The sequence below is a fragment of the Balaenoptera ricei genome, chromosome X, assembly GCF_028023285.1.
Source record: "Balaenoptera ricei isolate mBalRic1 chromosome X, mBalRic1.hap2, whole genome shotgun sequence".
Lineage (NCBI taxonomy): Eukaryota > Metazoa > Chordata > Mammalia > Artiodactyla > Balaenopteridae > Balaenoptera > Balaenoptera ricei.
The window spans coordinates 107,891,565-107,963,653 of record NC_082660.1 but is presented as its reverse complement, the minus strand read 5'-3'; the positions used below and the strand labels follow the sequence as shown (position 1 = coordinate 107,963,653).

General features: G+C 38.9%; 2 protein-coding genes across 4 annotated transcripts; one reads left to right on the top strand and one right to left on the bottom strand.

The window, feature by feature from the left end:
- Positions 1-45,247: 45,247 nt before the first annotated feature.
- C1GALT1C1 (C1GALT1 specific chaperone 1) lies at positions 45,248-50,254 on the top strand. Its single transcript, XM_059910214.1, has 2 exons — positions 45,248-45,518; positions 47,587-50,254. The coding sequence occupies exon 2, from the start codon at positions 47,592-47,594 to the stop codon at positions 48,546-48,548; it is 957 nt and encodes a 318-aa protein (XP_059766197.1). The 5' UTR covers positions 45,248-45,518; positions 47,587-47,591; the 3' UTR covers positions 48,549-50,254.
- Positions 50,255-61,940: 11,686 nt separating this feature from the next.
- Positions 61,941-69,423, bottom strand: MCTS1 (MCTS1 re-initiation and release factor). Of its 3 annotated transcripts, none has more exons than XM_059910979.1 (6): positions 69,101-69,423; positions 67,753-67,905; positions 67,114-67,211; positions 64,720-64,853; positions 62,923-62,990; positions 61,941-62,161 (listed from the first exon to the last, which is right to left on the bottom strand). In XM_059910979.1, the coding sequence occupies exons 1-6, from the start codon at positions 69,109-69,111 to the stop codon at positions 62,080-62,082; spliced, it is 546 nt and encodes a 181-aa protein (XP_059766962.1). In that variant the 5' UTR covers positions 69,112-69,423; the 3' UTR covers positions 61,941-62,079. The 3 variants fall into 3 exon arrangements, with proteins under 3 accessions (XP_059766962.1, XP_059766961.1, XP_059766963.1); XM_059910978.1 differs by lacking the exon at positions 69,101-69,423 and adding an exon at positions 68,477-69,093; XM_059910980.1 differs by lacking the exons at positions 67,114-67,211; positions 69,101-69,423 and adding exons at positions 65,340-65,368; positions 68,477-69,093.
- Between the last annotated feature and the right edge of the window lie 2,666 nt (positions 69,424-72,089).

The following is a 72,089-nucleotide window of genomic DNA, read 5'->3' as shown; positions in this document are numbered from 1 at the left end:
AATTAATTTTTAAAATAAATTTCAGATACAGCCTGTTTTTGTATTCTTTGCTTCATTCTCCTAAAAGCTAAGCATAGCAAGGTAAGAAAAACAAAAGTTAAAATTCAGTTAATTAAATTCTGCTTCCAGCCAAGATGGATTAACAGGAACTGGATACCCTTCCACCTTAAAAACTATGAAATTGTATAAATACATGAAAGAATGTTTTTCGGACATTGGGCAACAAGCAGTGAAGGACTGCAAGTCCCAAGCGTGTAGAAACAAAGTGAGCCCTACAACTGCACCAGGTGACTGCACTGAGGCAGTTTCCAGGATGCAGTGCAAGGAGAAGGAACCCAAACAGAGCCCAGCAGTCTCACTGAGTTGAGTAGACAGAGAGACTGGTGTTCAGGGGGGCCAAGGCAACTATAATTTGTAGGGTAGACTATCAGAAAAGAAGGAGCTACACAGAGAAAGAGCTCTAGAGATATGCAAAAGGGTCCCCTTAAGTCTTTGGCTGAGTATTGACCTGCACAGATGTGAGAGAAAAATACCCAGGGCCAGGGAAAGAAACCCACAGAAAAGAGTAATTAGAATAACTCCTGGAGCTCACATAAGGCTGGTAACACTCCATGTCCTAACCAGCCAGAATAGAAAGATCTCCTAATACACAGATCATCCAGTGGAATCCTCAGAAGGATGGTACCTTAGTAGGGGGACAAAATTAACCCTAGTCTAAAGGATGTTCTGAACCTGTCCTGACAAAGTTTAAAAGCAAGACTTGAAAGGATCAAACTAATTCTGAGTAGCTTAACTGTGTATCAGAAAAATAAATCCAACATTATTTAAAGGAATGCAACAAAATCCAGCAACCAACAGCTAAAGTCTAACAATGTCTGGTGTTCAATATAAAGTTACTAGGCATACAAAGAAGCAAGAAAATATGACCCCTAATGAGGAAAAAAGTCAACAGAAAGAGATCAAGATATGACCAAGATGATGGAAACAGCAGGCAAGGACATTAAAACAGCTGTTATAAATATGCTGCATATGTTTAAGAAGGTAGAGAAAAACACGAGCACAATGAGAAGAGGAATAGAAGATATAAAAAAGACTCAAAAGGAGCTTCTAGAGATGAAAAATAACAGCATCTGAAATGAAAAGTACACTTGACAGATTAAAAGCAAATAAGACATTGCAGAAGAGGAGTAAATATGAAGAAATAGCAATAGATTTTTTTCAAAACTGTATACTGAGAGAAACAGATGGAAAATTTAACTAGGGTTACTAAATAATAAAACAATGAAAATGAAAGTAAAACATCAAAATTCTGCTAAAGCAATCCTTAGAGGGAAATTTATAGCATTGAATGCTTATATTAGAAAAGAGAAAAAGTCTCATATCAATAATATGAGCTCCCAAGAAACTAGAAAAAAGAAAATGAAACTAGAAAAAGAAACTAGAAAAAAAAGAATGAAATAAATCCAAAGCAAACAGAAGGAAGAAGAAACTAGAAAAAGCAGAATGAAATAAATCCAAAGCAAACAGAAGGAAGGAAATAATAAAGATAAGAGGAAAAACTAATGAAATTAAAAACAAAATAATAGAGAAGATAAATGAAAATCAAGCTAATTAATTTAAAATATTAATAGAAGTAATAACCTGACAAAGACTGATAAAGGAAGGAAGATAAGACAAATTATCAATACCAGAAATCAGAGAATGACTATCAGTAGAAATGCCTCACACATTAAAAGGAAAATAAGGGAGTACTACAAACAGCTCTATGCACATAAATCTGACAACTTAGATATAACAGGCAAATTCCACAAAAAACACAAACTATGGAAATTCATCCAAGATGAAATAACCTGAATATTTCTATAACTATTAAAGACATTGAAGTCATATTTTTAAAACCTTCCAAAAAAGAAATCTCTAGGCCCAGATGGTTTCACTGCTAAACATTTAAAGAATAAATAACATCAATTCTACACAATCTCTATCAGAAAAATAGTAGAGGAACAAACAATTGCCAGTGCATTTTATGAGTCCAGCATTACCTTGGTACCAAAACCAGACTAAAACAGTACAAAAAAAGAAAATTACAGACCAATATTTCTCATGAACCTAGAGGCAAAAATCTCCATCATGGTAATAGAAAAACATGGACTTTAGAGGTACACAGGCCTGGGTTAGAGTCCAGAGTCTGCCATTTACTAGCTATGCCATCTTCACCAACTTAACCTCTCTGATCTTGTTTCTCATCCATAAAATGGAGATGACTGTAACTAATTCCATAGCTTTATTGTAAAGATTAAATGAGATAATATAAAATTTTAACATAATTCCTGAAACATAGTAGCATGCAATAAATGTGGGATAGTAGTCCTACTCCTATTATTATTGATGTTCCCACACATGTAAAAATGTGAGTTCCATTTAAAGCAACTGAAACAGAGTGGACAGTAGTACATGCCTCTGATCTTGTGGAAGTTGGACAAGATGATACATCCAGGGTTATAAAGCAGAGGTAGTGTGCATACCAGGAGCAAAGACCTGGGCCAAGTGGTTAATAGAAGTGGAATGAGAGAGTGGAATTCCTCCGTCCAAGGATTGATAGGAACAAAGGAGGAAGCATGACTTCCCCTCAGACACAAGTACTTCGGTGAGGAGAGAGTGTGAAGTCCTGCCAAACTGAGGGCTTCTGGAGTCAAACAACCCACGTGACCTCAGACTCATGATAAGTAGATTCTGAATCAGTGGATCTGGGATGGAGCACAGGATTTTCAACATTCTCAACAAGCACTACAGATGTTTCTAGTGCACATGGCTCATTGTTAGGGGCTGAATAATGGCCCCCCCCAAAACCATATGCTGAAATCCTAACCCCCAGTACCTCAGAATGTAACTGTTATTTAGAGGTAGGGCCTTTAAAGAAGTGATTAAGATAAAATGAGGCTGCTAGAGTGGGCCCTAATCCAATCTGACTAGTGTCCATATAAGAAGAGGAAATCTGGACACACAAAAAAGACACCAGGAATATGCACACACAGAGGAAAGGCCATATGAGGATGGCCATTTGCGAGCCAAGGAGCCAGGCCTCAGCAGAAACCAAACATGCTGATACCTTGATCTTGGACTTCTAGCCTCTAGAACTATGAGAAAACAAATTTCTATTGTTTAAGCCATTCAATCTGTGGTATTTTGTTATAGCAGCCCTAGCAAACTAATACACTCCTGAACCATACTTCTTAATTTAAAAAAATACTAAAAATCACAGGTTTCAAAATTCAAAACCTATAAAGGATTATATAAAGAGAAGTCTCCTTCCCACCATGCACCCAGCAACTCATTCTCTTCCCTGAAGGCAATCAATGTTATCAGTTCCTTACATTTCCTTCCAGAGATGTTTTATGCAAATGAAAGCAAACACATATATTTGAGCAGAGTCATGAGCCACACTTTAGAAACCCTGCTGTAGACAGTGGGAGAGCTGTTAGGGTTTTCTGAGCTGCAGGGTGACATGGTGATGGGATTGGCAGGCCTGCCAGCAGGGGAAAAATGACTGATGGGTCCCAGCTCAAGCATGTAATGGTTGGAAGATGGGTAGGGAGCATAGTGAGGGGACCATGATTCACATGTAGGTAATAAGGGCCTGAACAAGGCCAGTAGCTGTGAGACTAGAATGTCAGAGACATGTAGGAAAAACACATCCACGGGCAAATGAGCAGGACTTAATTAATAAAATGATTTTGTTTGTACTCCTCTAAATTTTAAAATTAATTGACGTGACTGAAAAATACACCTCTCCTCACTCCCATTGGTTTCAATATGGCCAGTGAGCCAGAGAAGAGTGGAGGTTTTTCCTAGACTTATTTTAGATCTCCTGAAAGACATATTGTCCACAGTTGTCAGAGATTTGTGCTGCAATTATTATTTCTGAAGAAAAAAATTTTTAAATCCTCTGTGGGAAAAACCTTTAGCTGCTTTAACCATAGAAAACAGTGAGAATGATAAGCTTTCTGTGGACAAGGACTCACTGCTGGGTGGCTGAAGCAAGTGTTAAAACAAAATTTGTATCATGGCGCATTTTGCTTAAAACCTGTTGGTGACTCTTGCTGCTCTGAAGACAAGATCCAGACTCCTTCCCACAGCGTCCAAGGCTGTGCAGTGGCCTCGTGGATGCTTCCAGCTTCATTGCCAGCCACTCTCCTCTCTGAAACAACAAGACCTTCTGTCAGGTCTTCAGTGGTGCCGAACTCCTGCCTGTTTTGTGGTATTTGCACATGCTGTTCCCTCTGTCTATAAAGCTCGATCCCTTCCTATTTGCCTAACTCCTATTTACTTCAGGCCCCAATTTAAGTGTCACTTACACAGGGAAACTTTCTCCTAGATTAGGAAAATTTTCCTTTTTTTTAATTGAAATATATTTGACATACAGCATTGTGTAAATTTAAGGTGTACAACATGTTAATTTAATACATTTATATATTGTAGTATGATTGCCATTGTAGCAAAAATTAGTACCTCTATCATGTCACATAATTATCCTTTCTTTTTAGTGGTTGGAATAATTAAGTTCGAGTCTCTTAGCAAGTGTAATGATTATAATACAGTCTGTTGTCTATATTCACTGTACTATGCATTAGATCTCCAGGACTTATTTACTACTAGTTGCAAGTTTGTATCCTTAAACATCTTTCCAGTCCTACCACCCCGACCCCAGCCCCTGGTAACCACCATTTTACTCTCTGTTTTTAAGAGTTTGGCTTTTTAAAAAACACAAACACTAATTCGAAAAGATACATGCACCCCAGTGTTCATAGCAGCATTATTTACAATTGCCAAGGTATGGAAACAACCTAAGTTTCCATTAACAGAGGAACAGATAAAGAAGATGTGGTATATACATACAATGGAATACTACTCAGACATTAAAAAGAATGTAATTTTGCCATTTACAACAACATGGATGCACCTAGAGATTATCATACTAAGTGAAGTAACTCAGACAGAGAAAGACAAATACCATATGTTATCACTTATATGTGGAATCTAAAAAATATGACAAACTAGTAAATATAACAAAAAAGAAGCAGACTCACAAATATAGAGAACAAACTACTGGTTACCAGTGGGGAGAGGGAAGAGGAGAGGGGCAATATAGGGGTGGGGGAGCAAGAGGTGCAAACAATTAGGTATAAAATAAGCTACAAGAATATATTGTACAACACTATACTTCAATTAAAAAAGAACAGCCACACCCTTGTGGTCGGCCATACAATTGATTAATTGAATCAAAAAAAAAAAAGAGAGGGACTTCCCTGGTGGTCTAGTGGTTAAGACTCTGAGCTCCCAATGCAGGGGGCCCGGGTTTGATCCCTGGTCAGGGAACTAAGATCCCACATGCCTCACAGTCTGGCCAAAAAAAAAAAAGTTTGACTTTTTTAGATTCCACACATAAGTGAGATCATACAGTATTTGTCTATCTCTGTCTGAATTCTCTCACTTAGCATAATGTCCTCAAGGATAAAGAAAATGTGCTATATATACACACAAACACACATGCACACATGTGTGTGTGTGTATATATATATATATATATATACATATACACATATACATACATACATACAATGGAGTGTATATATATATATATATATATATATATATACACTCACACACACACACACATATATATATACATACATACAACAGTGTGTGCATACACACACACACACACACGATGGAGTATTATTCATCCATGAAAAAGAAGGACATTTGTAACAACATGGATGGACCTTGAGGAAAAGTTTCTTTAGTGTTTGTTTTCTTAGCACCCTCTTATTTTCCCTCATAATATTTATTAACATCTGGCTCCCCAAGTCAACGGTGAGCTCCAGGAGAGCAGGGGCTACGTGTCCTTTATTCATGACCATATCCCCAGTGCCTGGTAGCATGCAGGCACTCAATGAAAATTTCAGTTGAAGGCAGAGAAACAGTACAATATGCCCTAGGAGTGGTTTCCCCATGAGAAGCCTGGTAAGAGAAGTGACCCAACTACCTTCTCTACTTTCTCCCTCCGCCATCTCAGCAGTTTTGTCCAAGTTCTCCATTCCTAGCCTAACCTAGTCTTCAGCCCACTTCTGTCCTTTATTTCTTGAATCAACAGTCCTCTCCCCTCTCAGTCTAGCTATTGTTTTCCCAATTTTTATAGAAACTGGATATAGAAAAAGATTTCACTTTCTTAATGTCGCTAGAAGAACAACAATGCCAGTTCTGTTCTATAAAAAACAGTAACAGACTTTCAGATTCAATGTCAAGTTGATAACAAGGGCAGCCACTGCTCAGTTCCAGTCAGTTGTTGTCATGAGGAAATGGGGGCTCTATGTGCCAGATTCCGTTTTTGCAGAATGAAGGAATCCATGTTTTTGTATGAACCCTCCTATTTTTGAAATATTGGCAACTATCTTTTTAAATGTGAACACATGTTAGCTTAATACAGCACATCTATGGGCCAAAGGTGTCCCATATGCCACAACTCTGTGACCTCAGAATAGTAAATAATTTAACTATAATGCAAATCAGAATGAAAACAGTGATATTATGGGAGTAAAAGCAGCATGTCATAGGAAGAAAACAGTGATATTATGGGAGTAAAAGCAGCATGTCATAGGAACACCATAAAGTGGAACAATCACAAAATGGACATTGTCATATTAATGGATCCAGTTTTTAAAAAATAGGCCAGGTGACCCATTTGTGTAAGAACATAGCCAAGGCAGGGTTTCTGTGCTCCAACCTTTGTTTGGAGTCACACAGCTTGTCCTATGATCCATGACATGCTCTCTTGCCTATCTTTGCCTCCTGGATCTTGGCAATGACGGCAGGAAGTAAGGGAGGAAAGATGATCAAAACAAAGAAAAAATAAGCTTAGAAAAGAGCATGGTGTTCTTTCAGAAAAGCACTACAGGAAATAAGTTCAAGAAAAACGATTCTTAGGCATTTGTATTCATTAATAGTTCATTCCTAGGTACACCTGTTCAGTTTAGCCATTTTGGTTGTAATTTCCAATATTGCACTTTAAGATCCTCACTTTAGTCCCTTGCCTCATCTCTTCAGTCTCCTAATTAACCAGAACATTCAACCATGTGTTTGCCACTTAATATTACCTAACCTCAATATTCTAATTTTCCTTCAGTAAGAGTACTCCTAAATGCTACTTAAATCTAACCACTTCCTCAAAGCTTATCTGGACTATTCTCACTAACTCAACTTATTTCTCCAGCCATCCTTCTTCCTTTTCATCTCCTTAATCTGTGATGCTTTGTGAATACCTTTGTGTAGCTCCATAATTCATGGACTCTTTTATGATTTACCTTAGGTAATTAGTTTCCTGGAATATAGCCATAGTCCACAAAACTAATGTTCATAGCTCTCTTGGGACTACCTGAAATCCTAGATGAGCATTTCTGAAGACAAGTTACATAAAAAGGTTTGAGAACATATGGGACATATAGAGTCAAATGCAAGAATGTTCAGTGAAGCACTGTTTGTAATAGAAAAAGACTAGATAAATCCATCACTTGGAAAATGGTTAAATGTATCAGGGCACAACCATCCTGTGGATTACTATGAATCTTTCCTGTATGAATGGACACAGTTTGTCTTAAGTCGGGTTTGCTAGAAGCAGGGCCTGAGGCAAGGATTCTTGTGCACGTGATTCATTGGAGAGATGCTCTCAGGAGAAGGGAGTAAGGCAGGCAAGAGAGAACCAGGGGGGAAAACTTGGCAAGAATTTGGTCTTAGCTGGAGACTAGCTTCAACCTGACCCCACAGAGATCCTCTGGAGTATACATTGCACTACAGAGTACCCCTCCCCCAACTCGAGGAAAAGGCCTTTTTTACCCCCATGCCCATCAGTCCAACGGTTCTCAAAATGTTTGAGTTCCCTTTCTCCAGTGTACCCAATAAATGGCCATGGGTCCCTTTGGGAAAGGATGGAAGGAATCATTACTACATATACTTGCAGTTTATGTATGTATATACCTTGCACTGGTATTGCAGGGTCCTTTCTACCTGGAGACTTGGACCCCCATTTAGTCCATGGGTTCCAGGTCTGAAAACTCTCATGTCCAGAAGCTCAGCAAGAGGGCATGACTTTGTATTGGAGCAACTGCTCTCAGCATCCTGATTATTCAAGCTTGATTGCTTTTGATTTTGCAGATTGAGCAGTGTCCTTGTTGCCTGCCCATCTATTTTGCCCCTAGGGATATCATATGATATGCACCACCTCCTCAACTCCCACTGGGTCAGGCCCCCTTGGCTGCCACTCTGACCTAGTTCCTTATTATGATTGTTGCATCCACCTAGCTTCTGGCAGTTGAGCATAACCACCTGGCCTCTATTACTTCAGTTTCCCCATCACCCCCTTTGCTAGTTATGAGCCTAACTCTGTGATTGCCTCTCCTACTATCCACCCTGGCCTGCATGTGGCCTGCACATGAACTTCTTAGTGATGCTGGTGCCCTCTCACCAGCACATTCCTCATGGCCTTGGTGAACAGTGTGTTTGTTCCCTGAGCCCTCATGTGCAACATAATCCTCCAGTGGATCTTCTGGCCTCACATAACATATCCACTCCCAGGGTCCACTCTGAGCCTTCTAAGCCACTGTCTGTCATGGCAGTTCAGGCATTTCTACCCAAAGTTAATATCAACCAACATGTTTTCCATGCTTCTAGGATCCAACCTTCTAGGTGTGTTTGTATCGTTATACAGGGTCCTTGCCAGGGTGTTAAATCCTGTATCCCAGGAGAATATTCCTATATTTATAAACTATCTTTTATCCAAACTTGTGTTCTACCCCTTCATGGTTTAGCAAAATCTTTGCCCATACCTACTGTCCCAGCTCCCACTGATACATTTTGACAGATGCTGCAGTTTTATCAGGGTATTGTCCCTTTCCTATCTTAGCAGCATAGCACATCCCCAGTTGGATTACATGGTGATTTAACCCTTGTTATTGGAGAAGCAAGGTGGGGAGGTGGGGAGGCAAACCCTGAGGGGGGCAGGCACATATTGTCTTGTAAGGGAGAGGCCTCTGTATTGTGTTCAAGCAAATGAGGCATGCTAGCTCTTAATAAGGAGGAATGGGCCACTTCTACAGGCTCAGAGGGTCAAGGGAATCCAGAAATTCAAGGTTTTCAAGGCTCAGAAGTCCCTTTTTCATATGTCAGTCTCATTCTTTCCCCACCAGAGCCCTGACCTTGGCATTGCAGACCTGCCTTAGTTGGGATTTTAACTACCTTTGAAGATTGACTACCCTTATGACTAAGTCTTGGGCCTGGTCCTTCCCTTTCTCTCTCATCCTGCTGCAGGAGTGACAGCCTCTTTATATGCTACCAAAGAGGTTCTATGGCTTTCACACTTAACTTTAAATTGCCAACTAATCGCTTTCAGCTTTTTGTAATCTTTTCCCAGAGTGTCAATCAAACTTAGAATAACCACCAAATTCTATTCTTTTACAGATTACTAGTCTTCCCATATTTCTCAAATATATATAAGCCAATAGCTAATATATTCCCTTGCACCAACGAAAGTTTTAACTGCACTGTGACCTTGTATCAGGGAATATCCATGCTCCATCTACCACCAGTATGGCATCTTCAATGCCAGCCAGGCAGTGGGTAATCCAGGTCCAAAATCCCATAACATGTGCTTCCACAGACCACTCCGGGCACCAACTATCACAGAGTCTGGGTTCCCCAGGCAACAGACTCTGAGATAGGGACTAGTGCGTGAGATGTTAATTTGGGAGTGCCCTTGGGATCAACACCTGTGGAAAGGCAGTGGAGGAGACAGCATTGGTCAGTGAAGCTATAATGCAGTCCTAACAAAGACCTCAGCCAACCCCATGGTAAGCTCTGGAAATAGAATAACTGGTTGTCCCAAACTGGGTTAAGAGGCCTGGGCCTCTATACCCCTGCATTGATTAGTCATCGGATGTAGGCTTCCCTTGGGTGAGGCACTTTTCTTTAGCTGAGGTAATCCCTAAGGAAAGCTGACACCTGAGGGCCATCTTCTAGATGCGCTCCCAGCAGCTGAGGGAATAACATCTTCATTGCTGAAAGGAGATCTAGGCAGCACATTAGAGCATTCAGCACATGTGCTGATAGCCACACCGTGTGAATGCAAACTTTCTGATCTGCTTTCTAATGGGTATAGAAAATAACACATTCACTAGATCAATAGCCACATATGTTAATCTGCTCTAGTGATGATACCACATTTGACACAGCAGTTGGTACTACTACTTAGTAAAATTTTTGGTACTTCATTTTGTCACCTGCCGTGATTCATCTGTTTTTTTTTCAGGGGCCACACTAGTGAATTAAATAGGAACCTGATGGGGACTGCACGGTATAAGTTGTTGAGAGCACTAAATTCTGCAATTCTCCCTGGGATGCAGAATGGTTTTTAAATTTTATTCACTTACTTAACTTACTATCTTGATATGCGGGAGTGAGGAATTTCTGAGGCTTCTATTTGGCCTTTCCTACCACAATAGTTCTTACTCTACTGGTCAGGGAACCAATGTGAGAGCTCTGCCAACTGCTGAATTTCTCCAGTCTAGTTATACAGTCTGGAACTAGGGAAATGACAATCAGGTAGGTCCATACACCCGGCAGACCCATGATGAACCACTCCTGGGCCAGGACTCCATTAGTTATCTGACCCCCAAATGTTCCCTCTCGAACGAACTAAGGGCGCTGGGTTTCTCCACTGTAAAGTTACTATTTTTCCCCTTGCAATCAGTAAGTATCTTGGGGCAGGTACTTTGAGACTACACAAATATCCCATTTCTTCTCAAACTTTTGCCCACTGATGTTAGCATCTATCTTATCCACAACAATTATTATTATGATATTTGTCTAATGGTGATTTTGTATTTTTCTCATTTTTTCTACATTTCTTACTTGGAATTCATCAGTAAGTAAGGCTTGTCCCTTCTCCCCAATATTTAGGTGATTTCTAAGCTCACTTAGGGGTCATTGTATGCATCACAATTTGTAATTTCGTTTTTCTGTGTAATTGGTATGGGTCTGTCCCTACTATCAAGTAGTCAAGCAGTCCCTAAGCAGCAATGCATTGGCAGCTGCTAGGTTGACTTACCACACTTTCATGGATTCAGCCAATTGGAAGACGACGAGCCCCAATGGATACAGACAGTTTATTACTTACACAGGCAGCAAAAGCAAGATCATCATGGTGTCGGCACCCCATGTCCCTAGTCCCACAGGATGACACTGAATTGGAGGGGCCAGATGACAGATGACATGAGCAGTGGGTCACTGTTGCAGAGGAGCCAAATCTAAACTACAGCCAAGCCGCTTATACTGCAGCTATACTGAAAGGGATTGTGTCCGTGATGGTGGAAAGCTCTATGCCTTACCAGAAGCAGAGAGGCAGATGAGACAGTTTCACGGTAGCCTCCCACAGGATAGGGAGGTGGATCAGAAATGGTCTTGTAACAGCTCCTCACAATATTGCTTATCTTGCCATGTTCCAGAGAGGATTACAGGGCATTCCTCTAAGGCTTGAGTCAGACCATTGTTGAGCCTTGGCTATGTGGCCTGTGTGGAGACATTCAAGGTCACCAAGGCACCGTGGAGGAACTATTCCCCTGCACCCACAACTAGGGTGAAAGTTCCATGATTCTAAATTCTATATCTGGCTTGTTCACTGCTATACCCCCAGTACCCAGAAGAGTGCCTGACATATAGGAGGTGCCCAGTAAACACTTGATTTATGAATTAATTAATTAATAGGGACATAATGTCTGCTCTTTTGAAGTGAGGAGATGTCTGCCATCTCTCTCTCTACCTCAAAGTGGGATCCATGTCCTTCTCTTTCCTGGTTCTTCTTTAGCTCTAATGATTTACCTCTGTCACTGCTATTCAGTTTGCTTGCACTACTAAAATCAGACTCAACAAATGACATTTCTAAGATGTTTTTTCACTCCCCTTCCCTCTTCCCCATTGAATGCTCTGAGACCAGTCTCTGAGAAAGTTGGACTGACTCTTAGAATGTTGAGTCACTGACTTTCTGCTAGAGCAGTGTGGTTCTCAACCCAGGCTGCACCTTCGAATTAGCTTTAAAAGACAAGAAAAAGGAAACTTTTTCCCAGGCTTCACCCTTAGACTCTGATGTATAATAATTACTCTGCTGTGGGGCCAGGACATGGGTAATTGCTTTAACTCTCCAGATAGTGTTAATGTACAACCGGGGCGGAGCACCACTGCCTGAAGTAGAGGACAGTAACCCACACCAAGTGCTTTTGGGGGCACCTGCTTTTGAGACCTTAAATATTTTTAACAGGAAACAAAATGTTTCATTCCACAAGAGAGAGAACAATGAAATGCAAATGGCCCCAGAGATTAATTAGACTGGACCGAAAGACAGTAGTGCTTGAGCACTGGGTTCTGAAGTCAGATGACCTGGGTTGGAGCACAGACTCAGCCATTTACCAGCCAGGTGATCTTGGGCAACTCACTTAACTTCTCTAACCGAAGTTGGAAAGCACCGATCACCATGCCTGGCATGTAACAGGTCCTCAATATGTGTTTATTTACTCCAAACATGAATCTCTGAACTTCATCTTAAATTGAGGGCAATAATGCCCACCTGCCTGCCTCCCTCCTAGACTGAAAATAAATAATGGCTGTAAAGGCACTTTACAGATGTTTAGGTGTTATACAAGTGTAAAGTATAAACATTATTTTTCTTTCATGGAAATGTTAAACATATATATCACTTTTTTGAAACTTTTCTAAGAATTTTCCTGCCTGTAGTCTCACAGAGCCTCACAACAGCCCTAGGATTAAACTGGGCAGTAAATTAACTAATAAGAAAACTGAGACAAGAGAAGATGTTGCTCAGCAAAACTAAGAACTGGATCCTAGAACGGTTAACTCCAAGGCAGAGATTCTCTTCACCAGATGACTGTTATGAAAGGTCTATTCATAGATCCCCTAAATAAGTAGGTTGGTCATCTGATCAGTGCTCTGGACTGTTGAACATGTTGGGACAGTTTCTATTACTTGTCCCTTTCAAAGCAGGGAGGAAATCCAATCACTATTCCCTGGGTCTGTGTTCAGTCCTTAGGTACACAGTTAATTTAGTTTTTGGTTTCCCTCCATCTCTGTTTTCTCATATAAAACATTTCAGTGACCATGCTGCTGATACATTGAGAAAAAAAGAAAAAAAAGACACCTTCCCCACTTTGCCACCATCACCTTAGTTTCCTGCCATGTGCCACTTTTCTAATTTCAACACTGAAAAACGCTGTGACAATGGCAACACTGAAGACCAATAGCCACAAGATGGCAGAGTTTACCATTTCATTTTTTTCTTGCTTACATCATTCATTCATTCATTCATTCAAGAATTATTCTTCAAATGTCCACTATGTGTCTAGTGCTTTCTAGGAATCAAAAGGATTACAAAAGAGGCACACTATGTGATATGGTTCCTGTCCTTGATGAGCTTGGGGGAGGGCAGTCTGTGGGGAAGAAAAAACACACCTGAGAACATTTAAATGAAAGTACACATTAATGTGTGATTACAGGCCAAATGAATGATACAGGCTGCTGTATGACTTTACAATGAGCCAGAATGGGCAGGAAAGTCTGCATGGAGGGGGTGAAAACTGAGCTGGGGCTTGAAGGATTAATAAAATAGATAGGTTGGAAAGAATAAATCCCAGGCAAAGGGACCAGTGTGGGTCATGCTACGGAGGTAGAAATGAGCAAAACATGTGCCCAGGTCAGTGATGAGACTAACCTGGTTATAACAAACGGATATTGGGTAAACAAGATTGAAATAAATTAGATCTCCATTGATTTTGCTAGAATGATGCTCACCATAAAAGCTAAAGTTGTCTATTAAGTCTGCCAATAACTGTAGCCTTTGGGCAGGCAATTTGGTCTAGCTTCAGTTCTGTCGTTTGTGAAATGTGCAGGTTGGACAAGATGACCTCTAACAGCCCTTCCAAATATCCTACCACCTTTTTTTGGAGCCCCTATGTATTTAGATCTATTATTATTATGTAACTATAGTTACCACAGGCAGAGTTATGAGACTCTGAAGTCAGACTAGAACTAAGTCCTCATTCTGCTACTATCTTTGTGACTTTGAACAAGTTGGCCTTTTCTGGGACAGTGTTTGTTCTCAGACTCATGAGACTTTAATGAGATCACACATGGAAAGTGCTTAGTACAGTGTCTGGAATATAACATGCACTCAACAATATTACTGTTACATCTTACAGATGATTGATTAGTCTGAGCAAGTACCTGTTAAAATGTACAGCAAAACCAGAATATCAAAGGGCCTGTGACAGTATGCTGTCTCAACCTGTTGGGGAAAAAACTCCCTCATGATATACAAACATGATTGAATCTTCCTGTAACCTTGAGAAATAAAGGGAACTTTGAAGGAGGCAAGAAAAGCTACAGAAGGTTGAATTGGGGCCTCCGAGAATTAAAATGTATTGTTTACTTTATATGCTAATAACATCATCTGGAATGCAGAAACAATGGGGTAGGCCCCAAAGGATTGGCTTTCTAAATGGTAGCAAACCTCTGAGGGTACCAATATAAAATTTATACTGGATCTAATCTATCCTACTTTGGATCTTTGTGTCCCTGATTCTCCAAAGCTCCCTGATTACCTTGAGAAAACTGAATTAATTTCCCATGTCCTTTGTTTGGGGGAATTAGCTAACAGCCCATTTTCCTCCACTCCAGTGTTATCTGATGTGCTTAAGCCACTGCTGCTCCTTTGAATAGATATCATTTTAAAAGGGATCTTTGGGTAGGAAAAGCCTTCATGAGGCAAGGGATTGAATCTCCAAAGGTGGAATCTAAGAAAATAAAACATGCAATGGAGGAAACAGATTCAGGAAGAGCACATCACTCTGTGTGCTTCAAATCAGGCAGTGGCTAGGAGCAGGTGTTTAGAATCAGACCTGATCTACAACATACTAGCTGGGTGATCCAGGTAAATAAATTAAGTCCATTTCTGGAACTGTAAAATGAGGATAATAAGGATCTATCTTACCAGGTTAGAAAAGATTAAATAAGATGACATAAAGTTATCCAAGAAGAATCTGGTATAATTTTTTGAGTGCTTACATATTGTTATTATTTAATCACATCTGGTGATTAAATAGAACTGACCGTGTCCCAGTCTTTTCTGAAACCACGGTGGGCTCCTCCCAGAGAGCCCTGGGGCCTGTGAGGTGGTCCACCCTCTTTGTATTTCAGGCAGAGGGTGGAAGGAGCAGCAATGATGGGAAGCCCAGACCTCTCTCTGGCCACCGGTCCCACTCCATGGGTAATAGCCACATGCAAGACACAAAGAGGGAAACTTAGAAAGACAGATGAAATCCGTACCTTCCTCACTACAAGTGAAAAATAAAAGCACAATTCAGAATAAATTATGCCCAGACGTCTGCTGGGAGAAGTTTGCCCTCTGTTTTACATAAAGGCCACCAGGTCTATTAACACCCTGAGTGCTTAAAGGAGTGGAGTTGTGGGAAGCAGGTAACAGGCAAGAGCTTTCCTCTCTTCTACCCTCCCAACAACTACCCTTCCCAGCAAACCTCAAACCTCAGTTTTTCAGACCCCTTCAGTCTGCTCCCAGAAACCTCAGATGGTTTCTGCTTCCCACTTTAGAGCCTCCAGGCTTTTCCCAAGTCCTTCCCCTCTATCAAAATGTACCTATTTGTTCCCTCAAGTCCTTACTCTTTACTAGATGTCAGTGATATAATTCGGGGTTAAAGCACACTAATATTTTGACGATTTTGTTTCCACAAACTGCAGATAAGAGTTTCAAAGAATGCATTATGAAGGATGTTAAATCAACAAATATTTTTGAGGGCTTAGTGTGCACCCAGCATTGTGCTAGATCCTATAACACTGTACCAAGGAACAGAAGATTTGCCACAGTGGGTCTACCCAGCCTACTACCCAGCTGCTAACATTAGCAACAAAGAATATGCTCAGGAAAAAACAGAGATGGAACATTCATAAAACCTTTCTGGCTGGCAATTTAGCCAAACAAAGCAAAAGCTTTAAATTTTTATATAATCCTTGACCCAGTAATTTTGCTCCTAAGAATTTTTACTAAGGAAATAACCAGAGATATATACAAAGATGCAAGCACAATGATGTGTATTGCAGGATTATTATTTATAATACCAAAAACTTGAAAACAATCTATCCAGAATAGAGGACTGGGTAAATAATTCATTCTGCATCCACACGATAGAATACTGTATATACATTAAGGTCATATTAATACAAGACTCTTTAAAGAGAGAAAAAAATGTATTTATTGCTGAGTGTGAAATTTTTAATTTTATGCATAGAAAAAAGATTGAAAAGATATATACCCTAAACGTTGAAAAAAATGATTATCTCAAAATGATAGGATTACTAAAGACCTTTTTTTTGAACTACATGTTTTAAATTTTCCTGAAGAAACATTTTTTAATTGGAAAAAACAAAACTTATCTATTTTTTAAATTTAATATTCCCTGAGGACTGTTTGTCTTCCTTATAACATCAAAGAGTAGCTAAAATCCCAGCTTCTCCTAATGTAGCCATTTATGGTTTTGCATTTATAAGTGTGTCTAACACTTTTAATCCTTTTGATTTCTGGTTAGTAACTTCTTATATTATTATTTTTTTAATCACTATACATTCAAAGAAAGTTGCAAGAAATGTATAGGGAAGTCCCATGCAATGTTTCCTTGGTATCCCCAGTATTAGCATTTTATACAACTATAATGCAACATCAAAACCAAAAATTGACATTGGTACAATTCACAGTGCTTATTCAGATTTCACTAGTTATACATGTATTCATTTGTGTCTGAGTATGTGTATGGGTGGGTGTTTAGCTCTATATAATTTTATCACATGTATAGCCTTGCGTAACCACCACAACAATGAAGATATAGAATATTTTCATTACCACAAGGATCTTTCATGTTGCCACACTTACCTCCCTCCCTCTCCAATTCCCTAACCCCTAGCAACCACTAAACATTCTTCCATCTCTATAATTTTGTCGCTTCAAAAATGTTGTATAAATGGAATCACACAAGATGCAACCTTTTAGGAGCAGCCTTTCTCACTAAGCATAATTTGGTGATTCATCCAGGTTGTCATATGTATTCATAGCTCGTTACTTTTTCTTGCTAAGTAGTATTCCAAGGTATGGATGTGCCAGTTTGTGCAACCATTCATCCACTGAAGGACAGTGGGCTGTTTCCAGTTTTTGGCTATTACAAATAAAATTTCTATGGGCATTCATGTACATTTTAGTATTTTTTTTAATTCGCAATTTATGTCACCCAAGAACCCAAGAAAGCCTCCTTCTCCTGTATACTAGGACTTGTTGAAAAAATCCATGTTTACCTTACCCATACTGGCACAGTTTTATGAGAAACAAGTTAGACTAAGAGAAGAACATGGAGTTAACACTGTATTTTCTCACTGAATTATATTTTTTAATTTATCTGTCTCTGTCTCTGTCCCTTGACTATGAACTACATGGTGGCAGGGATCATGACTGAATTGCCTCTACTCCTAAGGCAGGGCACAGGACCTAGCATAGAGTAGGTGTTTAGAAAATGTTAGGATCTCTAGGGGTGGGTGGGGCCCAGGGATAGATGTTCTATGAGAAACTCCATGGATTATAATAGGCAGTCAAGGTTGAGAACTACTATTCAGCTGAATAAATGAATATGTAAAGGAGAAGAAGGAAAGCTCATGATAGGAGAGGGCAGACTCAGGACAGGGGTGTGGATAATGATGTTCTATTATCCTTCTCCACCTTAAGGAGAGAGTTCTGTGTCCAGATTAACCTCTAGACTGCATGGTAGAGATCAGTAATTTCCAGTGCTGTGTTTGAGAAGTGCTATTGTTGAATTCCTACCTCTGACTAGGGCAAAGAAAAGCCAGCTTTTGTCTTCCCTGTGGGGTTTTCCCTATTTGAAAGGCTGCCCCACACATCTCTGGAGGCCCAGACACATTGAGGAGTTTGATGGAAAAAGCAATTGGTGATATGAATTACCTGGAGGCGCTTATTTGTTTAGATGGCATAATTACATTTGGCAGAGCTTTGGAGGAGAGGAACAATGGCTCCTTATATTACTGGATTGCCTGGAAAACACAGCCTAAAATTGTCCCTTGACAAATGCCAGTCCTGCCAGACCTCAATAAAATACGTTGGACATATAAAATCACAACAGGGCCTGGGCACAGACTGGGGAAAGATGACTGAATGTCCAGGGCCCAGTATTTAAAAACACTGGGGGGATTCTGTAGACACTACAGGACCTGATTGAAGGACTGTTCACAGATTGCAAAACACCTCAGTGAGTTGGCTCCTGAGATCAGAAGCAGAGCACAGAGCTGAAGAAGGAGGGGAAGGCCTGTACAAAATACCAGGGCCTGTTCAGTCAAGAAGACTTGTGCTTGAGGCTCAACTATGTTGCATATCAAAATAAAGCTGCTGGGGGAGGCCTTCAAGATGGCGGAGGAGTAAGACGTGGAGATCACCTTCCTCCCCACAAACACATCAAAAATACATCTACATGTGGAACAACTCCTACAGAACACCTACTGAACGCTGGCAGAAGACCTCAGACTTCCCAAAAGGCAAATAAATCTACACGTACCTGGGTAGGGCAAAAGAAAAAACAGAGACAAAAGAATAGGGACGGGACCTGCACCTCTGGGAGGGAGCTGTGAAGGAGGAAAAGTTTCCACACACTAGGAAGCCCCTTCACTGGCAGAGACAGGGGGTGGGCATGAGGGAAGCTTCGGAGCCACGGAGGAGAGCAGCAACAGGGGTGCTAGAGGGCAAAGCGGAGAGATTCCCGCACAGAGGATCAGGGCAACCACCACTCACCAGCCCGAGAGGCGAGTCTGATCACCCGCGGGGGCGGGGCGGGGTGGGAGCTGAGGCTCGGGCATCGGAGGTCAGATCCCAGGGAGAGGACTGGGGTTGGCGGCGTGAACACAGCCTGAAGGGGGCTAGTGCGCCACAGCTAGCCAGGAGGGAGTCCGGGAAAAAGCCCGGACCTGCCTAAGAGGCAAGAGACCATTGTTTCGGGGTGCACAAGGAGAGGGGATTCCTTCCCTGTCTGCCCACAGAAGGCAGAGCACCACTTAAACGAGCTACAGAGATGGGCACAAGCCGTGGCTATCAGCTTGGACCCCAGAGACGGGCATGAAACGCTAACGCTCCTGCTGCAGGCACCAAGAATCCTGTGTGCAAGCACAGGTCACTGTCCACACACACCACCCCCTCCGGAAGCCTGTGCAGCCCACCACTGCACTGTACCATTTTTCTAGGTTCCCATAAATGCGTTAATACATGATATTTGTTTTTCTCTTTCTGACTTACTTCACTCTATATGACAGTCTCTAGATCCATCCACATCTCTATAAATGACCCAATTTCGTTCCTTTTTATGGTTGAGTAATATTCCATTGTGTATATACACCACATCTTCTTTATCCCTCTGTCAATGGGCATTTAGGTTGCTTCCATGACCTGGCTATTGTAAATAGCGCTGCAATGAACATTGGGGTGCATGTGTCTGGTTTTCTCTGGGTATATGCCCAGTAGTGGGATTGCTGGGTCATATGGTAATTGTATTTCTAGTTTTTTAAGGAACCTCCATACTGTTCTCCATACTGGCTGTAGCAATTTACATTCCCACCAACAGTGCAAGAGGGTTCCCTTTTCTCCACACCCTCTCCAGCATTTGTTGTTTGTAGATTTTCTGATGATACCCATTCTAACTGGTGTGAGGTGATACCTCATTGTAGTTTTGATTTGCATTTCTCTAATAATTAGTGATGTTGAGCAGCTTTGCATGTGCTGCTTGGCCATCTGTATGTCTTCTTTGGAGAAATGTCTATTTAGGTCTTCTGCCCATTTTTGGATTGGGTTGTTTGTTTATTTAATATTGAGCTGCATGAGCTGTTTATATATTTTGGAGATTAATCCTTTGTTGATACGTTTGCAAATATTTTCTCCCATTCTGAGGGTTGTCTTTTCGTCTTGTTTGTAGTTTCCTTTGCTTTGCAAAAGCTTTTAAGTTTCATTAGGTCCCATTTGTTTACTTTTGTTTTTATTTCCATTACTCTAAGAGGTGGATCAAAAAAGATCTTGCTGTGATTTATGTCAAAGAGTGTTCTTCCTATGTTTTTCTCTAAGAGTTTTATAGTGTCTGGTCTTACATTTAGGTCTCTAATCCATTTTGAGTTTATTTTTGTGTATGGTGTTAGAGAGTGTTCTGATTTCATTCTTTTACATGTAGCTGTCCAGTTTTCCCAGCATCACTTATTGAAGAGACTGTCTTTTCTCCATTGTATATCCTTGCCTCCTTTGTCATACATTAGTTGACCATAGGTGCGTGGGTTTATCTCTGGGCTTTCTATCCTGTTCCATTGATCTATATTTCTGTTTTTGTGCCAGTACCATATTGTCTTGATTGTTATAGCTTTGTAGTATAGTCTGAAGTCAGGGGGTCTGCTTCCTCTAGCTCCGTTTTTTTCCCTCAAGACTGCTTTGGCTATTCGGGGTCTTTTGTGTCTCCATACAAATTTTAAGATTTTTTGTTCTAGTTCCGTAAAAAATGCCATTGGTAATTTGATAGGGATTGCATTGAATCTGTAGATTGCTTTGGGTAGTATAGTCATTTTCACAATATTGATTCTTCCAATCCAAGAACATGGTATATCCCTCCATCTGTTGGTATCATCTTTAATTTCTTTCATCAGTGTCTTACAGTTTTCTGCACAGAGCTCTTTTGTCTCCCTAGGTAGGTTTATTCCTAGGTATTTTATTCTTTTTGTTGCAATGGTAAATGGGAGTTTTTCCTTAATTTCTCTTTCAAATTTTTCATCATTAGTGTATAGGAATGCAAGAGATTTCTTCTGTGCATTAATTTTGTATCCTGCAACTTTACCAAAATCATTGATTAGTTCTAGTAGTTTTCTGGTGGCATCTTTAGGATTCTCTATGTATAGTATCATGTCATCTGCAAACAGTGACAGTTTTACATCTTCTTTTCCAATTTGTATTCCTTTTATTTCTTTTTCTTCTCTGATTACTGTGGCTAGGACTTCCAAAACTATGTTGAATAATAGTGGTGAGAGTGGACATCCTTGTCTTGTTCCTGATCTTAGAGGAAATGTTTTCAGTTTTTCACCACTGAGAATGATGTTTGCCATGGGTTTGTCGTATGTGGCCTTTATTATGTTGAGGTAAGTTCTCTCGATGCCCACTTTCCAGAGAGTTTTTATCATAAATGGGTGTTGAATTTTGTCAAAAGCTTTTTCTGCATCTATTGAGATGATCATATTTTTATTCTTCAATTTGTTAATATGGTGTATCAGATGGATTGATTTGCATATATTGAAGAATCCTTGCATCCCTGGGATAAATCCCACTTGGTCATGGTGTCTGATCCTTTTAATGTGTTGTTGGATTCTGTTTGCTAGTATTTTGTTGAGGAATTTTGCATCTATCTATATTCATCAGTGATATTGGTCTGTAATTTTCTTTTGTTGTAGTATCTTTGTCTGGTTTTGGTATCAGGGTGATGGTGGCCTCATAGAATGAGTTTGGGAGTGTTCCTTCCTCTGCAATTTTTTGGAAGAGTTTGAGAAGGATGGGTGTTAGCTCTTCTCTAAATTTTGATAGAATTCACCTGTGAAGCCATCTGGTCCTGGACTTTTGTTTGTTGGAAGATTTTTAATCACAGTTTCAATTTCATTACTTGTGACTGGTCTGTTCATATTTTCTATTGCTTCCTGGTTCAGTCTTGGAAGGTTATACCTTTCTAAGAATTTGTCCATTGCTTCCAGGTTGTCCATTTTATTGGCATAGAGTTGCTTGTAGTAGTCTCTTAGAATGCTTTGTATTTCTGTGGTGTCTGTTGTAACTTCTCCTTTTCTGTCTCTAATTTTATCGATTTAAGTCCTCTCCCTCTTTTTCTTGATGAGTCTGGCTAATGGTTTATCAATTTTGTTTATCTTCTCAAAGAACCAGCTTTTAGTTTTATTGATCTTTGCTATTGTTTTCTTTGCTTCTATTTCATTTATTTCTGCTCTGGTCTTTATGATTTCTTTCCTTCTGCTAACTTTGAGTTTTGTTTGTTCTTCTTTCTCTAGTTCCTTTAGGTGTAAGGTTAGATTGTTTATTTGAGATTTTTCTTGTTTCTTGAGGTAGGCTTGTATAGCTATAAACTTCCCTCTTAGAACTGCTTTTGCTGCATCCCATAGGTTTTGGATCGTCGTGTTTTCATTGTCATTTGTCTCTAGGTATTTTTTGATTTCCTCTTTGATTTCTTCAGTGATCTCTTGGTTATTTAGTAACGTATTGTTTAGCCTCCATGTATTTGTGTTTTTTACGTTTTTTTTCCTGTAATTGATTTCTCATCTCATAGCGTTGTGGTCAGAAAAGATGCTTGATATGATTTCAATTTTCTTAAATTTACTGAGGCTTGATTTGTGACCCAAGATGTGATCTATCCTGGAGAATGTTCCGTGCGCACTTGAGAAGAAAGTGTAATCTGCTGTTTTTGGATGGAATGTCCTATAAATATCAATTAAATCTATCTGGTCTATTGTGTCATTTAAAGCTTGCGTTTCCATATTAATTTTCTGTTTGGATGATCCGTCCATTGGTGTAAATGAGGTATTAATGTCCCCCACTATTATTGTGTTGCTGTTGATTTCCTCTTTTATAGCTGTTAGCAGTTGCCTTATGTATTGAGGTGCTCCTATGTTGGGTGCATATATATTTATAATTGTTATATCTTCTTCTTGGATTGATCCCTTGAACATTATGTAGTGTCCTTCCTTGTCTCTTGTAACATTCTTTATTTTAAAGTCTATTTTATCTGATATGAGTATTGCTACTCCAGCTATGATTTCCATTTGCATGGAATATCTTTTTCCATCCCCTCACTTTCAGTCTGTATGTGTCCCTAGGTCTGAAGTGGGTCTCTTGTAGACAGCATATATATGGGTCTTGCTTTTGTATCCATTCAGCAAGCCTGTGTGTTTTGGTTGGAGCATTTAATCCATTCATGTTTAAGGTAATTATTGATAGGTATTTTCCTATTACCATTTTCTTAATTGTTTTGGGTTTGTTTTTGTAGGTCCTTTTCTTCTCTTGTGTTTCCCACTTAGAGAAGTTCCTTTAGCATTTGTTGTAGAGCTGGTTTGGTGGTGCTGAATTCTCTTATCTTTTGCTTGTCTGTAAAGCTTTTGATTTCTCCATCGAATCTGAATGAGATCCTTGCCAGGTAGAGTAATCTTGGTTGTAGGTTCTTCCCTTTCATCACTTTAAATATATACTTTTTTCCTATATTTTTTGGTTGCATGACTTTTGATCACCTCTTCATCCAATACACCTTTTGTAGTACAATTTCTATAGAGAGAATAGAAAAACAACTCGGTTTTCTTCTGAGAGTTTGAAAAGTCTTTTTCAGCTTCACAACTCACCACCACTGGTTAATGAATGTCATGTAAATTTTCTGGATTGTTATAAAATTTGGGAAAACCTCTCTCATTTCTTTTATACGTAAGCTGTAAGATTTTACGATGTGTCGAGTTTTTTAAGTAATAACTAATCTTAAATAAGCTTTAGATTTACCACTTCAGAAATGTTTCCACAAGTCATTCCTACACTCGTACAGCCAGCAATAACTTAACTATATGCAGAAGTGATAGCAAACCACATAAGTATATCCCACTAACTCCAAATAAATGTATATGCAATTCAGTTTCTCTTTGGTTTGATCCCCAAAAGAATAGCTCTGATAAAGACAGAACTCTCCCTAGAAAACAAAGCAAGGTAGGGAATTCCCTGGTGGTCCAGTGGTTAGGACTCCACGCTTTCACGGCCGAGGGCCCAGGTTCAATCCCTGGTCAGGGAACTAAGATCCCACAAGCCGCGCAGTGCAGCCAAAAAAAAGAGAAGCAAGCAAAGCAAGGCAGAAAATATGGAAAGGCAGAAGTGTTTTCTGGGTGGGAAGAAGGTAGAAAACACTCATTCTTAATATACCTTGTATCATTCAAAGTTAATAAAAGTATTCCCATGTACGTTTGAAACTATTCTAATGTTGTGAATTCCATGGTAGAATTTCGAACACCACACCCCAGAAGAATGAAGCCTCAGAGGAAAGCTGGTGGACCTAACCTAAGGTAGGAGAGGTTTCACCCCCATTGAACTTCAAACCTATGCTGTGGCAAAAGACTTTCTAAAGGAAGACAGCAAGGGAATTCCCTGGAGGTCCAATGGTTTGGACTCTGCGCTTCCACTGCAGGGGGCACAGGTTCAATCCCTGGTCGGGGAATTAAGATCCCACGAGCTTCACAGCGTGGCCCAAAAAAATAAAGAAGAAGAAGAAGAAGAAGACAGCAAAGACCAAAATCCTAAAGGAAAAGATGAACAGATTTAACTGTATTAAACTTTAAAACATCTGTGTGGTTAAAGCAAACAACATCAAACAAAAAAACTAGAAGAAAAAGTACCTGTTATTCATATTACAAAGGCTTAATAGCCCCAGTACAGAAACCCATTAAAAATGTTAACGCATGAGGAATCTAACAGGAGAACCATCAAAAGAACATGAACAGGCCATTCACAGAGGAAGAAATACAAAAGGCAAAAGTTGAAAGAACTGGCAAGGATTTAGGGAAACTAAGCCCTCTCACCCTGCTATCAGGAATGGAAATTAGTTCACCTTTATATGGGGCAATTTGACAATATAAAAATAACACTAACATTTATAAAGAGCTTACTATTTGCCAAGTACTCTGTGAAGTGCTTTATACTGATTGAGCTATTCAATCCCCACTCAACTTGTATGGATATTCAATGTGCATCATGTGTAATAATGAAAAACTCGAGATTCCTCAGACACCCAACAATAGGGTTTGGTTAAATAGAACATGGAATCTCTATACAATAGGATTGAAATGATTTATATTTACCAACATGGAAAACCCTGTAAAATGTAGTAAGTTTTTTAAAAGGTGACAAAAGAGAATGTACAATATACCTGTTAAGTAACAAAATTCAACTAAGTTGTTTTTTAAAGATTTATTTATTATTTATTTATTTATGGCTGTGTCAGGTCTTAGTTGCGGCACGCAGGATCTTTGTTGAGGCATGCAGGATCCTTTGTTGCAGCGCACAGGGTCTTCGTTGTGGTGCGTGGGCTTCTCTCTAGTTGTGGCATGCGGGTGTTCTCTTCTCTAGTTGTGGTGCACAGGCTCCAGGGCACGTGGGCTCTGTAGTTTGCAGCACGTGGGCTCTAGTTGAGGCACGTGAGCTCAGTAGTTGTGGCGTGCGGGCTTAGTTGCCCCTCGGCATGTGGGATCTTAGTTCCCTGACCAGGGATCGAACCCATGTCCTCTGCATTGCAAGGTGGATTCTTTACCACTGGACCACCAGGGAAGTTCCTCAACTGAGTAAGCTTTAAAGATCTTATTGGCTTTATTCAACAATTCATGAATTGGGCAGCATCCCATCTAGCAAATAGAAAGGAGCTCTGAAGAGCAGTACAAAATAGAAGACTTTTACAAGCACAAGGCGGAGGGACAAGGAAATTACTAAAAACGAGTGGATTGTTTCAAGCAAGGTCACCTTCCTTTGGGGGACAGCAGGGGTCTATCAGGTGGATTACCTCACTACGGCTGACCAGACAATTCCAGACTGACTGGAATTACATTCCTGGGAGAGGCTGAAACTGCAATTAGGTTAGGTATTAAGTCTCAGTTTGGTGATGTGGGCTTAGCACAAGTGACTCCATTTGGGGCCTATTGTCTCTTTTTTAACAATTCCCCCCTTCTGATCAGACTCTCAGCTTAACTGGGAGATGTGATCAAAATTTAAGGCATTAGTGGCACTTCCAGCTACCACTCTGAAGTTCCCACAGTTTTTGCTGATCCTCTGTGTAGTATTCACAGGTCATGACTTTTTTTGCTGAACCTCTGTGGCATTCAAAGGTCATGACTTCAGGTTCACAATTTTTTAGCTGGTCGTTCTCTTTGTTCTTTCCTGACATTCCAGTCTTAGAACATTTGCTTGGTGGTGAGCAGCTGCAACCATGCATTTAAAGCTTTTGAGAGAACACAGCACACCAGGGAGACTACTATGGCTGTGGTAAGCAGGATAATTCCCAAAGTCTGGAGTGCACTTTGGAGTCATGGTCCCCAAGACCCAAACCAATCAAAATCAACTACATCAAAGAAACAACCCGTTGAAGGAGTTACTTTCTTAAGCCAGTGGCATATTCAGTGATCTTATACAGCTGAGTTTCAACTGCAGAAGTGCTAATCCAGGTGCAGCAAATGGTGCTGGCCACAGCAGAAACAACTCCTTGCTCAGCTAAAAGATAATCAAGGGTTATCTTTTTATCAAGAGCAATCTTGATCAGAGACTGTAAGGATTTTTGTTGGGCAGCTATGGCTTTTGCAGTAGATTCTGTAGTATTTTCGAGAGTTAAGGAGAGGTTCCTGATCATAGCCTTACTTGTATTCACTCCTAACCAGGGAAGTAGGGACCTGCCAAAGGAAGTGAATCCTGAATCATGAACACCTCCTGGGAGGTCTTTTCTAACTGGACGATGTAAATTCAGGGGAGTTGACCAATGAGGTGTCTCAGTTTGATTGTGGACAGCTAGGGGCACAGTTAGATAACCTAAGGGGCATTGATTGCTCAGTTATGCACCAGCCATCTAGGCATTCATAGGCTCAAGGAGAATGACAAACACCACAGACAAAGATAAATCCTGTCAGGGCACAAACCATTCCCACCAAGGTGGTATTGTTAATGGATTGTTGCATTTGTCCATTCAAGCCAGGGGTCAGTTAGGTTTTCAGCACAATTGGAAAGTAAACCTCCGAGCCTGAAATGAAAAGTTGTTCTAAATTCCTTGCAAAGATGAGTGCTGCTGGTGAGAGCTTTTCATGATTGGGGGAAGATCTGATTTAGATAATCATAAGAGCGTGGGGGTGCATATGTACTATGATTTACACAGGTATTTGTGTCTAATTGGGCAAGTACAGTTATAATTGAAGAAAAGTCAAAGAAGGCACAGGATGTTCTGGCCATGAAAGTCAGACTCTAAGTGACTCCTGGTGGCGGTGGGGGGGGGATGTCAATTGGGAATAGAAGAGAAATTGGTCAGAGGGAGGACCAGGGGGTCTCTGGCATCAAAGACAGGCATTTTTGATGACAAATCCAGCCGTCTGAAAGGTTAACTCTATTAGCAATGGCCTGGAAGAGTAAAGGAAAGAAAGAGAAGGAGAGAGAGTTTCATGTTTAGCTAAAGTATGAAGTCTTGATCTGGCATCTTGGCAGTCTCCATCAATGTTAGCTACTTCTCTTCCTCTGATTGGGAGTCTCCAGTGTCTACACAGGACCAGTTGTCAGGTGCAGCCTTCTTTAGCTGTGAGATGTGTACCCAAGGTTCAAGTCCCTGAAGTTTGGCTGCCATCTGGATAAATGAGGAAGACCTGGTATAGTCCCTTCCAAGAAAATTTAACAGCAGCCTTTATTCTTAGTGATTCCAAAACAGAAGGGTGGCAGAAAATTGGAAACATTAGTTTGGAGAGTTATAGCCAGATATTTGAGGAAACTAAAAGAATTGAGGATCCAGTCCAGTTTACAGGTATATAACAAAACTTCAAAGACAGTTAACAGGACTAAAATCTAGTATCTACAAAGGTGCAAACATAATTTTTCTCTCTACAATCACCCCCATTATTTTTACCAAGATAATCACAGTAAAACTAATTTGTTTGCATTAAAACTGGCTTTGTTATTTACATAAGTGCAGCAAGAATAGTGATTGACCATATAAGTTCTTTTTAAGACAGCTTTGCTGGAACTTTTCATAAGAAATCTCAGCTTCAACTCTTAAAAGCCTCTGAGGACAGGAAGCCTAGCCAAGATTTTGCCTATAGTTGTGTAAATTCCTCTCTTCTTCAGATCCCCAAAATATCCTGAGCTTTCTGAGCCTGCCAGGAAGTGACCTTCCTTACTTACCTGGTAAGGCTGCCGGGAATCCAGTAAGCAAAGTACCAGGTCAATGTTTCTGAGAGGCTTTATTGGCTCCATGAAGTCAACCTTAGTACCTTAAAGCTGTCTGGTCATATCTGAGTCTATGCATGTCTCTCTCAAATATGACTTTCCTGTCAAAGCCTTGGTATTGTAATATAGCCAATGTTTCTAATTGTGTTCTGTTACAAGGAGAACAAACAGATCCTTATTGAACTTATTCAAATAACTAACTATATTGCCATGAAAAGAATACTCAAGAGTTTCTAAATTATGGAGGGATTGGGTAGGGAGAAAAAGTACATGTTTCATCTTTGCTTACAAAGGTATACTTTACCAAATTGCTGCATGTCATAGCTAGCTTAAGAGGAAAGGTTTCCTTAAATATGGAAAAACAAAACATTAAGGAACCAGCAATGTTTCAACCAAAAAGTCATTAAAAATTATAATCATCCTCCTCAGTTCATTCAGACCCATGTAATTAATACTTGTTCTGCTTGAATCCAATTTTTCCATTAGCTCTGGAAATTCTCACTGAGTTCAGCTTTATGATCTTAAAGTTATCAGAAACCTGTACTTGTCAAAGTTCTTTCCGTGAATCTCCTTGAAGATGGAAGTACTTTGCAGGAACATTTTTACAAAAGTATCAGAGTAAAACAGTAACTGTCTGTAAAAAGACTTAAAAAATGCTCATTGTTAAAGATCTGATTAGAATTAATTACAATGGAATTGATGAGGAAATTTGGTTATTTCTGTGACATACAACATTTTAAGATAATAACTGGAATTATTACTGATAACATACCAGGACACTTCAAATTCCCAGGAATTTCATACAATTTCTGGAACACATATATCTATACAAATACAACATAAAGAAGGCTTAGTACTACTTATTTGACAATGCTTCCCATGTAATTTAGCATATCAAATATGCCTAATAAGTTTAACATCTCTCTTTTTCTAAGGAGAGTAATTCTTTTGTGATTTTCCAGGGGCTTCTGGAAAAATCTCAAAGTTACTTCCAGGTCAAAAAGACTTCATTTAGAATTTGATTTTTTTTTTGGTGGTGGGGGGGCAGTTTTCAAAAATATCAAAAGGCTTTAAAAACATTTGGTCAAATAGGATCATAGGTCACTGAAACAATACTTAATTATCTATTTAGCCATAGTGACAATTAGACTTCACAGGCAAATACAGAAAGTTAATACTTGTAAACAAACAAACAAACAAAATATCTTAGCTCTTTTAATAGAGAAGACTCAATTTTCTTAAGTAATCAGAGACTTGATAAAGACAATGTGAGGGGCTTCCCTGGTGGCGCAGTGGTTGAGAGTCTGCCTGCCAGTGCAGGGGACACGGGTTCGAGCCCTGGTCTGGGAAGATCCCACATGCCGCGGAGCAACTGGGCCCGTGAGCCACAATTACTGAGCCTGCGCGTCTGGAGCCTGTGCTCCGCAGCAAGAGAGGCCGCGATAGTGAGAGGCCCGCGCACCGCGATGAAGAGTGGCCCCCGCTTGCCACAACTAGAGAAAGCCCTCGCACAGAAACGAAAACCCAACACAGCCATAAATAAACAAATAAATAAATTTAAAAAAAAAAAGACAATGTGAAATAGGAAATTATTTTGATAAGACACAAAATCTTTGTCTTCTAGGCAAGTTACTTAAAAGATAAAGAAAAACCATTTGCAATCTCTTACAAGAGCAGATCAATAGTGCACAAAATCTTTGTCCTTTTAACAGAGAGAAAACCAAATTCTAATATTGCACCAGCTACTTTTGATATTAAAACTCATTTTTCACTCAAATAAATTCATTTTAATCTTAACCAGCTTGACCATGCATAAAATTATTTCCCAAGATTCTTTTCCCATAAACTTTTTACAACTTTCTTTTTTTACTTTCAGATTTTGTCCTATGTTTTCCCTCTTTTCCATTCTGAAATAACCAGCCTTAGGACAAAACTACTTTCCTTTCCCTCAACAAAAATGCATTTCCATTCCTCATACCTTCTTTTACTGAAAACATACATCCTACTTTCCTTGCATACGGAAACTTTCCCTTATTATTTCTAGTAGTTTTAATTACATATAACTTTCAACCCTTAAAAACTTTAATTTCTAGTGAAAATAAATAAGTAAACAATTGTGAACTATTTTATACATTAGCATTTTGTGGCAAATTTATAAACATTTTATATTTTCTAGAAACATATGCTTTTTCATAGTGATTTTTTTTTCAGTGTGGCACAAAACACGTTTACTAATAAACCCAAATATCTTTAGCTGCTCTGTAAAACAAAACCAAAAGTGGATAAACCTACATTCAGTAATTAGTGTTTCAGTATTTCATCTTATTTGGAAATTATCTAGATATTTAATGACTATCATTTAATTTAACTTAGCAAAACTTTAAGGTTTCAGGTTACCAAAAAGATTTGGGGAAACTGCTTAAGTATATATACTGTAAAATATAATTATTGCTAAAAAGTTCACCTAAAAACTCTTACCTCACTTACATCTATTTAATTCACTTGTTTTCAACAATTATGCTTAGATTACTTCATCATACCAAGTTATGTCTCTTACTGACAAGTTTTATAACAGAGGTAACATGAACTTATTTGACTAATAAACCTAGGTAGAATAAAAGTTGTATGTCTGCATTATAGTCAATGTTGATAACTCTAAAGACATGTCTATTTTAATTAAACCAACAGATTTAAATTAGCTTTAATACCAAATATTTTCCTAGATCACACGAACCTGAAAAGCATTTGGGTTAGTTTCTATTATATTTTTTGAGAATTTTATAAATACTTAATTCATATAGGCATTCATTTTCTTTAAGCCAATTAAACAGAACTCTTTTACAAATTAATTTTGGCAATACCATCTGGAGGTAAAAAAAAAATACCACACATCTACAACATATATAGAGAGACACACATAAACATACAGATGCAAACTTTATAGTTGAGACTTTATAGTTCTTGCCCTAAAATTTTAACCATGAGACAGATATGATAATATAAAACTCACTAGCTTATAAAAGAACAGTTGAAATAAGTATACCTGCTCCAATGGCTATGGCTAAAGCTTCTTCTAATAATATTTGTGGAGAAGACACTGAAGATTTGTATTTGTCTTTAACAAGTAACCTTATAGAAGCTGTGGACCAGATTTGGGGCAAGAGAGCTTTTATAGCAGTTTGTATTTTTAAAAAGCCTTCCCCCTACTTTTTTCTTTCATTCTCAGGAATTGGCGATGGTCTAGATAAGAGTTCCCAGAGAAAGACTAGGTAAAACATTTACTTCTCAAAGGCTCAGGGAAAGAATGCAAGTTCCTCCAAGAAGGACTTTTGTTCTTTAAAGACCAGAATTTTTACAATACTTACAAGCTTTCTGAGATAAGTAGGGGAGGTTTTGGGATAGGTAAAAAGGATAGGTGGACTTTGCATTTTTTCTGGAGCCACATTTCTGGTTTTGCAAAGATCTGTAAGATAAGGACAGTTGCTTTTAATTTCTCAAGAAATTGGGTTGCAACTTAAATGGCATCATAGGTTGTTCCACTCATCCAACCACATTATCTTCAATTTGCTTTTCTGTATCAGGGAGAAGATTCCCAACTAAGATGAAAACCAAAATATTTCTATGTTCTGGATTTAGAAATATTTGTCTTTGGAATGTTTTAGTAAATCCTTCCACAAAGGCTTCAGAAGGTTTTTCTTTCCCTCTGGTTGTATAGTTTTCATTTTAGCTTTGGGGAGAAGGTCTTTAAAAAAGTTCCCAATAGGCTTTGAATATCAGCTTCAATTTGGCCAACTTCTGACCGCAGAGCTACTTAAAAAAAAAAAAATCCTTTCAAATATCTTGTCAGGTTTCATCCGGGAAAAACAGTAAATATTTCTGGCAGTACTGAACAATTCCTTGGACTAAAGAGGCGCCCCCAAAGAGGGTGCAAACGGTATTTTATTTTCCTTTCTCTACAGGATACAACAGACAGAGATCTGGGAGAGCCAACTCTAGCAAGAATTATTACCCTTAGCCAACTTCTGCCAGTTTTCCCAGGATCCCATCTGCAGGCTCTGAGTGGGGTTTAAAGTAGAGAGTGTAAGCTCTGGTATCTACCAGAATTTGGTAAAGTTTTTAATTGATTTTAACTTTAGCTTCCCCTTGGCTGCTTTAGGGAATAAAGTAGCAGTTTACTAGAAAAATCCCTCAGAGTCTCATCAACTCTGGAGGGGCCCATATAGGGCCCCTCCTTAGAAGGTAGATACGGGGGCATTCAAGCTGATGTTGAAGAATTTGCATAGGACCTTTGAGGACGATCTCTTTTCCAGTATCCCAGTTGATTACAATAGATATCAATCTCTAGGACAGCATTTTGATGATGGACCCCTAGGAGGGTGTAATTCGGGAGGCCTTGGTGTTGTTTTAGATACCTTTTGTGTCTTTGATTTTCCATTAGCCTTTTACAACAAAATTTTCACTGAAGCTATTTTGGAATCTAGAAGCCTTTTGGAAGCTTCTACATACCAATTAAAATAGGTATCCCATTCTGTTTGTTTGATTTGGGAACCTTTGCTTTTTAGTGAACCTCTTAACTGAACGATCTTATCTAGTTGGAACATTCCCCATAATGGCCATTGTAATTCTAGGATTTTTTTAGTAAGATTCTGCCAGTTTTGTAGCTATTTATAGCTTCCGGGACCATAGTTCTTAGACATAAAATAAGCAGGTGTGCCAAAAGGTGGTGCATTCAACTCTTTGGAATTTAAGGATCCCATTTCTTTTAGCTAAGCCTTTTTGGTCTCTCGGAGCCAAACTACAGTAGTCCCTCCTTAATCACAGGGGATACATTCCAAGAAAGACCCCTAGTGGATGCCTGAAACTAAGGATAGTACCAAACCCTATATATATTTTTTCCTATACGTACATACATACATATTGTAAAGTTTAATTTATAAATTAGGCACAGTAAGAGAGTTACAATAATAACTAATAACAAAATAGAACAATTATAACAATATACTGTAATAAAAATTATGTGAATGTGGTCTCTGTCACAAAATATTTTATTGTACTATACTCATCCTTCTTGTGATGATGTGAAATGATAAATGCCTATGTGATGACATGAAGTGAGGTGAATGACATAGGCATTGTGATGTAGCGTTAGGCTACTATTGACTTTCTTATGATATGTCAGAAGGATCATCTGCTTTGGGTGATCCTAGATCATCGAGCCATGATGATGTAGATGGCTGGATGTCAGGAGCGGACAATGTCACTGGTTGGGGATCCTGGGCAGGATGGAGCTGGAGGGCTCAAGGTTTCATCAAGCTACTCAGAATGGTGTGCAATTTAAAATGTATGAATTGTTTAATTCTAGAATTTTCCATTTAATATTTTCAGACCACAGTTGACTAGGGGTAACAGAAACTATGGAAGGTGAAACTGCAGATATGGGGGGACTACTGTAATACCTAAGAGGGTTGTGCTGCTGCATTGGGGATTGTGTGATGTTTTACAGCATACCTCATTGCATGGAAATTTTCTTGAGGTTGGTGATCAACTTATCCTAACACAGGAATCCTAGAGTTAGGTGGTGAGTGCTCCATCAGTTTTTAAGTGCTCGACCCATGCCCACCAATTTTGCGACTTTTGGCTTCCAAGAATCCCATTAGCAATAGCCCTTATCTACACAAAACAAGACAAACAAACATGTGCACCTTAACACACCAGCAGCAACCAAAAGATGTTACTGTGGCCTGGACAAGAGAAGGCCCTGTACACACCACCAGCAATTCCCAATGTGGAACCTGGGACTCGGGAAAGGACTGAACCAGCAGACTCAACAAGTGGGGACTACAGACTGGGATTCTAAACAAATGGGGAACTATTGACAGAATCGCCAGCAGTTCCCAACGTTGAATCTGGGGACTGAACTAAGGGCTGGGGTTTTCCAGTCAAATAGGGGATTGTGGTCTAACTACCAGAAGGTCCCAACGTGGAACTGCAGAAAGCCAATTAGATTGGAAGCTCAAGGCAAAGAGAGTGGAGCTCAGAACCAAGAGGAACTTACCCACGGCCCCTGGAAATGGCGAGAAAGAGAACTCAAGGGGTTCACAAGGTATCACTCCTGTGTTTCTCATTGTCCCTGAAGCCATCAGAAGTCTCCTTCAGTCCCACTGCTGCCACCGAATCTGTTAAATAACAAAGTTCAACTGAGTAAATTTTAAACATCTTATTGGCTTTATTAAACAATTCATGAATTGGGCAGCATACCATCTACCAAATAGGAAAAAGCTCTGAGGAGCTGTACAAAATGGAAGACTTTTACAGGTAGAAGGAGGCAGAACAAGGAAGTTATTCTAGCAAAGAGCTGGTTGTTTCAAGCAAGGTTACCTTCCTCTGGGGGACAGCAGGGGTCCATCAAGGAGATTACCTCTTTAGTGCTAACCAGGAAATTCCAGACTGACTGGTTAAGATTACATTCCTAGGAGAGGCTGAAACTGTAATTAGGTTTCGTACATATTAAGTCTCCATTTGGTGACATGGGCTTAGCACAAGTGACTCCATTTTGGGCCTTATCTCCTTTTTTTTTAAATAAATTTATTAATTTATTTGTTTATTTTTGGCTGCGTTGGGTCTTCGTTGCTGCGCACGGGCTTTCTCTGGTTGCGGCGAGCGGGGGCTACTCTTCGTTGTGGTGCGCGGGTTTCTCATTGTGGTGGCTTCTCTTGTTATGGAGCACAGGCTCTAGGAGCACAGGCTTCAGTAGTTGTGGCACGTGGGCTCAGTAGTTGTGGCTCGTGGGCTCTAGAGCGCAGGCTCAGTAGTTGTGGCGCACGGGCTTAGTTGTTCCGCGGCATATGGGATCTTCCTGGACCAGGGCTCAAACCCATGTCTCCTGCATTGGCAGGCGGATTCTTAACCACTGCGCCACCAGGGAAGCCCCCTTATCTCCTTTTTAACATACAATTTCCATAGTATAAAAAACTGTATGAATATGTGTCTATATATGTATATGTATACAGAAACATCTCTTAGATATATACACCAAAATAACAAGGGTTGTTTCTACGTGGTGGGAGTTTTAGATGATCTTGATTTTCTGCTTTATACCTTTCTATTATGTCTTCTAAATTTTTGTTATCACTATTCCTGCTGCCCAGGAGTAAGGTCAGCTTGATGGGCATAACAACCTGTGCTATCACACAGGGTCCCATGCTTAGAAGAGCCCATGTTTGGTTTAATATTCTGCTGTCACTATTTTGAAATTCTGAGTAATTCATGAACAAGGGGACCCACATTTTCATTTTGCACTGAGCCCTACAAATTACATTGCTGGTCCTGTCAGGAGTATAGCTTGCCTCTTCAGCTCTCATCCGGAAATGTGTCGTTCTACAAACACCACGTGAGAACTTGCTACTCTCATTTTTGTTCCTTCAAGTAGAAGGGTAACACCTCTCAACAAGGAGGCTTTTGACCTATTTTTTCCACTGTCAGCAAGACTATCAATCCTCTCCCTGAAGGGAAGGGAAAGCCTCTGAGGGCAGATTATTTTTTCTTCCCTACTAGATTTTAGTTTTACACTCTCTCCCAGCCCCTGACAGGATGGATTGCAGGTGTCCATAATAGAGTACCTACCTTCCAACATGCCAATTCTAGGAAGAGAAAAATCTGTTCTCCTGTGATCCACAATTAATCCCAGCCACTACTCTAGCATCAAATGCATATGTGTACATTTACATATGTGAATTATTGTTAAGTCATTCTATAATGAGCCTTCATGCCTAGAGCCTTGCCAAGCAAGGTTTTCATAATATCCCTAAGTAGTTTAGCAACAACTCAGAGCAACAACTAAAGCCAATCTTCATAGCTACCAGTGAATATACCCACGCCCATATTCATGAGATTTCCTTATAGTTTATTCCCATCACCTAAGCTTTTTATTGTCAGGAAGTTTCATGTAATTCTCCACTTGGAGATTTCACTGTGCATTCCTTCCTTTGGATCTTTTATAAAAATTTTTTTTAAACTAGCCCCCCCACCAATCCCTAAGAAATCATATTTTCAAAATGTCAAAATAATGTCCTTAACCTCCTTTAACTCTATGTCTGTTTCTTATTTCTAAGGTGATATCTACTCAGAGGAAGGAGGGTCACGGTCCTATAGTGACTCAACTCCCTTAAAAACAGTGGTCGTGGGAATTCCCTGGTGGTCCAGTGGTTAGGACTCTGTGCTTTCACTACTGTGGGCCGGGGTTCAATCCCTGGTTGGGGAACTAAGATCCTGCAAGCGTGGCATGGCCCCAAAACAAACAAACAAAAAACTAAAAAAAAACCAAACAAACCCAAAACAGTGGTCGTAAGATCTTGTCAAAAACTTTTGGAGGTCAATTCATATTATATCCATCAAATGTCTTATCTGCATGCTGTTTAATCCTTCAAATAAATCCACTTAGCTAGATAAGAATTATAGAAATCACCACATTTCCTCTAAGGAGTTCTTTTGGTTCAAATATCCTCTACTAGCTTTACTGACATGACATCAAACTCCCCAGTTTTTGAGTGACCTCCATTGTCCCATAACTGTCACATAAACAAAAAACTTTTAATTATGGATGTTTTCAAACACACACAAAAGTATAGAAAATGGTGCAATGAAGTTCCAGGTAGCTACTACTCAGCTTCAGCAATTACATTTGCCTATCTCAATCATCACTTTTTAATTTTGTTTCTCGATTTAGAGGAAATTTTGAGCATTAGATTCTAACTAGGAATACAGCCAAATTCATATTCTCACTTGAAATAAAGCTGTCACCCAAGTAGCAGTTATCTAGTTAAAATCAAAGAGCATCCCCATTCCCAGATTTTCCATCTCTAACCAACCTGCTTTCTAACTCCCTCTCCTCCCGCCCCTGAGCTGCAACTGGCACTTGTCCCAGCTAACTGGTCTAATCCTTTCAACTACTTAAATGTAGGACAGGAGGACTTTGAGAATAGATTTGTTTAGCATACCACAGAAGAGGCAAAATTGCCCTCTGACCACTGCATCCCAGGGCAATTCCATTTCAATTCTTTAACTTCTGTAGAAGTGAACAAATAACAGCATTGGAATAAAGCTTATTTTTCAGAACTTTTGTTCAAAGCTCAGTGTAAAAGCATGCCCACGTCTATCCATGTGAAAGTGGATATTACACAAAGTAGGCAAGAAGAGCCAGGCTCAGAGGGAATAAGATGGAAGATTAAGTTATGGATCAAGGGAAAGGAAGCAATGTTTCTAGGCTCCCTCTGGGAGACTTTATCTCCTTTATCTTCCCAGCAACTTCAGGTATAATCTAATTCCCATTTTACATATGAGGAAACTGAGGAAATTCAAACCTCAGAAGTCCTATGGCTCAAGACACCAGTTTGTTAATGTTGCAGGAGGAACTGAATCTGACCTATTTGACTCCAGAGCCATGCCTTTCTACCTAAGTCAGGAGCACTGGAAATTGGTTGGGATCCCCAGAACAATCCCTTCTGAGGCCTGAGACTGCAAACAAATGCCACTTTGTAATAAGACTTTCTCTCTTTCTCACCAGATGGTCCCCTAAATTAGTTGAAGCCTGTGGGCCTTAAATATAAAACAGGCAGATGCATCTTGATTATAATACAGCAGTTTGGTTTTAGTTGCAAGTGTTATGCTTAAAATGCAAGAATGTGATTGATTTACAGAATTTTTTTTAAAGGATAGGGGGGTTTTTTGTGCTCCGTCAGCCCAGCTCCTGAATGCCTGGCTGCTCTCCAAAACAGACAGAACTACACCTAGGCAGGCCATCAAAAGTAAGGGTTCTATTTCTCTGGGACAGCCCTGAGCAACAGGACCTTCGCCCAATCCATACTGCTGATGCTGCTTCTATGAGACCCACCGGAGGCAGTTCTTGCTCTTCCTCCCTTAGCCAGACTAGGCAAGAGGTATTTCCTCAAGAAGTCCCCAGCTTGCTGGAAAAATATCCACCCAGCTCCTTCTTTGCCATTGGCATTTACCCTAGCCTGCCTGGATCTAGAAGATGATCCCTCTGGACTAGAGATCTTGCCTCTTCTTCTCCAATGAGTTGAGGGGACAGGAGGCAGCTTTAAAACTTGCTTCTCTTTTACTCACACTTGGTATGCCTGTTTCGTCTGTACATAAAGACTCCACTCACCTACAGCTATGAAAAACCCCACTCTAACTTTGGAACTGAGAAATCATTCTTTATTCAGACACATGCTTCCTCCACAAAGCATAGCAGCTGGGTGGATTGGAGGCAGCAGTGAGGGTGCAGGATCCAGGAGGGACGGGGAAGAAAGCAATTCTGAAAGGGAGTGAGGAGCAGTCTCAGGGAAGGGAGATGTCATCAGAGGGTTAAGCAGGCAGCAGGAAGGAAGAGGAATTCACTATTGAGGAGAAATGGAGACGGGACTAAGTACCAAGCACTATGCTAGATGCTTCACATATACCAAGTGAGGAGGGACTGGAAATGGAGAGAAATTTATGAATGCTATTAAACTAGTGCAGGCAAGAAGTAATTAGGGACTTAAGAGAGTGGTGGCAGTTTGAATGGGAAAGAGAGGATAGAAGCAGGATTCACTGTGAAGTGAGGCTCGGCCTGACTTAGCAATTGATTGGGTGTAGAGGTCAGGGAGAAGGAAGAAACCAAGAGCTTTGGTTTTCATAATAAGTGACTGGGAAGATAAGAGGAAATGATTGTCAGGAGATGGATGTAGACAAGGTTAATCAATTCAGTTTGGGGCCTATTTAAGCTTTTAAAATTTTTATGCAAATTTCAAAACATAGAGGAAAAGAGAGAGTAGGATATTGAAGTCCCATATACCCACTACCTAGCTCAACAATTATCAACTCACAGCCAATCAATACCCTTACCTATTCCTTCTCTCCCCAACGGGATTATTTTGAAGTAAATCCCGGACATCACATGATATTATCCATAAACACTTCAGTATGTATTTCTGAAAGATATTCCTAACATAGCCACATATAATTATCTCACCTAAAATGGTAATATTAAGCCTTTAATGTCATCAAATACTTAATGTCATCAGTAATTATTCAAACTTCCTCAATCGGCCCCTTGTTTGTTTGATTCATATAGTTGATTGGTTAAAACCAGGATCCACATAAGCAGACCCATTGAATGTAAGATTCTGTCTGAAACAGCCATATGGAGATATCAAGCAGGCAACTGAAATTTTGGGTCCAAAATTCAAGAGGTAGAGGCCAGAAATACAGATGTGGAAATCATCTTCCCAGAGGGAATCGTTGAAGCTATTTGAATAGATGAAGCTATTGAATAGATATTAAAGGGGAAGAATATAACAATAAAAATGGCCCAAGGATAGAACCCTGGGGAACAACTACATTTTGAAGAGAAGAAAGAGACTGAGGATGGGGACGAGGAGGGATTAGTCTGGGAAAGAAACAAGAAGCTGAAAAGTTGAAAAAGAAAACAAGATAGTGTTGTCCCTGGAACCAAGAAATGAAAGTGTTGCACAGAGGGAGGACCACACAATTTTCCTCACTCAGTGTTTTCCCTCAAAAGAGCCTTGTACTAGGACTCAGTCCCTACTCTACTGTGTGACTTTCTAGCTGTGTTACAAGTTGAGCAAGTCACCTCCCTAAGCCCAAGATTCTTCACATTTAAAAACAGATAGGGGGGGCTTCCCTGGTGGCGCAGTGGTTGAGAGTCTGCCTGCCAATGCAGAGCACACGGGTTCAAGCCCCGGTCCGGGAAGATCCCACATGCCGCGGAGCAACTGGGCCCGTGAGCCACAATTGCTGAGCCTGCGCGTCTGGAGCCTGTGCTCCGCAACAAGAGAGGCTGCCATAGTGAGAGGCCCGCGCGCTGTGATGAAGAGTGGCCCCCACTTGCCGCAACTGGAGAAGGCCCTCGCGCAGAAACGAAGACCCAACACAGCCATAAATAAATTAAATAAATAAATAAATAATTAAAAAAAAAAAAAAAAAAACAGATAGGGGCTTCCCTGGTGGCGCAGTGGTTGGGAGTCTGCCTGCCAATGCAGGGGACATGGGTTCCAGTCCTGGTCTGGGAGGATCCCACATGCCGCGGAGCGGCTAGGCCCGTGAGCCACAATTGCTGAGCCTGCGCGTCTGGAGCCTGTGCTCCGCAACAAGAGAGGCCGCGATAGTGAGAGGCCCGTGCACCGCGACGAGGAGCGGCCCCCGCTTGCTGCAGCTGGAGAGAGCCCTCGCACGGAAACGAAGACCCAACACAGCCAAAAATAAATTAATTAATTAATTAATTAAAAAAAAAAACAGATAGGACCAGTCCTTCTGATTAACAGGCTGCTATGAGGATCAAATGAGAATGGAATCATGTGAAGAAGGCCTTTGTTAACTGCAAAGCACTGGACAAATAGGAGAGGCTGTTCGTTCAATACATCCTTATTGTTATTTTTTTTAATTATGTGAAAATATAACTGCTGAGTGGAGGATTTAAAGTTTTTAATATTGGGAAATCCTGAATTTGAAAGGCCATAATTCTTCAAGAGTCTCATTAGATATAATAGCTGGCTCTTAGGAGCATCTACTGTGTGCTGGACACCGTTCTAAATCCTCCACATACCTTAACTCATTTGATCCTCAAAAAAAAATCTTATGAGATAGGTACTATTATTAACCTTGTTTTACAGATGAGGAAGCTCAGGCTGAGAGAAGTGACCTAACTTGCCCTAGGTCACACAACTAGGAAAGTAGCTGAGCCAGAGCTTAAGCCAAGTCTTTCCTATGCCAGAGCCTGACTTCTTAATCACTACGCCAAACTTCCTCTTAAAAATATGCCTTGGAAAATTAGAAGATCACCACATTGCAACCCTAATGAATTATGGATCTAGGCATCAATGGCAGCTATCATCACAAAGACAACCAGACACTTCCCTGGTGGCGCAGTGGTTAAGACTCCACCTGCCAATGCAGGGGACATGGGTTCGAGCCCTGGTCGAGAAGATCCCACATGCCGCGGAGCAACTAAGCCTGTGCGCCACAACTACTGAGCCTGTGCTCTAGAGCCCATGAGCCACAACTACTGAGCCCACGTGCCACAACTACTGAAGCCTGCGCACCTAGAGCCCATGCACCACAACAAAGAGCAGCCCCTGCTCGCCGCAACTAGAAGCCCTTGCGTAGCAATGAAGACCCAATGCAGCCAAAAATAAACAAAACAAAATAAATAAAACATTAAAAAAAAAGACAACCAGACATAATGTTCCTGAAGGAAGCACACGCCACCACCTATGAAGTAGTTTTGCACCCCCTCCCTCCCCCCCAAAAAATTGAACCTGAATCAAACAAAGCTTTTAGATTAGGGTTATGGTTGCCAGATGAATTTCAGGATGCCCAGTTAAAACTGAATTTCAGATAAACAACAAATAATATTTTTAGTGTAAGCATGTCCCATGCAATATTTAGTATGTCCCATAAGCTAAATTTGGGACACAGTTATACTAAAAAAGTATTCATTGTTTATCTGAAATTCAATTTTAACTGGGAACTCTGTATTTCTATTTGCTAAATCTGGCAACCCTACTTTAGATCCAACTACCCATTTATAAGGAACACAAATGGCAGAGAAACACATTAAAGGAACCAGAATGAGGCTATCTGCACCAGACTGTGGGTAAATGTACAAGACAAACAACCAGACTTCTTTAACAAAGAAATGTCAAGGGGGAGAGAGAAAGAGAAAAAGAGAAACATATAGACTAAAGAGACTTAAAAGACACAAAACTCAATCACTATGTGTAGACTATTTAGATTCTGCTTCAGATTATTAAAATACCATGACACTTGTGATATTATTGGTAATTTGAACACTGTCAAGTAATTCCATTAGTATATTAAGGAATTATTCATTTTTTAGTTTTCTAGTGGTATTGTGGGGTTTTTTAAGAAGCCCTTATCTCTTATACATTTTGAAATGTTTATGGATGAAATGACATGTCCCAGAAGTGCTTCACAATAATATGGAAGGGAGGGAAGTGGAAAGAGTATAGATGTAATAAGATTGGCTTTGAATTGAGGATGTTGAAGCTTCCTTAAAAAGTACACGTGATTTCATTATACTTTTCTATTTTGGTATATGTTTGAAGTTCTCCATAATAAAAAAAGGCTTTTGAAAAAAACAATACCTAACACAGAGCCTGACCTACTGTAAACACTTAATACATATTTGTTGGCAGGCAAATGGGTTTGTTAATTTTAAAAAAGGAAAGCTTCCAGATGGTCATCAAATGGAAGAACATTTTAAAATGAGATTGCAAGCATGAATATGCCTGAAAACACAAATGAGATTCATTTAGGGACCAAACTATACTCAAATGGAAACAATAATGAATTTGCTCAGACAAGGGAATTTGTTTATTAAAGATGAACAGTTGTGAAATTCTGGGCAGAAGAGGTACATATATTATAGCTATTAATTTTGGTAAACACAGAAGACATTTTTAACCCTTCAAAAAGATGTTATGCAGAAAACAATCCACCTTAGATTTTCTTCAATATTTATTATTCCACTGAACTGTTGTAGAAAGTCATGTTAATTTCCCAAAGGCCTTTGGACAGATTTCGAAAATGTGAATGTTCAAATGCAAGTGATCGCCAATTACTAAAAATTAATGACTTCTCATGCTGAATAATGCATGCACTTGGCAGGAGGACTTTACCAAAAATGCAGTGTTGTCAGTTTTTAATGCAATCTTGCCTTATCTGCTGGGTACATGAAGGCAACCAAATTCAAAAGCAACCCTCACCCCCCCACACACAAGGAGGAGGTTAGTGTGTTTACTGAAGTGTTTAGTACAGGTGAGGTAAGCTGTTTATTTTATGCTTAATATTACACTATATGGATGCACCATAATTAATTCAACCATTCTCTTATTGATGGATATTTCCCACTATTATCAACAACAATGCATTTGACCTTATACATTTAGCCTTACATTCTGGTGCTTTTATTTCTGGGGGAGAGATGACAAGAAATGGGTTAGCTGGGCCAAAGAATATTTATAAATATTTTTAATTTTAGCAGAAACTAATTGCATGTATTTTTAAAATTAGGGCTACGATGTGGAATGGCGTTTTAAAAATGAATCACCTAACTACAAATCAACCATCTCACTAACCTCACTTCAAATGCAAAGTATGTTTAAGCTCTGCTTTAAGTAGAGAACTGGGTTCTTAGACAATCTCTCATTGACAGCACTTTTGCTGTTGAAAATTCCATGGTTTATTCTGTTTCAGAGCATCTTGTATCAGTACTTCCAGTTTGGTATTCCTTCCTGTACTAGAAGGAAGCAGCATGTTAAACTGACTCCTTGCCACTGTCTCTGAATTCTAACTGCCATTTCTGTCTTTCCTTGGTCCCTTTTCGCAAGGAGAGACTGGCTGTCTGCACTCTTTAAAAGGTATTTTTATTGGTATCTTTTCCTCTTATTCTTTTTGTCCCTCTAATTTTAAAGATCTTTTTATTTGCTGTTCTTCAAATTCAAAAATAACAAATGCTTGTTATAACCACTGAAACAATGCAATAGGAGGATGTATAAACACAAAGCTAATCATCCACACCTCGACCTCCTGATGTGATCAATATTAACAGCCTGCTGAGCAGCCTTCCACAACTCCCCTTGCTCATACAAACAGATCAAACATATGTGCACATATGTAAAATTCTGTTTGTTTTCACCAAAGTATAATCATACTATACACATTATTCTGCAACTTGTTTCACTTAACTATATATATATATATATATATATACATATATACACATATATTTATATATAATATGTGACAATAGACAATATATGTTATTTAAGAAAATATAGTGGAGATACTCTGCAGTCATAAGTTCTTTTCCAGTTCTAGAATTCATTTTTGTATTCCTTTGGAGAACATACCACCATGTGTTTGTAATGAATTGTTTAATGTCTTTCTTCCCTGCTAGACTGAGAGCTCCTTGAAGGCAGAGGGCTAATTTTGTTCACCACTATATCTCCAGAATTTAGGGTAGTGCTGCCAGGACAGTAATTGCCTAAAATCTATTTGTGCATTGTTTCAGTGCTTCTCGAAACCTTCAGTCTACTTAAACTGGGTCATTGCCAATACTCAAATGTACGTGTCTTTAGGAACTCAGGCCTGAGTAAATCACCACTCAAAGTTATTTAGATGGAAACTGGTGACAGTACATTTAAAAAATTTGTAAGACTTTGTGCTTTTTAGCAAAAAACCCTTTCTGCCACAAAAATGAATTTTAAAGGAAAGATCACATGTTTAGCGGAAAGAGAGCTCTACACTTATAATTAGAGCTGAATTCTAGTCCCACCTCTGCCATTAATTAGTGTGGCCTTTATAAAGTTCCTTATCCTTTCTGGTCCTGGTTCCTCATCTGTTGCTCTAACATTCATTAATTCCACAAATATGTACTGTCCCCTGCGTGCGGCACTAGGTTAAATGCTAGTGATACAGGGGTGAGTAATATAACAGCTAACAGTTAACGGATGCTTACTGTATGCTTGGTCTTTTGCTAATGGAGTCAAAGGCACTATCTCATTTAATCTTTCATGATAGCACTACCGTGATACTTTCTGTACTTTACAAAGGAGGGAACTGAGGCATAGCGAGGTGAAGTAACTTTCCCAGCATACCAAAGGACGCGGTGAAGACAGGATTGGAAACCGGACAGTGGGGCTTCAGATGCCGTTCCAATAACCTTAGCGATCGTTGCCCTCATAATTCAACGACTATTGGCCTGCATTTAATCCCAGCCCAGTACTGGGTGGAGCGCCCTCTTGTCAATGGGAGGGTGCAGTGCCTCAGGTGCTTGTCAGAGAAACCATTGAGAGACCTGACACAACCTCAGTCAGGTGGAACACTCTACCTCACTCTCGCAGTTTCCACAACCGGAAAATGAAGCGGTGGGACTTATCAGCGGGTCGTACGCACGCACGCCTCTGTGGGCTTCCCATTGGGTACGGGTGAGCGTGCGGGTCACGCCAGCAGGACGCGCTTCTCTGAACTCGGCACGGGGCGGCGAGAAAGGGCGCGCGGCGTGCGCGCGGGCCCTTCCGACGTCGGCGCGGGTGGGCGGCTCCGCCTGGCCTAGGGCTCCTTTGCCCCGCCCCGCTGCCCGCGCCGTTGTGGCGTCTACTTCCGGGCCCTCACCACCTTTAGTGAAACCAACGAGAAGAAACCGCCTGCATCTAGAGCAGCCCGACCAGGAACGTAACCGAGCGGCGCGCGAACGTGAGAGGAAAGCCGTGCGCGGCTGCGCTTTCCCGCCCTTGAGCCGCTCTAGACGCGGGTGAGTGCTGGGGCATCGGCCCGCACCTGGAGCTGCCCGCGGAGCAGCCCCCGGAGCGGCCCGACCCCGCCCCTCTCCGGGGAAGGCTTGGGCCCTGGCCCACTCCCAGCATGCTCCACGCGGTGTGTCCGGGCAGGTGCAGTGTGAGGAACAGTGAGGGGGGTAGATAGAGCGCCGGCTTCCTAGAGGCGCTCCCTCGGCCCCTCATTGGGATGTTGAGATGACCATGTTCTCTCCCTCACTTTTGTTCTCCTCCCTTTTCCATACTCCACCCCAACCGCCTTCATCTAAAAGGATTCATCTCAAAAACCACTCTGGTCGTTTCTGCCTCGTTTGTGCTCGTGTGCGGTTTTAAGTTTCCCTTGCCTCTGCACCAAATATCCTATCATGTGCATCTCTAGATGCTACTCCTTAGAAAAATTTGTGCAAATGATTCATAAGTAGTATCCCCATCAGGAAGAATTCTGACATACATATATCATTATCGATCTAAGAGACACTAGTGAATTATTATATAATGGCCAGACATATTGAAAATTGTGTAATATGAAATGCCAAAATCCTATATAAAATAATTCATTTTGGAGTGCATCTGACAATTCTAAAACAAGCAGAGCTTGTTTCCTGTGAATTTTCTTTTCCTTATTAGAGCTGTGTTTGTTGACCAAGTTCTGTGAGTGACACAGGAAAGCTGTCCTGCCTCTTTCCCACCCGACTCCCCACCCTCCTTAGGAATTACATCTGTCAAGTTGTTCCACACGTCCTTCTAAGGTAATGGAGGTCAAAGTCCATTTCGTCTAGAAGAAAACCAAGGGATGGTTTCCTTGTAGCAGTACGGTGATGCTGGATGCAAAATATCAATTATGGTTAACAGATCCTACATGTTTTTCCATTTGTAGGAAAACAAGGTTATTCAGTAACTTTTTATTAAATTCTCAATAATATGGGTGGAAGCACTGTTGAGATCTTTATTCTGTAATAGAAAAACCATTAAACTGATGCCAGGATATCTGATTTCTAGTTCAGTTCTATTGCTGACTGTGACTTTGGGTCAGTTACCTAACCTCTGTGGACCCTGTTTCCCTATCTGTAAAATGAGAAAAGTGACAGTAGATAGCTTCTAAGGCCACTTTCAACTTTAAGAGACAAAGGGAAAATCTAAGTAGCTCAGTAGAACATTCCTTGTGGAGATAGAAGGGAGATTGGGAAAATCTCAACAGTTGTATTTAATGTTGGGTTTTCTTTTAATTTCTAACTGAAATAAAAGTGTAGACTTTTCCCTTTTTACTTCCCCAAAGAATAAGAAAATGCCTTTGGAGGAAATAAAAATGTTCATTAATAGTCCCCAGATATGCCTATATTGACTCAGTTCTCATCCAAATAATTTAGCTATTTTCATTATGGGCTTTTATTATTATACATCAGTTAGTTGAGATACTGTATTGGAAACCATTTAGTCTTAGGAACAAACGGGTAAATATTAACATATATGGTATCAATTCCAAGATGTACTCAAAACACCTAAGGACAGCAGCCATCAGTTAAATAAAGCACTAGGTTGAGAACAGAGGCCAGCACAGATACCATTGGTGATTTACCAGTTGTAGGTGGTTTTATCTCTTCAATTTAAGGTTTTGTTGTAAAAGTCCATTTATATCCGCAGAGGTATTTAAATAATATAATGCAAGCTTGTGAAATGAAATTCCTTTAAAGCGAATGATGGACAGACAACCTCTGTAATATCAGTTTCTGGGGTTAGTGCTTTGGTTTAGTACTTGGTTAATTAAATCCCTATAGATGAAGTGCAAAAATAGCTTCCCAGAAAATTCTACGGCGACGAGGTGTTGCTGCCAAGTTCCACTTTGTACCAAACAGTAATCAGGTATCCTTGGAAGCAAAAAATTCTTAAGACTCTCTTGTGCTACTTGCACTGACTCGATTTCAAGCTTGGGAGCCTTTTTTTTTTTAACATTAAGAGCAAAATGTAAGTATAGCAGGAATATCAAATCAAATCACTAGACTAATCCTTTTCTATTAAGTATCCTAAGTATCTTTTTCTTCTTTATAGGAAAAATGCTTTCTGAAAGCAGTTCATTTTTGAAGGGTGTAATGCTTGGAAGCATTTTCTGTGCCTTGATCACTATGCTAGGACACATTAGGATTGGTCATGGAAATAGAATGCACCACCATGAGCATCATCACCTACAAGCTCCTAATAAAGAAGATATCTTGAAAATTTCAGAGGATGAACGCATGGAGCTCAGTAAGAGCTTTCGAGTATACTGTATCATCCTTGTCAAACCCAAAGATGTGAGTCTCTGGGCTGCAGTGAAGGAAACTTGGACCAAACACTGTGACAAAGCAGAGTTCTTCAGTTCTGAAAATGTTAAAGTGTTTGAGTCAATTAACATGGAAACAAATGACATGTGGTTAATGATGAGAAAAGCTTACAAATACGCCTTTGATAAATATAGAGACAAATACAACTGGTTCTTCCTTGCACGCCCCACTACGTTTGCTATTATTGAAAACTTAAAGTACTTTTTGTTAAAAAAGGATCCATCACAACCTTTCTATCTAGGCCACACTATAAAATCTGGAGACCTCGAGTATGTGAGTATGGAAGGAGGAATTGTCTTAAGTGTAGAATCAATGAAAAGACTTAACAGCCTTCTCAGTATTCCTGAAAAGTGTCCTGAACAGGGAGGGATGATTTGGAAGATATCTGAAGATAAGCAGCTAGCAGTCTGCCTGAAATATGCTGGAGTATTTGCAGAAAATGCAGAAGATGCGGAAGGAAAAGACGTATTTAACACCAAGTCTGTTGGGCTTTTTATTAAAGAGGCAATGACTAATCACCCCAACCAGGTAGTAGAAGGATGTTGTTCAGATATGGCTGTTACTTTTAATGGACTGACGCCTAATCAGATGCACGTAATGATGTACGGGGTATACCGCCTTAGGGCATTTGGGCATATTTTCAATGATGCATTGGTATTCCTACCTCCAAATGGTTCTGATAATGACTGAGAAGTGAAACAAGAGCATGTATATGATCACCGTATAGGACATGTGGTGGTGTTATTTGTAGTAACAACTGCATATCCAACACAGCAGTATGTTTCTTTTCTTTTTTTTTTTTCTTTTTCAGTTTGGTGGCACTGGTTTATTCGCACATTGAAGTTTAGTAATACATTTTAAAATAGGGTGGGGTTTTTTCCTTAAAACACATATGAAAATTTCAACTGTGTTGGAAAGAAATGTTTTAAGAATAATAATTTTACAAATAAAGGATATATTTATAAATAATATATTTATGTGATAAATTCTAAATTATGAACATTAAAAATCTGTGTGGCACATGTTTTCGCTGATTGGTTAAAAAATTTAACATGTCTTTTTAGCATTCTAAGATACGCAAATGAAATCTCTAGTTGTGAATTTGTGATTAAAGTAAAACTTTTAGCTATGTGTTTCTGTTCCTTCTAATGTTGGTTTATGTTCTAAGCCTTCGCAAGTGCCAATGGATTTGCTTTCTCAAAATATACAACCAAGCAATAAAGGGAATGTTCCCAACCACTGTTAAAGTGAAAGTTGAAATCTATCCCTGAGAGAAAAAGTGAAAATTACTTATAAAGGTTAATAATTTTCCTGGGAGCTAATTTAGTGGCATCCCTCAGCATACACAATTTCACTGTAACCCTCTGTACTTCTCTATGCAGATATTGAAGTTGGAGTGGTGACTATAAAGAATGTAATGTCATTTAACTGTATTGTTTCCCAGTTAATCAAGCTCTCAGCTGTGGCTTGGATAAAAATATATCAGTTGAGATTTATTTACTCCTGCAGAGCAAACGAGTTCTGTGGAAGTCTTCTTTGAAGGACTCCTTTTGGAAGTCTGGCAGTTTCACTTACTTGAATTGAGTCTGTCCTGGCTTTTGTTTACCTGTTCAAATTTTGAGATTTTTCCCATGTTCATGATTGCACCATATCCAACGGTTTTTGGTGTGGAGGCCTTAACCTCACCATTCACCTTGGATTACTATGCCATTTGCCTGATTTCAGTGGCTACCCAAAAGCTTTATGGATGGTGGATACAACAGCTTCTGTGTTTATAAACGTGTGAAATACTTGGAGCTGACTTGTCCTAAAATCGGGCCTGCACATGCCATATTAAGACAGATCCATAAGCCCCCATAGGGTGTGAAACCGTGACATTTTAGAGGTTAATTTTTCCTGTAACTGGCCTCATGATGTTAATGGTCTCCCACAGCTTTTGCAAGCCAGAAAGAGAATTTCCTCAAGAGGGCCTCGGGCTTCAAATTATTGATCATCAGAGTAGTGTGTAAAACCCTTTGTTTTAATTTATAGATTTTCCTCACTGGAGCTCTTGATTAAGATGAAAGGTTATTAATTTTGAAAAATAATAAAACCCTTTTATCAAGCACCCAAATATGTGGTCTCAGATGTAATTACTACAAACCAAATCATATTCAGTGTGAGTGCAATGATAAACAGTATCTCACTGAGTGTGACACCCAGTTTACAAGTGTCACATTGCCCCCAACACCAGTATCTTAAAACTTTTTCTACTGTATTTATCGCCTTCAATTACATTAGTGTATCGAGGTATAGTTGTAATAAATATATCAGAAAATGCATTCCATTGTTTGATTTCCTAGTCGGTACTAAAGTAACAATTGCTTTTTAAACCAAATTGATGCTCTTGATTGTATTTTTATACATAGTATTCCTTTATAAAATGTTAGTTGTCTTAAATAATATGCTGTCTCCTTGAACTTATTTGTACCTAGTCTTGTAGATAAAATTGGAATCAGTAACACAGAAAACTGTGCTACAGAAGTCATGGTTACAGATTTGATCATCATGCATTCAACAGCCAAAAACTATAACCCTAACTCCACTCTGTTATTGGGAAGAGAGTTGGGAAGAATGGAGGTCTGATGGGAATTGATCATGATTGTGAATATATTTTACATATGGCTGGGTAATACCTACTATATTGGACAACACAGGTCTAACCAGTTCTGGAAGTGTGAGGCCCACTGGCTGAGATGTGAATGAGAGAAAACTTCAAGTTTCTTCTCAAAGTTATATTTATCTTTCTGGTTTTCTTGAATGCAGTGGAAACTGCAACCTGACTTTCAGCAGGCCCCAGGCCATCTCCTTGCACAAGTTCAATCACTAGACCTTCTTTCTCAAAACATTGGATTTGGAGCAAAATATAGATTAGACCCCTTGGCTTTTTTTTTTTATGTAGCTAAAAAACTGCTTGTGTATCAAATCTGATTTATAATGCCCAGATTCAGGGAACACCTATATTAGAAAAGTTACTGAAAGCACAGAGTTTAGTAATGGTGTACCACTAATTTTCTACTCGGTTAAAATATTGTGTTCCTTTTAGTGCTAGATGACTTGGATTGATGTATTCAGTGCATGTCTGAGTGTTTATGTGAAGAGCCTGTTTGTAAAAGTTTAGCTTTCTTTTGGCATTCAAAGAAATTCAGGGAAGGTTTTGCCAACCTTCCCACCAAGGAGTCCCCCAAAGTCTAATGAAAAAACAATCACTCAATTCCAATATCATCAAAGATAAAATACTATAAAGTATTCAAAGGGTAATGGGGGAAATGACTTATTTAGAAAGTATGAAATGATGGTGTATGTCTGGGGTCTCTAGCATAATAGAAAGAAAAGTCCACTTTTATTAGTGTGGGATCTATACACTATACTACTCCTTGTATATACTGAGTATCTATGAGTTTAACACTAGACCTGGTATTTTGTGGAAAGCAAAAAGAGCCCAAACACATGATTCATACAGGGAGTCAAATAATCATTTCATGTAAGCTTTGCACGAGCAATAAAACAAGCCATTGTTTGTTTACTATTAGAATATGGTGGTCCTCTTTGCCTTAAAAGTCCTCAATTTGATAAGTGCTATTTCTCTTAACCCATATAATTCCCATTTCTTTGGTAGTTTTCACTGACCATGCAAGAATGGCCACATTGGTTTTGCCATTGCTTTGGCAATTTAGTGAAAGCCCTGGCAGGAAGAGCAGGGCCTAAAAATAAGACTCAGATTTTCTATGAATGGATGGATGGATGGGAGTGAGGACGGATGCCATTAATTATGTGACAGGCTTGTGTTTGTTTGGAAAAAAGAAATGCTTCTAATGAGTGACTGGTAAGAGACATCCACAAAGGTACTCAAAAGTGCTGAATAAATGGGGATGTTCTAACAGTCAAAACACCAGCCCCATACCATCTGAGGTGAAAAGGGGGAAAGTGGTCCTAACTTGATGAAGACTTTATTTTTTTAATTAATTTTTACTGGAGTATAGTTGATTACAATGTTGTGTTAGTTTCAGATGTACAGCGAAGCGAATCACTTATACATATACATATATCCACTCTTTTTTAGATTCTTTTCCCATATAGGCCATTACAGAGTATTGAGTAGAGTTTCCTGTGCTATACAGTAAGTCCTTATTAGTTATCTATTTTATATATAGTAGTGTGTATATGTCCATCCCAATCTCCCAACTTATCCCTCCCCCCAATGGAAGACTTTAAATACTGGCACTGAGAATCTTCTTTTCCATATTTACCACTCTAAGGTATTCACCTCCAGAAGGAAGCTTCAGGGAATACTGCCTGTTCTCCATCCCAATGCCATCCAATAGAAATATAATGTGAGCCGCATGTGTAGTTTAAAATTTTCTAGTAGCCACATTAAAAAAGACAGAGGTGAAATTACTTTTAGTATTATATTTTATTTAACCCAATATATCCAAAATATTGTCATTTCAACATGTAATCAACAGAAAAAATGAGATAGTTTACATTCTTTTTTTTATTAAGTCTTCAAAATCCAGTGTGTATTTTACAGTTACAGCACAGATCTAACCAATTCCAGAAGTGTGAGACAACACCCCACCCCGGGGCTGTCACATGAATGGGCGAAAACTTGAAGTTTCTTCTAAAAGGCCTGTTTATTTTTCTGGTTGTCTTGAAGGCTACGGAAATTGCAACCTGACTTTTAGCAGGCCCCAGGCCATCTCCTTGCATGAGTTCCATCACTGGGTCTTCCTTCTCAAAATTAAGTCATTGGATCCTCCTTCTCAAAATTAACTCATTAGATCTGGAGTAAAATATCGATTAGACCCCTCAGCCTTTTTCCTTAGATTATAATTGAACCAAATTGCTCCTGTCAATTTTAATATTCACTAATCCTTTTCCTGACCTATCTTTTGGATGTATTGATAGTCACAAAGCAGCTGCTAGTTCTGCCTTTGCACTTACACTCTATACCCTCATCTCCCCCACTTAACCAACCCTCCCTCTTGTATCCTTTTCGTTAAAAATCCAGGAAAGGCTTCTAAATGGCATAACCTTTAAATGGTCACAAATCACCTAGCTTGAAGGTGAGAGAAAAAGTTCCGACCTCAGGACTAAGTTCAATTTCAAAAGATTCTCTCAGAATACCCTGCTGATGAAGAGGGAAACAGAACATTCCTTAGAAGCACACTGCAAGCAACCCAGTCTTACTGCATTCTAATCCTACCCATATTTTCCCACTGTGGAATAGAGGCTTGGCCAACTTACACTTCTCTCCAATAGCCCATAAACAAAGATGGTGATACAACTGTGGGCCGAGATTAACATTTTATGAAACGTGAGGGGAGATTTTCTGCAAAACAGGCTTTGCGGGAGGGAGGGAGGGAGGTTTAGGCAAATTCTGAGTGTAAATTCTTTATACGTGAAGTATGAATGGAAGGTAGAAAAAGTCTCTTCTAGCATGTAATCTCTTTGTCAAAGAATATTTCTCTTGACTGTTTTAACACTTTACCACTCAAGTATTTTTACAAAAGTTCTGAATTAATTCCAAGTGTTTTATGTATTTTTTCATATTTACATACCATCTTGCCCTGAAGTTCTTGCTATTTTATTCAACCGTGGTTAAATTTTAGAAAAATTCCAGCTTGTTCTAAAAACTGTTTACTTGCATATCAGTGATACTTAGCTTTATTATCAATAAATTAAAAGCTTAATTTTGAAATTTTGGTGCATTTTCAGGTGGCCTCTCATCTTCCTGAAGGTTGGTACTTATTTGCTAAAGGCCTTACAGATGTTGAGATACTTAGCTTTTAATGCATTTGTATAAGCACATTTATAGATTTCAGAAAAATTGTCTAGAATTATCCTACTTTTAATGGTGAGAAAAGGATGCTGTGTTTAAATTTTATTTTAATACTAAAATATTAGATTTTTTAAAATAAAAAATATATGATAATGTAAAAAAAAACAACAAAAACAACAGGCTTCGCAATCAGGGACACTTAGGTTCAAATCCCAACTCTGCCATTTATTAGCAATGTATCTTCAGGAAAGTTATATAACCCTTCTGGAGCCTTAGCTTCCTCACTTATCAAATGAGAATTAAAATCTACCTCATGGAATAGTCATAAAGATTAAGCAAGATATATAAGTAGAGTTTGTGCGTATAGTAGGTGCTCAAGGAATGTTATTTCCCTTTCCCTCTGACCCATTTGAACAAGTTTAACTAGCACTTTACACAGTTAAATATGTATCAATCCTTTTATTAAGTATCTTTCTGGTAAAATATTAAAATATTGATGTGAATAACAGCTGGTATTGAATATTCAAAGTCACAAGGGAACTCCTTAATTAACAGTTCTAAGATAACATCTGTACATTGAATCTGTGCCATGCAATAAAACAGCTCTTCCTCAAGCAGCTTTTTAATAAAGTAAATATTTTTTAAGGAGAAATTTGGAAGTTGCTTTTAAGAACATTAACTTAGAACATATTCCCCTTTCACAGTAAATTAGACATTATTGGAGCCGAAATTGCCCAAATCAGTATGGTTTCTATCTCCTCACACTTTAATCAAGATGCTTCTCTTTATACTGACAAAAACCACTGCTTAAGTGACACTCTTGCATCCCCAGTAAATGCATCTGGGCATTCGGTACTTGAGAGAGAATTGGATTTGACAACACCCAGAAGCTCACGAGGCCATGTGCCTTCTCTCAGACCTCTGCATTTGGGAGCAAGAAAGCAGAATTACTTTGTGGACTCCTTTCAAAACATTTTACAAAATATAAAATTTGTATCTTGTAAAGCACAAAATAAGTACAGTGTAAGTTTCCAAGTTTTTACTATATTTTAGCCCCTTCTATTTTTTAAACAGAATAAAGCATTGCCAGTGAAAAATATCTTCCAGTCATATGCGTTTTTGAAAGCGATTTAGGAGATAGATATTAATTTGATGGGTTAGAGACTGCTGTTATCCCACCAAATGAAGCTGTTTCTACTCTATATTCAGATACATTTCAGGTTGAACTTTTTGCGGGACCTTAGTTCTCCAAGCAGGGATCGAACCCGTGCCCCCTGCAATGGAAGCACGGAGTCCTAACCGCTGGACCGCCAGGGAATTCCCAGGTTGAACTTTCTTAAATCCAAAATGCTTACACAAGCAAACTTTAGAAAGATCTCAGTCACGCAAAAGCATTCTTTTTCCTAATCCTGGATAAGTCAGCTCTCTAAGAAAGCTGTCCAGAGCCTACAGGGCAAAAAGGACTCTCCTCCCATCCTCCTCACCCTGCCCAATTTAATCCAGATGTTTAAGTGAACAGTGAATTTTGGCTTTAAAAAATGAATTCTGAATGGGGCAGCATTAGAACTGATGAGAACAGTGTCCAGACCAACAAGTACATACCAAATCTTTCAGATCATGAAAAACTAAAAATTTGTTAAAACATCGGTATGAAGGGACTTCCCTGGTGGTGCAGTGGTTAAGAATCCGCCTGCCAATGCAGGGGACACAGGTTCAATCCCTGGTCTGGGAAAGATCCCACATGCCACAGAGCAGCTAAGCCCGTGCGCCACAACTACTGAGCCTGTGCTCTAGAGCCCGCAAGCCACAACTACTGAGCCCGTGCACCCTAGAGCCCACGTGCCACAACTACTGAGCCCACACGCCCCAACTACTGAAGCCCCTGCACTCTAGGGCCCACATGCCACAACTACTGAGCCCGCGTCTGCAACTACTGAAGCCTGCGCACCTAGAGCCCGTGCTCCACAACAAGAGAAGCCACTGCAATGAGAAGCCCACACACCACAACAAAGAGTAGCCCCCACTCGCCACAACTAGAGAAAGCCCGTGCGCAGCAACGAAGACCCAACGCGGCCAAAAATAAATTTAAAAACATCGGTATGAAGAAACAGATATTTCACACCTCACAGGTAGGGAAACAAAATGAGAAGTTAAGTGCATGCTGCTTGTAAAAGTTGTCTCAAATTTAAGCTCATTCAAGGACTATTAATAGTATCAATCTAACATGCAATTTCATCACAAAATCATCTTATTGGTTTGCAAGTTTCCAAGCCTCAGGGTGTCATCATACATCAGCATAGAAAGACAATCCCAGCATTTGGGGACAAAGACAGAAAGTGTTCCTTTTTTTACTAGAAGTTGGTAAGAATAAAAATGGATTGCCCAACCTCAAAAGTCTCCACAGTATGGCCTTCCCTGAGACAAAAAAGTAACTGAATTTGATTTGTTTTCAAGGCATATGTTTGGAGAAATGGCACCTTCTCTAAGTGCTTAAATGATTTTTTTCTTAAAACACAGTCTTTTGCTCACATGCTTGTGAAAATCAGAAGAAATTACATATTTCACCATAGGAGATTAAAAGAAAGTTAATAGTTATCATTGACAATCAAGTATTATAATAAAAATTTAAAAGTAAAACTTTGTATATTTTAAATTTAGGGCTTTTCCCCCCTACGATAGACTTTTGAGAACATTTACAATGAACCTGAAGGTAGTGAAGTAAATGATTATGCCTTAGAAGTCCTCTATATTCACATATTGGCTAAAATTGAAGTATTTTAAAATTGGGGAATGGAACAAGAGTGATAAAAATTATGATGTGAAAATCATGATTTGTTTTACTTTTAAAATGGGATTTTAAAAATGTATAAGATAGGGACTTCCCTAGTGGTCCAGTGGTAAAGAATTCACCTTCTAATGCAGAGGACACGGGTTCGATCCCTGGTCGCGGAACTAAGATTCCACATGCCGTGGGGCAACTAATCCTGCGCGCCATAACTAATGAGCTCACGCACTACACACTACAGAGCCCATGTGCCCTGGAGCCTGCATGCCACAACTAGAGAGAGAAAAAACCCGCACGCCACAACTAGAGAGAAGCCCGTGTGCCACAACGAAAGATCCCGCATGCCTCAACGAAGATCCTGCATGCTGCAGCTAAGACCCAACACAGCCAAAAAAAAGAAAATCTATAAGATAATCCATTTAATTAGAATTGGACAATAGTAAAGCATGTCATTCTCTGTAACAACTAGGGTTTTAAGTAGAAATTATTTCACTAATTGATCTTTTATTTCTCAAAATGTTCAGGGACAAAATTTGGTGTTCTTTAATTTTTCACTCCAAGAGGCAAATATTAATAGTACTAATTAGTTTGGATGTTTTTATCTATTTTTCCTCCCCATGACCTGTTCTAATGAACATGATATTATTAGGAGAAATTCCAGTGAATCATCTCCCATATCTCTTTCCATATATAAATTATATTCTCCAAGAGGCCAGCCTCCTAAACCAACCAACCAACCAACCAACCAATCAACTAGCCTAATAGTCTCAACATAGATTTTAAAACTGGTTCTCAATCCCATTCATTCACTCCTGTTCTGATGGAGTTGTAGTCCTTTACAAGTACTTAACTAGTTTTAATACAATATTAAATAAATTAGTGTTAGAGTTCATTATATCTAATCATTCTTTTACCTGCTATTTAAAAAAGTATAATAAAGCATAAATACAACATGTAAAAACATAGAATACATGGACTTCCCTGGTGGTCCAGTGGTTAAGACTTCGCCTTCCAATGCAGCAGGTACAGATTCGATCCCTGGTCGGGGAGCTAAGATCCTACATGCCTCGCAGCCAAAAAACCAAAACATAAAACAGAAGCAATATTGTAACAAATTCAATAAAGACTTTAAAAATGGTCCATATCAAAAAAATCTTTAAAAAAAGAATATAATTATATTTAGTGTAATTTTTATTGCCTTAATACAGTTAATGATACACTAAACATAAGTGTTCTGAAGGGCTTTCAAAATATTTTAATGGCCTAATTCTTACAGGTTATTGAATAATTTGAGTAAGTTTCTGATTGCTTGAGACCTCAGAAGTGATGGTTATATTGACACAGGATGCATACATACATTTTCTGTTTTTTCTCTCCTTATAAATCAGTTTTAGTAGATACTCCTTTAGAAATCTGAACATTTTGAGTTTCCTGAAGAGCCTTGAGAGACATATTCTCAAAATTAGGGAACCTAGATAAACAAAGTTAAATATTTACCACATTTTGTTTGGGCATACATTCATTTCATATTCCTATTAATATATAATTGTTACATTATTAATATTCTCATGAACAAAAGAGTGAAATATTTACTATAGTGAAATACGTCTATAAATTTAGTCATTTGCCATTCTTGTATCTTCTGAAGTACTATGCTTAGAAATATTGTATCCTCGGTAGTGGATTTGTACGTGCAGGGGGAACTTGGCTGGATATAATCATTATTTGACAAATGCCATATGACTTTATGTTTGGGGACTATCAAATCCCTCAAATTAGAAATGTTCATAGCTGTCCTTTGGATAAATCCAGCTGCTTGTTTTGGGTCCAGAACATTAAAAAAAGGAAAAATGCAGCTGCCAACAGAACACCACCAAACCACTATAATAGTCTGCTAGAAGAGGGTTTATCAGGCCTTTATATTACCACACAATGGGACAACAACCTGAGTTGGAATGCTGAATTGTTGCAACTCCAAGACATCTGGATTTTTTTTAACCTCACATTGGATATAATCTAAGGAATATTTTTATATCTGGTTCATGTATAATTTGCAAATTTTGATGACTGAAATTGGAAATGTATTAGTAACTTCCTACTGGCTTTATAAATTGCTATTGGGCTGTCACCATTACCCAGATTTTTTTTAACGTAAATTTACTCACTAGACTGGAAGCTCCTTAAGGGCAAGGGCCACTTGTCTATTATTCATCTTTGTGCCACATGCCTAGAACCTAGTGGATATTCAATAAATGTCCATTGAGCTGAACTGACCTTGGCTGAGGAAAAGTGTGTCAGATGCACAAAAATGACTAGACTGTAGGTTGGCTTGACACAAAATGTGTCAAGCTTGACACCCTAACTAAAAATGAACTGAAGACACATTGCCTGTGAGAAAAACAGGCTCTCCCTGTATTCCTACTCTCAGGAATATGGGAAAACTAAGTTGCCTTTAAGCATAGTGAATAAAGAGGCTGATAGTTCAACCTCTTTGAATTGGCTTCCTTGCATGACCTAATGTTTAGAAACAGACTGGGCTCCAACCTATGGAGTGACACCCCGGATTAACTCTATAACCTGAGGCCTCAGACCCAGGGGGAGCAGGAAATATACATATTTAGTCCATATTACCAAGGCAACAAAGTCAATGTACCTGAACATAGTAGGAAAACAAGCACAGATGATGTTGAATATTTTAAAAGTGTTCCCCACACCCACCGTAACAGTGGTTAGAAACATGGATAAATTATTTCTGAAACCACACAATTAAAACTTCTCTAATATATGTGTGTGCTTTGTTTTTCATTGCTAACACTCCATAGGCAATTTTGGTCAATTAACATTATCTTAGTACCAAAAATAAAGGTTCAAAGTTTGGTTTTGACATAAATGACTTATTTCCTTTTTAAGCATATAAGGAGCTATAGACCTCGAATAGGCTGCCTCTCCCCTAAATGGGGAAACATCTGAATTTGAAACTAGTAAGTCAGCATAAAATGAGACTATCTGTTGAAGAAACCTACCCTGAAAGATCATTTAAAACTGTGCTACTGATGAGATAATTTACACTTTTATCCACCAGGAATAAATAATAAAGTATAAAAATATAGTAAGTTGTAGAATATAACTGTCATAACAAAGAAAAATATTCTACATAGAACTTAAAAAGGACATAGGAAGAAAAGTATCAGGGCACCTCTACAGGCTAGGAAAGAAAGATTTTGACAGACATAAGCATTCTAATTAATGATGAAGCAGGAAAAATTCTCCAAGCCTTACCCCGGCCCAGATGAAATACTCCCCCAAATTATCAACCTTCCTTTACTCTTATCCATCTTCACCAAGAAACTTCCTGTTTACTAATTGTTTACCCTAAGCAGACTTATCACTATAAATTAATACATTTACATTCTAACGTGGGAATCTCCAAGTCTTATAGGTTTTGTTACTGGAAAATAGTTTGTCAATCTGAGTCAGACCCTGGATCTATACCCTTCACCCATGTTATATCTTGGGAGGCCCAGCTGCAACAGCCAGCCAAATGGTGTCTCTCTTTTTACTATCCACCCTCACCTTTCTCACCAACTTCTAACCGTAACACAGGTCACCACAATCTTGTAAATGTCTGTATCCATCTCAAAAATAAAATCACATGTCATATATTTGTAAACAACCAAATGAAGATGGCTGAAACACAGTATTGGGTTGGCCAAAAAGTTCATTCGGGTTTTTCTGTAACAACAAACTTTTTTCCAAACAAACTTTTTGGCCAACCCAATATAACAGCAATATTATTAGGAAGAAAGTCCTGTTATCACTGTATAAATTCATAACTGCTGTTTAATTCTCAAAACAGCTTACTGTTCTTACTGAAGTAGGTCCATGGTCTTCATATGCCACTTATGATAGGAGATACACATTCTTTGGGGAATACAGTGGGGACTCAAATCTGGAAGTTCTGGGCATCTGTGTAGTATGATTCAAGAGAGGGCATTAAATAGATTGAACCGGAATCTGATCAAGCCGATCTGTTTACAGGCTATAGAGGGAGTATAAAAACAAGTTAAATTACTTTACAGTGATACAATCAACAAAATCCAGAATGTGGGAAGAAACGCTATATGACAAAACAACTAGATTTCTTACATAATTAATTTAAAGGGAAAACGGAGGGGGAACTTAGAGATTAAAACAGACAAATAACAACCAAATGCAATATATGGACCTTGTCGGATACCAATTTCAAGCAAACCAATGGTTAAAAAAATAAAAAGAGAAACAATTGGGTCCATCTGTCACATAATTGAACACAGTTCAGGTATTTGACCTTATTAAGAAATAGCTGGGACTTCCCTGGTGGTCCAGTGGTTAAGAATCTGCCTTCCAATGCAGAACATGGGTTCGATCCCTGGTCGGGAACTAAGATCCCACATGCCGTGGAGCAACTAAGCCCGCATGCCGCAACTACTGAGCACGCAAGCCACAACTAGAGAGAAGCCCACGTGCCACAACGAAGATCCCGTGTGCCACAACTAAGACCCAACGCAGCCAAAAATAAAAAATAAATATATTTTTTTTTAAAAAAAAGAAATAGCTAAATTTTTTAGGTGTGATAATGATATTATGGGGTTTTTTAAAAAAAATACATCTTTTAAAGACACATATTAAAGAAACTGTGGATGAAATGATATATCTGAGATTTGATTCAAAATAATCAGAGAGTGGGGTGGGATGAGTGAGATAGAGATGAAATAATATTGGCCACGAATTGAAGCTGGGTGATGGATACAGAAAAGGTCCATTATACTATGCTACCCATACTTTTCTATACGCTCAGAATTTTCCATAATGAAAAGTTTAAAAACAGCAACAGCAAACAAACAAAAAACACACACAAAAGAGAAGGGGCACTTCTAGGTGCCCTGGGGTAATGGGATAAAAATCCCAGTCTAGGGCTTCCCTGGTGGCGCAGTGGTTGACAATCTGCCTGCCAATGCAGGGGACACGGGTTCGAGCCCTGGTCTGGGAAGATCCCACATGCCACGGAGCAACTAGGCCCGTGAGCCACAACTACTGAGCCTGCGCGTCTGGAGCCTGTGCTCTGCAACAAGAGAGGCCGCGACAGTGAGAGGCCCGCGCACCGCGATGAAGAGTGGCCCCCACTTGCCACAACTGGAGAAAGCCCTCGCACAGAAACGAAGACCCAACACAGCCAAAAATAAATAATAAATAAATAATAAATAAATTTTAAAAAAAAATCCCAGTCTAGCTTCCAGCCCCATTAAGTAGTCAGATTCTCTGGGGGGGGGGGTCAACCATATACTAGCAAGTTCATTTACCAAGTCTTGCCCTTCATCTTACATCATCAGCCTGAAAAAGGACATTAAGTTGTCTGAGTTTGGTTACTTACCAGATACCTTTTAATGTCCAAGTTTGTAACCCAAATTTAACTTGAGTTTAAGAAAAATTAAAATAATTTTTGGAGCTAACAATTTTAGCATCTGTTGAATTTATTCAGCATAACCACAGAGGTATTGTCTTCATGTTGTCACACAGACACAAACACAGATACAACACAATATCCATTTTTAGCCCAAGTGCATTCCTTCTGAGGCTCATTTATATGTCTTCATATGCCACAGCCCATCATTTAAATAATGGATATTTTCAATGCCAATTCCTTTGTTGACTTTCTCACTGCAGAAGGAATAAAGTACATAAACATATTGTTAAGTATTTTTATAGGCTTACTCATGGTAAATATAATTCAGAGTGCATTGCTATTTTGCAATTATTGAGCCACATGTAGGGAATTTATTTATATTACACTAACATTATCATCTACATTAAACTACATTACTCTGCTGCAGTTCATGTCTTAAAGCGATTTTAGCAATCAAACTAGTGGGTCCACAGAAACAGAGTAATGACGTCACCAAACCAGGAGAACATCAGTGTTATAATTAACCCTGAAACAAAATTAATAGGAATATTTTGGTCATGAGTTCCAACATTTTTAAGTATATTGACTATATTTTGATAATATATCTTTAATATTTCCTTAATATTTTATACCACCATGTTAAAATATAAGATAAATACTGTGTGGTACTAAGTTATGTCACTGTTTTTAAAAACTAGCAGCAAAATATCTTTCCCCACACCTAATCTACATCATACTAAATAAAAAAAGTTCCTAAAATACCACACACATACATATAATACAGCTGTGTTGGCACACAGGTTCTTTTCAGAATGCTAAAGGAAGAATGCAATCCCAGAGACAAAATAGGTTTCAATGGCTTCCTAAGTGCTAGGAAAAATCAGAAATGAGGCTTCTGTGCTTAAATATTTATAAGATGTGGTATGAATGAGAGCAAATTTCGCCTGTAATTCTGATTCTTCCTGCATAGGTTACCTATATCTTAAAAGCTAAGGAGGTCTAACAGGAGACTTACATATCTTCTGCAGACATCTTCATGACTCCAACACACAGAGCATGCTGTTTTCCTTCTGCCATGATTGCCTGAAAACACACAGCTAAGAAAACTATTTATCTATCAAAATGCCTTGGAGAGGGGGTGTCACATTACTACTTAAGCCACTGTGAATCCAACTTGCATCTTCGCCTAGTCCATTAACTCCTTGAGGGCAGTGACCTAGCAAAATTTATGGGCAGATTGCAAATACTCAATACATGCTAAATGAATGAATCTAATAATCATTCTCTGTTTTTAAGTCAAATGTTAATAATACCATAACCCAATGCCAACAAAAGAAGGAGGAGAAGAAAAAGAAGTCATGCAAAAAAGGAGACAAAATTCTTGCATATAAATATTAAAAATGGAAATAAATATCAATTGTTCTAGTGCTTTAATCACTAAATGGTGGTTTTATATAAAGAACACATTAAAACAATAATTATATCCCCAATCAATCTTTAAGAGCCCAACGTAAGTTGCAATCTATCCAGAACAACCAGAATGTTCTTGGTTATCATTTGAAGCGTCTAGAATGTTAAACACTGCAGTACATATTTTAAAAAGTAAAGGTTCAAGGGTACACAGCCCCTCTCTGTACTAGTTTTGCAACTTTCCAAAAGTCTATAATTATTTCAAAATAAAAATTATTTTAAAAGTAAAGGCTAAGTACTAGGAAAATTTTCCATTTAGGGGAAACCCCAGAACTATAAACTTTAAAAACAGAAAAATCATAAACATAAAAGGGTAACCTGTCCTCACAGAATACTTTTCTCCATTGATTTTCAAGTCATTCATTCATTCAATGTTCCAAAAATATGTGATCCCCTATTATGTGACCAGTATCTATATCAACACAAGCTGTTCCTAAGATATAAATATATTGATACAACTTATACTACCCCTTAGATATAACTGCCACAAGAGAGAACATCCTCCTTTTGAGCACAGGACACACTCTTAAACCCACTCCAATGGCCTTTCCGCTCCAGTGATTTCCCCATTCCCACCAAGTATGGTTCCTTTTCTCAACCTGAGGCAAATGGCCACTTTATCTATGACAAAGGAGAAGATGTCCTCCTGTCCAGACTAGGTGACAAAAAACTAATCTGGAATATAGCTGAAACAGCACTGTAGAAATGGAAATAATGCAGAATTATTCAGCTACATCATGAGTTGAATAGATTCTTAAGGACTATCTGGGACTTTATCGTTTCTCTTTGAGAAAACGTGTTCTGAGGCCCAAACAACCAACTTAAAAATGAACTTTAGAATAAAAGTTCATTGGAACTTTAAAATAAAACCACTGGGATTGCCAATGGTTCCCACTACTCACTTCTAACACTCCACCTGGTGCTTAAGTTCTTTTCCCTTTTGAGTGCTTTTACTCCAGGGTATCTGGGGTAATTCAAACATAAAAGTAGCAAGATGATGTCCAAATAAGTGATCCAATCATATCATATACAACCTCTCTATTAATAATTAAGAGTTTTATACTGTGTCCTGAGTCTGATAACAGTGGTCCCTAACTGACCTGAAATGCAGCTGGGACTCTTTTGTTACTTGTTCTCATTTAACCTCTAAGATGGGACATAATTTAGTCTCAAGAAATAATGTTGCTTCCCACATCTTCAAATGTAGCCAGAAAGGCATGAGATAACAGTAAGAGTAACCTCCAAAAAAGTACATCTAATGTTCTCTGGGATGACAGATCTTTCAGTAATAACAAGAATACAATGAACACATTTTTCAACAGTTAGAGCCTGGGAAGGATACAACAATCATATCTACTGCAGCAGGGTAAAGTTTAGCTCCAGGAGAAGTTAAGCCTGGACACATGATATTTGCTCCACTGAGTACAAATTTGATGGCTCCTTTATCAACCTGCTGGTGTGGCAGGATAAAAGGATCTAGAAGAAAAGAAATACATTACATAAATTAGTAAGACTAATGACTCAACAGAAAAAGGCAAAGGACATGAACAAATATTTCCCCAAATTACAGTACTCTGTGACACATGCAAAATAAAACTGAAACACCCTCCTTCACTTATCAAATTGGTATATATTTTTAAGAAAAGTATTTCCCAGTGCTAGCAAGAGTGTAGGAAAACTGGCATTCCCATATACTGCTAGAAGACTTATAAATGGGTACAAGCTTTCTTTAGGACTACTTGGCAACATGTATCAACAGCCTCGAAAAGGTTCAAACTCTGACTCAGTAATTCTACTTCTAGGACTTTATCCTAAGAAAAAAATGAGAGATGTACAATATATTTAGGTAGAAAGATATTCATTATAGCACTAATATTTATATTAGAAATAAACTGGAATCAACCTAAATGTCCAGCAATAAAATAAGAGATAAATGACTTAAAGTATGTCTATAATACTTACATAACAGGACCATGTTTTTGGAGAATACCCTGGGAAATATTCAAAATATATGATAAGTGAAAAAAGCAGAATAAAAACTGCCAGAAAGACCAGTGGTTGCTAGGGGTTGGAAAAGAGGGGGAGGTGGGAAGGATGAATAGGTAGAGCACAGGGAATTTTTGGGGTAGTGAAACTATTCTGTAAGATACTGTAACAGTGGATACACGACATATGCAATTGACAAAAACCACAGAATGTACAACACAAAGAATGAACCCTAATGTAAACTATGGACTTTCATTAATATCAATATTGGTTCATCGATTGTAACAAATGAAGCACGCCAATGCAGGATATTAATAAGAAAAGAAGGGTGGGAAGGAAGTATATGGGAACTCTCTGTACTTTGTTCATTTTTTCTGTAAATCTAAAACTGCTCTAAAAAAGAAAGTCTATTAATTAAAAAGCAAAAACTATGTAACAGAGAGCCCAATTTAAAAAGGAAAAAAATATGCATTTACACATAACACACAGACACACACAAAATACAGGAAATAATGGGATGGAAGTACACTGATATACTAACCATGGTTATACATCATAATAATGGCTATTATATATTGAGCACTTACTATGTTCCAGGCATTGTGTTAGGTGCAGTACACGTGTGTTACTATCTTATTTAATCCTCACAACCCTGGGAGATGTAACATACAATTGTGTCCACTTTTAAAGATAAGGAAACGAAGCTTAAGTGACTTGACAAAAGTGACATGCACTGGGAATTGAGCCCAGACCTGCCTAACTCCAAGTTCACACTTTTAACCACCATATCATCCTGCTTCTTGCACAAGAATAACTTTAAGATGTTCTAAAAGGTTGGTTCCCAGCAAAATATTATTAAACAGGAACATCTTTTTCTTCCAGCTTATTGTGAAAATGCTTACTTAACATATAGAAAAACTGGAAGAATAGTTCAATGAGCACCTGGACACCATCCACTTAGTTTCAACAATCGTTCATTAGCACTTTGCTATATTTGCTTTATCTCTTTCTATTTATACACACACATTTTTTTCCTCTACCATTTGACATTTCAGACACAGTGCTTCACCATAAATAAGCACACATGCCAGACACATACTGGCTTGAAAAGCAGAAATTTTACTTTGCAGTTCAAAAACTCTTGTACACTGGGATAGCATCTTCCTTTGGGTTTTCTTTTGTAATGTAATCAATCTAACAACATGCAAATGTGGGTACATAATAAACATTATTTTGTTCCTTAACACCTGACCTTGGCACTCAAATAACAATAACTGGGACTCCATGCTTTCCCTTATACAGAATTACCTCTATGAGGCAAACCTAGATACAAATGTAAAAGAAAATGCTCACAGCACTTATTACAGTTTGTAAATATATATTTGTGTAATTATCTAATTGTCGTTTATTCTCCCAACTAGACTGTTAGCTTCCTAGGGACAGGGACCATGTCTATCTTTGCTTCCGATCACATTCTCAGTACCTAACTCAGTGCCTGACACAGAGTTAAGTTTAAAAAATACTTTTTGAATTAAGTAATGAATGAATGAATGCTCTTTCTTGGGCTTTCTGGAATGCATAATGAGAGAATTTGCATTTTTCAGATTTACCACAAGATGGGGAGGGGGGAAATCTTTTTAGTTTTATATTCCATATAACCTAGTACTAATAAGTTAACTACCAGAAGTCACTTTCAACTCCTTTTGCGTCTTTCCATATGCCCAAATACATATTTTCTAACAAGACTTACATTTGTGAAGTAATCTTAGGGTTGGATAAAAAGGCCCTTCTCTTTGTCTAAAAAATAGTAACTCTCCATTTACTGTAAGGATCTCTATATGTTCATGGCTGTAAGACAAATGTCACAAAGTACCAAGTTAGATATTTTCTTTCAAAAATGAATATGCCAAACATCCTTTAAATAATGTATAATATGAAGCATGCACATACAGAGATACAGTAAGCTTTTTTAAAAAAATTTCAATAAAGATCCAGGCCAAAAAAAACACAAAACATTTTTTTTTTAATTCATACCAGTCCAGTAGAGAAAAAAGAAAGATATGACCTGCTACAATTTTATTTCACATTTTATTATTTTAATTTCCTTTTTAGATAATTAATAAAACAAATCTCTAAAGCACAAACTGAAATAAATCCAACTCTGAATAAAAACATTTAATTAACTCTTTAATAAAACAATCAGTACACAAAGCCACATTTTTCACAAACATAGAAAAACACTTGAAAATACAAATATTGATGTTTTAGAGTTACTCATTTAGAGTAGATAAATAGTTAATGTGAAGATAATTACATTTATTATGAGTGCAATCTAATCATACAATATTCAGCTTCTCTGAGCTTTACATAGAAAAAAATAAAGACTTACCATCGCACTATTTTGACAGGATCTTTCTTAGGCATGATTTGATTAAGCCATGGTTCAATACCTGGAAATTGTTCTAACAACTGGTTCTTAATACCCTTTATAACTGAGGTTTTCAACTGGATGCAGTTGGACACATTTTCTTTTTCATCAAATCTGCCAAGTGATTTTTGCAAGGAAAAAAAAAAAGGCATTTCCAAGAAGACATATCAGAATAGCCAAAGGTATTGTTTTAATTAGTCATCTATTTCCAAGCAAATATTTAGACGTCTAAAATAATTATGAAATAAATTGTTTTTTAAAATACCATTTCCCTTTTATTGTGTCCAGGACAAAACCAAAGTCTTAATACAATATTAAAATAAACTGTCATAAAGTCACAATTAGCTGGGCGGGGGGGGCGAGGGGGGAAGGATATGAGGCATATTCCACATTATAATCTGTAATTAGCTACACAAATGCCTCTCCTGGAAAATCTTACTCAACTCTACCCAGGAAGAAACAGATTCCCACCTATAACAAAACCTGTGTAAAAAAACAAAAGCAAAACAAAACAAAATGAAAATACCCTCAAGCGTTGAGATACAAAAGACCAACCCAAATATAACATTGAAAATCGGCCCCTCCTAGGCTATGTAATCTGATGAGATTTTTTTTTAAGTGATGATGACGACGGTATTTAACATCCCTATTTATTTTTGCTCCAAATGTCATGCACAAAACCCACCTTCCTTTGCCCATGATCCCCCTTTGCTTTTTGCGTCTACCAAATCTGGAAGGCAAACCCACTAGGTAGGTTCCAAAGAATTTTTGTCTTCCTCACACTGAATAGCCTATGGGGCAATCACGCTATTTTCAAGACAAGGTTCATCTGGCAGCTAGGCAATAGGTATCACAGTCCGCTAGCTTCCTGTCACCCAGACTCCTTCACTCCCATGACCCAGGAAGTCAAGCCTTCCCTTATTCAGTTCATAACTAGTAACCACAAGGCAGTGAGTGAAGGGCTCTCCTCTCTGCTAAACAGGATATGTCCCTAAATCACAGTGCAAGGATGTGATTGGTAGAACCCTAAGAACGGAGATAGGACTAGGAAAGGGGGCAAAAGAGAGAGAGAGGTAAGGAGAAAGAAAATGAGGTTGGGAGGACCCAAACCCAACTGAGGATTAGGGACGAAAAGCTTAAAGAAGTGTTGCAAGTTGCGAGTTGAGAGAATAGTACTATAGAAGACCTTAGGGAGTAAGGATGGCAGGGGCGGGGGAGAGAGAAAGAGAATCTTTGCTCTCGCCCTCTTCCCCACCCCCACCCCCACCACCTTTGTGAGCAGCCGACGGAGGCCACAGCATGTCCTTACTTCTTGAACATGATCCAAGGTGAAGGGGGCGACGATAGGGAAGGGCCTGGAATGGGGAAAAAAATTGAATTAGCAAGGGTCCGGCAGATCCCCTTACACGAGGAAGGCCGGCACTGACAGTCGGAGCTGTTGTCGTTATCCGGAAAGGGAGACAGCCAGCCGCACTTTACGGTTCTCAGAGAAATTTGACTACTTCCGCTCCTCAAAACACGTCGGCTCTTTTGCCGGCCCTTTTTGGTTTACCGATCCCTATCCAGAGCGGGTAGCTGAAAGGGCGGGACTTGAGAAGGAAGAAGAGATAGAGCAATCATTCTAAGAGCAGGAAGAGAAGATGGAGGGGGCGGGGCAATCAATCAAGGCAGTATTTAAGGCCGTTGCGTCACTACGGGTTCCTCAAAGGGTCAAAATTCTTCCGTGTTTCATTGCTACCTACAGTTATTTTTTTAGTGGGAATGGTTTTTGTTCCCTGAGACAACCGAATGGATTCGTGCTTACCGACCAGCTTGAAGCCAAGCAAGCCTCTTGACATCATGTTTATGTACTCGTGGGCTTGCCAAATTTAGCAAATAAAAATATAGGACGCCCTGTGCAGGACATTTGGATTTCAGAAAAACAATGAATACTTTTTTTAGTATAACTATACCTCATCCAATATTTGGGACATACTTATACTAAAAAAAAAAAAAAAAGTACGTGCTATCTGAATTGAATTGGGCGTCCTGTATTTTAATCTGGCCACCATATTCACTGGCCACAGTGAGGTGCCCCCAAAGAATTACTCACTAGGTTGCTGTCCCCTGCCTCACCCCCATGGCTATAAGTTGAGCTATAAATATAAAGAGGTACCTTCCTTGAATGATAGAATGGCCTGTAGCCGATCGATACTAGACTAATCCGATTGAAGAGTTAACAGCTAAAGAAACACGTTTTACTTACGTGATTTTAAAAAAGAGCAAATCAAGGGTTTTGATCAGCAAAGAAAGCATAGAAAAATGCAAAACCTAAACAGGCACTACCCAGGCGGTGGGATGGGTGTGCACTGATCTGTAAAACAAATACACCAGTCCCTCCAGGGAGCAAATACTCTATATTGGGGAGATGGGCGCTTGGCAATGACAGCAAATGGTATTATGTGTTTGAATTGTACTGCTAACTCACCTTGCCTTGATTCTATGGTAGCAACAATCTTCTGGTTATAATTTAGCTTCCCATGAAGATCTGCCCGGAAAGGGCTATTTTCAAATCATATCCGCATGAACAATTGTCTTTGTAAATTAATAAATTGGCATTCTGGTTTATACATCAATCTCTTAAGAACGTCCTTAGCGTGAATCCGCATTCCCAGCATCAATCAACTCTGTGACATTTAAATATTGTTTATGAACATACAAAACTGAAGCCCAGACCCCAAGCTGTGGTTAGTGCTACACTGTTAGGCTTCTTACAAAACAGGAGAACTTTCCTCTACTGGCAACTCACATCGCCCTGGAAGCCTGCCATGTAACAGTAAATATATTATAACAACTATAGACAGTTATAATTAAGCGGTTGGAGGTAGGAGAAAATAAATATTTTGTATTCAATCTAAACATAACACCTTAGTAATAGCAATGTATTCCACTAGTAAATAAAATTTAACTTGATGAACTCCAAAATTAATAATACCTAGATGGACTTCCTAGTTTCTTGAACTTCCTAATTTCTTGAACCTACTAATTTTAGACTTATTAAAAAGTATTATGCTGAGTATTTGCAGTGCTAGAAATAACAGCTAACTTTTAATTCTATAAAAATTATACATAAGGACTTCCCTGTTGGTCCAGTGGTTAAGACTCCTCGCTTCCACTGCAGGGGGTGCCAGCACAATCCCCGGTGGGGGAACTAAGACCCCGCATGCCGCATGGGGCGGCCAAAAATAATAATAATAAGGTTTTAAAAAATAAAAATAAAATTTATACATACTCTAAATTATGACAAATCCCACATGCATGGAATAGATATATAGCTACATGTGCATACATATTTTAATCCACTTTCATACACTCTGATAATCACAGAAACTGAATCTGAATTATGACAAATGCCAAGTTAGGTCATTAGTATTAACTAGGGAGATATTTAGTTCTGTATGTGTACATGAATACCTTTATTCATAACCCATCTACACAGATACATAAGCAGGACCCACTTTTCACTGTAATGTGTTTCTGGTTTTGTGTTGTAAACAGGATCATTTTTCCAAGGTTATAATTGGAGGTTTACTCCTGACAGAACTCATCTTCAAATAAATCACTGCTACAACAAACAATATGTCATAAAAGAAGAAATACCTCAAAATAAACCTCTTCCAAAATTGAAATAATGAACTTCATTTATTCATGCAATAGTTATAAAGGACCTTTATGTTTTAGACATATATGCTGTCTATACTAGAATTCATGCATAGATGTTCTGTGCCATTTATTTTACAAGAGACATCAATGTACATGCAGCACAGGACACAGAAAACCCAAGTCTAGCATACAGTTTACTAAAATAAGTAACCTAGTTATAATAAGCATTAAACATTTAATGATTGTATTTGCTGTCTTAGAATTTTGAAACAATTTTATAGGATCATCTTGACATAAGAGTCTAAAATGCTGCCCAAGGAAGTTTACAGTAAGGCCTCCTTTTCTTCTTCATAAGCTTCCTTGAGCAATAAGCATGGCACCAAAACCCTTCAGAGTGTCCAGTAAAAAATGGTTTCTTTAGGAGGTGGGCCATAGCTTTGAACACTGGAGGAGGTGCTTTCACTGCAAGAAAGAATTGGGCCACTGCCAGACCCCTACTGGGTCTCTCATCTCTCAGAATCTACAGCCTGTGAAGTCTTCCATTAAGGTCATTTTCCCACAAACCGCCCCGCAGCCTTATACTTCAGAGCCACCTGCAGCCTGACTTTGTATCCCCCACAAGGTCAAGACATACCTAAGAATCACACCACTACCCC

Coding starts and splice junctions, on each gene's coding strand:
- MCTS1 (XM_059910978.1), bottom strand. Junction 67,212..67,752: donor CCTGTCAAAATAGTGCGATG/GTAAGTCTTTAT, acceptor TTTGTCTTACAG/CCATGAACATATAGAGATCC. Junction 62,162..62,922: donor AAGATGTCTGCAGAAGATAT/GTAAGTCTCCTG, acceptor TTCCTTCTGCAG/TGAGAAAGTCAACAAAGGAA.
- C1GALT1C1 (XM_059910214.1), top strand. CDS start 47,592: ATGCTTTCTGAAAGCAGTTCATTTTTGAAGGGTGTAATGCTTGGAAGC.